Source organism: Tinamus guttatus, unplaced genomic scaffold (assembly GCF_059628265.1).
Source record: "Tinamus guttatus ecotype Peru unplaced genomic scaffold, ASM5962826v1 Tinamus_guttatus_pri_ptg000115l, whole genome shotgun sequence".
Lineage (NCBI taxonomy): Eukaryota > Metazoa > Chordata > Aves > Tinamiformes > Tinamidae > Tinamus > Tinamus guttatus.
Window position 1 is genome coordinate 3,603,563 of NW_028288649.1, and position 63,533 is coordinate 3,667,095.

General features: G+C 40.6%; 2 protein-coding genes across 2 annotated transcripts; both read right to left on the reverse strand.

The window, feature by feature from the left end:
• Positions 1–3,173: 3,173 nt before the first annotated feature.
• Positions 3,174–21,859, reverse strand: ACP3 (acid phosphatase 3). The gene is made up of 11 exons (XM_010220279.2): positions 21,746–21,859; positions 15,581–15,676; positions 14,167–14,253; positions 13,297–13,449; positions 10,517–10,615; positions 9,210–9,314; positions 8,080–8,212; positions 6,653–6,735; positions 4,963–5,069; positions 4,217–4,386; positions 3,174–3,292 (listed from the first exon to the last, which is right to left on the reverse strand). Exons 1-11 carry the CDS (start codon positions 21,857–21,859, stop codon positions 3,174–3,176), a joined length of 1,266 nt encoding a protein of 421 aa, XP_010218581.2.
• Positions 21,860–22,338: 479 nt separating this feature from the next.
• Positions 22,339–42,506, reverse strand: LOC104580408 (prostatic acid phosphatase-like). Its single transcript, XM_088521222.1, has 12 exons — positions 42,393–42,506; positions 40,968–41,063; positions 37,500–37,586; positions 36,748–36,900; positions 35,277–35,375; positions 33,573–33,668; positions 31,006–31,138; positions 29,692–29,774; positions 28,855–28,961; positions 28,231–28,382; positions 23,080–23,149; positions 22,339–22,606 (listed from the first exon to the last, which is right to left on the reverse strand). The coding sequence occupies exons 1-12, from the start codon at positions 42,504–42,506 to the stop codon at positions 22,339–22,341; spliced, it is 1,458 nt and encodes a 485-aa protein (XP_088377348.1).
• Positions 42,507–63,533: the final 21,027 nt, after the last annotated feature.

Below are 63,533 nucleotides of genomic sequence, written 5' to 3' on the forward strand. Positions count from 1 at the left end.
CCTTGTAATATAATCGTTCAAGGCGCTTGCTGATATATCAGCAGCAACTCAGCTATATTTATTTGAGTGTTAATACGTGGCAACTTATGATGAAGTATTATAGAATAAATCAGTAAAGCTAACCCTCTGTAGGTAAATGTCCACCTTCTCAATCTTTACTGACAAGAAATATTTTAAAGAGAATAGCGTTCTCAGTCATTTCATGCCTGGAATGCAATGCTATGTAATATTACTGAGATAGTTCTACATGGATTCCTAAAGGCCAAGATTATATATGTCTGGGAATAAACCACCATCTAACCTTATTAGCAATCTCAGATTCTATCACTGTAAATATTTCTGTATAGAGAAGAATTTCTAGCCTTTTTTTATGAGGAAACACAGAAACAAAACCTTATCTTTTGGAGTTTAACTCAAACTCAAGATTTTTGGACTGATCTGATTTTTTTAATAGAGTGTATTTGCAATGCTATTTGCTGTGTATTATCACACCTGAGAAAGCAGTATCTTTTGGATCAGCTGTACACACATTGGCAGGGGCAGATGAACCTGAGTGCTCCCCAGTGAGCCAATAATATCCTAGAAGTCAGATGGCTGTGCTTGCTGTATTAATGATTTCAACTTAGACTTAAGTAGCATAAACCACAAAAGATGTCTCAAAATCACAACGTATTTTACTTTCTGTGGGAGTTCTTTTTGTAAGAAGCGATCTTGGAAAAACACACCCCATTCTGCTTCTTGTGTAGTACCACTAATCGACTGCCTGATTTCTCAGAGACAGTTCTTCTTGCTACATGTTATCAGTCAATGATACATCTTCATTTGTCAAGCGCCTGATTGCCTCTAACAAAAACATACCTGGTCTAGGTTTAAGTGAGTACCAGCAGCAATGTGAAAGAGAGCTCAGCCTGAGGTATCCACTGAATATATGTATATAGGATCTAGATTCAGTTTTGCTGTTTGTGCTGAGCTGTGTGAGTGTAGTGCTAACAGGAACCAATTCAGTTCAGGCTTGTTTCCTAGAGCTGCTATAACACTTTTGACTGCAGTTAAAACTTTTAAGTCTTTGCACACAGGATCAGAACTACTAGTTGCAATCTGTGAAGCTGATGCAGCCAAAACAACAGATTTAAGTCACAGTCTTTCATCTTTTTGACAGCTTTGCCCCAAGCTATTATACAATAAAACATCCTCTCCATGGAGGGATCAAACCTATTATTTGATTATGACATTTCCCAAAATAGACATAATGGATACATCAGGGATACTAGAAAGAGCTTGTTACTGGAGTGGGACACATTGCTTCAAAAGCTAAAGTCCTCAGCGGCTGAAGCAGGCGATGATGCTTGGAAAGATGCTTGCTATATTCCCACAAGTCTTTGCTATTCCATTTGATTTATGCTCTTTAGTATCCAGCATCTAATTATATCCAATTTAAATGCATCCAGGGCTCTAATATCTGGGTGCTTCACTGGTACTTCCATGTGCTCTGAGGAATAATTCTGTGAAGTCATCTGGGTCTGTGGAAGAGACAGGAGAGTGTGTTGTATAGTGATGGTGCAAGGATGGTACAGAATTGCAGTCCTTGGGTGTGTTCAGATAATAGTGGGTCCTGTTTATTCCTGCGCGGTTCCATTCTGAAACAGGAGACAGATCAGATCTTCTCTCTGTTCCTGTAGAAGTGCTAATGAAGTTACTGCAGTGGTGGGAAGGGAAAGAGATCTTTTGCCTTCTGAGAGAGCATTTCCATGGCAATTACAAGAGCTGTAAATGGAGTAGCACTTGCAGAGATTGAGGACAGGACTACGGGTCTCTGTAGATGAGTGCTCCCTGATCCAGGCTCCTGTGCTCCAAGCTGAAAGCCAAAGATGCGAGCCAAAGTCAGCCCAGAAGCAGTGTATCCATGTTGGTGTGATGCTGTGCCTGAGATGAACAGCTCCATCTCTCAGCTTTCCTTGGATTTCTGTACATCAGCAGGACTCTCTGTGGTACCTCTCCGTGTAGATGTCGATTTAAAAAAGGCTTCTCCACGGCAGTCTTATGTGGTTCACAGTATCCTCTACAGGACCATGGGATAAAGGTCTAGCACTCCTTGAAGCCTTGATAATAAACAATATTTTGTACTGTATAGTAATTTACGGTGATAGTTTATGATCCTAGAGACTAGCATGGAAACAAATTCCCTTTCCTTAGGAGTTTACAGTCTAAACAAACAAAATATGGTTCGCAGAGGAAATCAACACAGAAAAAGCAGAATCACTGTCTTTCAGTGCATGTCTTGCATGTAAGCCATTCTGAGCTGAGCAAGGAGAAAGTATTGTAAGTTGAAATGAAAGGTGAGAAGTAGAGCCATAGTTGGAAGAACATTCAAAGAGTGGCTCAAAGTAGCTGAGGTTATAGGAGGGAGCTGAAGCAAGACAGAGGCACTCATGGAATCAGGAAACAGATGCAATGCGGAGGATTATTCATGATCGAAGGTTCAGATTAACAGGAAAGATATATAACAACAGAAAATAGATTTCAATGTATTTAGTTATATCCATGTTATTGAAACTCTGGACCCTGACCAAGACCTGACCTGGTGTGCTAAGCTTCTTGTTTGGCACCTGGGTATGTGACAGAGCAGCCCAGTTTCTGCTGACCTCAGTGAGAGCTGCAGTAGCACAGTTTCTTTGAAAACAGGCTGACAGCTTTTATTAGCTGGTGGCTAAGGTCAGAAACCATGCATAGATTTGCATGATTAAATGCAGAAACTGTATATCCAAGCATTGGTCCAAATCTTTTTCACACAGTCATTGACAATTTGCTTGCTGAAAACATATCCGTGCACATCAACAAAACAGTAATTTGTAAGAATTTGAGAAAAAACATTACTGACTGATTTCCAAGAAAGGCTCTGAGCAGGGCAAGAAAGAAATCATTAATAATAGTGGAAAATGTAAATATAGGAATTGGAATAGTTCATCCTCCCACTAAAGAAAATTCTTAACAGTACTTATTGCTATTGGTATATCTTACTGCATATGTTTTAGTCTTTTAGGAGACAGGCCACAGGTACTTCTCAGGTTTATTGAATATGCTTTGCAGATTGACTTGGCAAGAGGTAACTGATGGATAAAAACCAGAGAAGCTGAATATGTAGCTGCTCTCTCTTTCATTCTTTTGCCTCTCCTTTAGAGGTCTTGATAATTGTTTCTGCGCCTGCAGCGCCCGTAATGGTAAAGGAGATAGAGCAACACAAGGTCAACAATGAACAACAAGCCAACAGCAACATCAAATCCTATAAACATATCTGCAAAGAAAACACAGTAACGGAGAAGTGTGTTAAGGAAAGGTGTAAATGTACGACATCTTAGACACAGAGATAACAATCTAATGACAAACATATACAATGGCAATACTTTTATGGTTAAAGTTTGCTTTGCATTTGCTGACCTATGAAACAAAAGTAAAAATACATATATTTTGGTCTTAGAAATATTTGCATAGCTTCCTGCCCTAGGTGTTCTCAGAGCAAGAATGACATCTCATGTGTAGTTAATGCAAAGCAGGAGTTTTATGAGGGATCAGCAGAACACTAAATATCCTTAAGAACAGGGAAAGACCAGGACTATCAGAAAAGAGCATGTATTCCCTTGCTTCTCACCTCCTTCCTGGAAATAATATTCAGGCAAGAGAAGGAGAATTTGGCCAAGCTTAGCATCTGTCTGCTCTTGGTATTCCAAGGCAAATAACTTCTGTATCTGTGGATCAGCTGCACTGCTGATATGTAGCGGAGGCTAAGGTATCCACAGTGTATCTAGCACATATGCCAGAAGTCCAGCTGCATCAAAGTTACCAAGCACGTGGAAGTCATTTATGCTTCCTATCTATAGCAGCTCTGATGCACCCAATGTGTACTGGGCTCCTTCCACTGAGCCCGCACCCTCATTTCTGTCTGACAGTTTCAGTTGCAGGAGATCTAGTTCTGGCCATGTCCTTACATGGTGCTCACTACATGGTGCTGCCAGTAAGAGCACTGCCTTCCCACTGGTTGGCAATACCCTTTGTATTCACAGAGAAATTTAATTTAAATCTGCCTTCCCTGCTAGGGGTAAAGCTGGTCCAAACTCCTTAAAGGGGGATCAGTCCATTATATGAATGATAAAAAATTGGATCCATTAATACAACTTCTGTTTACATGCCTTATATAGAAAATACATAGCTGTTACACTACCTTTCATTTTATCTTTCTTTCCACATTCTTTTGACCAGTTTTCTGCAATCATAGGAGAAACAAGTTCTGCGAACTTCTCAAGTGGACAAGAAGAGGTGCATCCTGGCAGAGTGAGGAGGTAAGGATCCTTTGAGGTATCATTCCGATAATACATTTCAATGCTATACCGTCTGATTAACAGATTAGAAAAAAAAGGAAGCTCTTAAACAGGAAATTTCCTACTCAGAGACACCAGAATGTTTCAAATAGCCCCTCTCACACTGTACTAAAACCTGCTCTTCATGAATGGAGGCTTTTGTGAAAGACATCTGCAAATCCCGGTTTGCCAAACCCAGTTGGGTGACTGTACAGGTCACCGGTCACAGGTCACTGTTGCCCTTGAATGGCAAAAGCATCGGACTCTTGTAAGCTAATCGGTTTACCTTGGAATTTATGAGACATCTTGGAAATACTGTTGCTATTATGTGAAGAAGCAGGAAAGTTTGTCTTCCTACTTACTTCCAGCTGGTAAGGCCTGCTTTTTGTCTTCTTATTGTCTTTCAAAGTGCACAGATACATGCACCTACAGTAACCATGATTTTTACAGTTTATTATGTAATATTGTGCCTGGGAGCTGCTCAGTGAAGTATCAGTTTATAATACATTTCTATCTTACAGTATTTGGGGAAAAGCCAATTCCCAGGGAGGGAAGGGTGGAACAAAATACGAAATACTCCCTGCTTTTGCATAGGTGAGAAGATACTTGCCCACTGCTTTCTTGATAAAGCTCAAAAAACTGGCAAGCAGCATATGGTGGCAGCTTTCCATTGAAAATATTGAGAGCAATCTGGAGGGCCCCAACTGTGGTGTCGTGCTATTGGGGGAAAAAAGAAGCATCCTTTTAAATTCAGTAAACTGAACTCCTCATTTGTCCGACATAAAGAGAAGAGAGTAGAAAGCGAGTGGCAATCCAGATAAAACAAAAACCTGTGTAAATTTGACCATAAGAACATATTTGGTGTATTCACGATTGGAAAAAAATGTGTTAACAGACAGCAGAGATGCTTCCAAAGAATTGCTTCAGTCTGCATCTTTTACCTTGGCAATTATTTTGAATATGGAGATACTGCAGGAAGGCAAGCCAATCTGTACGCTGAGAAGTACATGTAGTTTTAAGTGTATTTTGCTGCTACTCCCTTCAGTTGTGCTGTTCATTCCAGGACTAACTTTGGTACTTTACTCAGAATAGGGCAGTATAAAGTCCCCATCCCATGGCATTTCAAGTGAATATAAAAGTACTCATTTTAGACTTAGCAGACAAATTTTTGGATATAATGACACTTCCTTCCTTTCACCAACTTCTAAAATTGTTGTTCTTTCTATGCAATAAAATCTTTGTTTGTGAATCTCATGATCAATTACCCACCCAACCATCTACAGCAGTGAAAATTCGGGGCACTTCCTGGTTTTCTTTCTCAAAAAGAATGTAGTAGAGCTATAGAAGGTAGCAAGAAAGTTTTAAGATATTGAACAGTTTTTATAGAAGTAATATTAAATAAGTTAGGACTCTTGGAAAAGACAAGACAGAAAAGGTATGGCTGGAAATAATAAATTCATGAGTGATCCAGGAAGAGTGAATAAAGAATGACTGTTCTCCTTTTCTCATAACACATTTGCTAGGAGGGAACTAAACCAGTATTAAGTTTCGCAAACAAAAAATAAAAGAAAAAAAAAGAAAAAAAAAGAAGGAAACGCTTCTTTCTTTTAACAAGTGAGCCTCAGAAGTCATTGCCACAAGATGTTGCAGAGGCCTAAGTACAAATACATTAAAAAAGTGATTAGAAAAATTGCTGGAAGAAAGGCTATTAAGGGCTATTAAACACATAGACACAGATTCTGTCCCAGGAAATCCCTAAGCCGCAGATTGCTGGAAGACTACATCAGGGGAAGCATCACTCTGCTGGCTTTTTTCTTACATTCTTCCCTGCTGATGGCTATTGTCAGAGACGGGATGATAAATGAGTTAAACGGATCTTGATTTGATACAAATGGCCCTGTTCATCCACTAAAATGAAGAAAAAAAAATCCTTAGTTGTACCATTCCTTCCTTCCTAAGAAGAAGATGGGTTTGGATGCACGGCTGAAGTTCTGCGACATGTCAGCTCTAGGCATGGAACACTTAAAGGAAGTTGCAACATAAAGAAACCACGTCCGTATGCTGCAGTAAAAGAATGTATGCTAAAATACCTATATACCTCTACTAAGAACATTTTGACTGAAATTGGCAACCTGTGGTCATGCTATATTCTTATAGTGTCTTGTATTCAGCTTGTTTGCTGAATTGAACCAAATTATATTATTCTTCTATTTAATTTACAAGATCAATCATATTACTTGCTTTTGGGGTCTTTTACGAGTAGCATCATAACAACATTTGTGAAAGATGAAGATACTTACTGCAGAATAGACCTCCATTTTTCTTTCTCTTGAAGAATTAGCAGCTTGTTTAATGCTTTTTAAAATAGTATTCACAAGGACACCTTGAAAAGATGGTAGGAAAAAAGGAAGAAAGTAAAGAAAGAGCATGTACATAGAAGGTCAAAAATGCAAAAGATTTGGGGTGTCAAACAGGGAACATCTACTCAGGCCTCTTACTCATTTTTAGCTTAACACAAATTCATATCTATAGAGAAGATATTGTAGAAGTGAAATACATCATTCATGTCAGCTGAAGTTACAGGACTTACAGAAATCAGATAGAACTACCCCAAGAACAGCACTAATGGCACTTCCAGTTTTGTTATGCTAAGACCTCTTTTTGTGGTCTGTTTGGAGTTCTGTAATAGTGAGAGCTGTGCTGGCTTCTTCCTCTCTAGATTTGGAAGGAATGTTTTTAACAGTTTACTTCCAACAAGCCACTCAGTATGCAGTAGTTTTTTCAAAGCTCTTTCACACTCCTTCTCTGGTCCAGATATATCTTAAAGGCAAAGGGACAAGGGCAGCAGAGATTCATGTTATACTATTTGAGGGAAAGTGGGCATAACTGATATGTTCCTGTATGCTAAAAAATAAGTCTCGACCACATGATATGGCCAGCTACCAGCTGGTGGGCGTTAGAGACTGTAATTATTGCTGTGTTGCTTGATCCAGTGATGCATATGCCTAGGTGCTGAGATTGCTAATCGTTCTTCAGCTAAGTCATGACTGCGGGATAGGTGTGTTAAAGAGATATCCACAGTCCAGACTGTGGATATTCAAGCTCACTTGTCCGAGTTTCCTTCCTAAGGGTGCTTGGAGGTGGCATGATGAATGTCCTGGTCTTGTCCAGTGCCCTTAGAACAAAGAAATGATCCTAGCGCTTGCAGTATAGATTGAATCTCTCATCTTGCATTCCGGTCAGACTGTTTTTGGAACAGCTTTACATCAGTTTCTCAGAGAGCTAATAATGTGTTGCCAAAGTTTTGTTGCAGTATATAACCAGTATATCAGAGGGAAAACAATGTGCAGGAAATAACTGGAATGTTTGTTGAAAAAATGGATCTTAAGCTCAATCTATGCTGGCATCTGACAAATAAAGATCAAACCCTTGGGGGCTCATTTTTCCTTGGATTTCTTTAAGTCTTAATCTATCTGAGTGCCTATTTGAGTGTCTTTAGTTATCTTCAGGACAATTAAAAGTATTCATGTCTATACCTCATTTCGATATCTCACCCATCCAAATGCTAGTGTTCAACACATATTTGCATGCTTAGTATAATATCTAATGCTGTTAGTTACAAATTGGGGTTCTGTATCAATATTTTTACATGTGTGGGTGACAGAATGCTGTATATTATTGTAAGCTTTGCGTCCTCCTTTCTGGAAGCTGTGCGTTCTTGACTTACCTCCCTGGAGTCGTGACTTCTCTTCTGTTTTATAAACTCCAAATAATGACAATAAGGACAATTCTGCCAGATTTTTCATCTTGTCCATTACATCTTTGGTGGCCCAGACAGGGAGACTGTAATTGTGAATACCCTGGTGACAAATGAAAGCGAAATTATATTATTTCTTTCACTGATTTCCATCTCGCTATCCCCACTCGTCATTACTACTTTGGATTCTCTGAGGCAGTCTGTAATTCTTTGCCCAGTGAAATATCTTTTGTGGAAATGGGGATCAACCTGAAATGGATGATCTGGAAGAGGGGAAATACCCATGTGAAGTGGATCCCTTCCAAGTATAAAGTGTTCTTGCTGTAGTGGTACTCCTTTGTGGTTTTGCAAGCATGAAAGACTGCAGACATTCTCTTTCCTTCCTCTAACTCCGGATTGTCAGAGTATAACCTAGCTCCAGCTTGTCCTGCCTTTTCCATGCAGTGGACCAGGTACCAGGTCCATGACAGGCCCTTCACAGAAAAGTGTCACTCTCCAGTCAATGACTAGATATAACAGTAGCCTCTTAAAGTGTCTAAGTGCATCAGTGAGTGGAGGGTGCATTCAACAGCTGCTCAGCTTTATATGCTGCCATTAATGACTAGTTGAGGGCAATTGGAATCATCCCATACAGGGGAGCAGTCTGATTGCATTCACGAAAAGCAATCATTATCTCATAACTTTCTAACCAATAGATCATAATCTGTCTTCTCATTTTCAACACCTATCTGAAGATTCTTATGTTTACTCATTGCAAATTTAAAGCAAATAGTTTCATTTTCCTGTTAAAACCCATAAATACATCCTAGTCAACACACTCAAATAACTCTACTTGGAAGGAAAATAAGGGAACAAAGGGAATGGATTTCTTCACTAGGGCTTTAGGGTTAAAACACCAAATGGAAACAGGTGGACAGCATTTTTCCAATATTTAGTCCATGCTTTTGGGGTATCTTTAACCAAAGCATTAAAGTAGAACTTGACTTCAAGGCAAGAAAGGCAGGAAAGCAAGCCAGTCATTCCTGTGAAACCGAGTTGCCAGGGTTTAGTTGAAGCACATCTTAGGAGTTTTCTCCCCCAGTCCCAATCGCTGTTCTTACCTCACAATATAGTGTGTCATATGTATTCCAGATTTCGAAATTGTCCAGTATTTTAAGATTGTTTAGTTCAAGTCCTGTGTTAACTGCCATCGTTTGTAAAAAATCCTAGGGAAAAAAAAAAGAATACAGCACAAATACTCACTACCTGTGGAATGAATACAGATTCATTAAGCATCTGAACTGGCAACACTCCAGTGTTTTTATTTTACACAGGTGAGCCCACTGTAAGGGAGGATTTGGTTGCAGTTCTCATTCTATAGCCACTTAAAGATGATGATTTCTTTTTCAGCCACTGCTTTGTAGTCAGCCCTGCTATGGTTAAATTTGATGCTCTCTCTGCTCCATTCTTCTCTCCTCCTTCTGACTGCTTCTGACTGAGATTCCCTCAGTCACGCCAAGGCTTCAAAAGTGAGGAGGAAGAAAGGCACTAAGGGAAAGGGAAGGCAGGAGAAAGTGTGACGAGGAAACAGAAAATTAAAGTGGAGGTGAATAACTCAGGAAGAGAAAAAAAGAAGAAACTAAAGAGGAAACTAGTTTTTGCTTTTCCCTTTACAAATGGACTGAATAAGTTTCAAAACATTTCCCATAGAAATCTTTGATGACAGGGACAGAATTACTTTGAAGATGTAAGAACAGGTAGAACAGTGAGACTATCCAGAGTAGCAGAGCTGGTAGAAAGTTAGAAAGAAACTGAAAAAAAAGAGAAAATATTTGGCTTAGGCAGTCAGGTAGTGAGGTGGTGCCTTCCCCAAGTGGATCATGGGCTGACTCGAGAGCAGTAGTAACTGTTGTGCGAAACATTATTGTCTCCAAGAGCCCGGTGGCTTGGGACAGCCATGGCCACCATGTGCCACAGCCCAATGCAGCACTGCAGGGAGGAATTCTGGATCACTAACTGCAAAAATGTGGGTCAGGGTCAAAGCAGAAACACTTCTTCTGATGGACCCAGAGTGAGTGAGAATGTGTAAATGCATGTTATTCACTGATACTGCGGTAATATGTTTGTTATTCAGAGTGTTTACCAGGTTGGGAATGCTTTAGTTCTCTCTTGCAGCATTTCCTTTAGAAAGTCACATCAGGAAGACTGAGATTTTCCTGAGTTTCCGGATACTGATCAGATTTTTATAACTGGCTTTGTGCTCCCCTGTAAAACTTGAAATTGCTGCATGCACCTGAGCTTTTTTGTCTCCCCTTGGTTCATTGAAATTTAATTACATACAGCACTAAATACCATTGAGTTACATAACTTCTACCTGTTGGATCCTTTCATTTTTCTTAAATCTTGTTTCATTTTTATTTTGTCTTACCATGTATGGTTGTATTCTACTTTGAAATTCATTAGAGGTTTGCGTTTCATTCTGAAGTTCGTCAAATCGGGGACAGTCGTTCAGAGGAAAATGCAGCCTCTGAAATAGGAGAAGTGAAAATTAGAATAGTTCTGGGACTAATCAACACAACCCTACTTTTCAATTGTTGAGGTATTTTATATTTGTGGAATAAATTCATGGCTCTGCTACAGTTTGTTTAGACACTATGTTCATGAATTTGGTGAATGTAAGAAATGGTTTATGGTGGCCTGGTTTTGCATTGATAACTTGGGGCTGTGATAGCTTGATTTCCATCAGTTTAGCAAATCCTGCCTGGAAGCAGTTATTTAAGATTGCTTTGAGAAATGGTTCGACCTCCACGATCAAGATTTTGAAACAAGAATTTTAAAAAGGTGCCATTTCCCTAAGTTTCTGCACTGCAGTAGGTGCAACTGGACTCCACATAGTTTGGAACCCAAATTGATGCTCCCTCCACATATTGTGCTTTCAGTGCTTTGGAGATAACTACTGTAATATGGTATGCATTATAAGTACAGTTTAATGGACAGAACTCTCAGGTAAAAAATGACAAATTGTTTCTGAAACATCAAAAATCTATGCCCTAATAGCATTGGTCTTGCCTAAGTACACAGCTTCATGTTTAGTAACTCCAAGTTTGTGCATTTTGAGTTCACCTAATCGTACATATTTGATCTGAATCATTCAGACTCACATCTCTGTCAAACTCTGTTCTGGCAAATATCCTTTATGCCAGTTGGCAGAAGGACAGATGACATCTGAGCTAGCCTAAAGTCTGCCAATATAAAACTTATGGCTTCAGAATTCTTTGTGTGAGCAAAATAAACTTGCATTCGTTCAGCATTTTGTCACATCTCCAGAACTTTTTTGACCCAGTACTACTTATTCTATAGCACAAATCATGTAATGGAGGAGAGTTAATATAGAATGGAGAAATTCAGTTTGTAGAGAGGTTTCTAAGAAGACCCATGTGTCATTTAACTTTTACATCTATGGCTTAAATAGGACTGAAATGGCAAGAATGCCTGCTCTGCACTGAGTGAACATAGCAAAATGTACTTCCAGGGCCTCTTTTTGCTATCTGATATATCAAAATGCATCATGTGTGAGGCTGACAGCAGACACCAATAGACAATAATACACATGTTGTTTAATTACACAATAACAAATATTCCTCTTGTTGTGTTGCATAATTATTCCCCTCTCTGGGTTATTAATAAAGCCCCTCCCTTTTTGTCTGTTGGGTCTTGATAGATCCCAGTGGCTGAAATATAGACAGAGTATTTATTTATTTATTTATTTCCACAGGATCGGATTTGGTCTTAACTTCCTATTTTGTGTTATTCGTGGCTCAAAACCCTCAAGTATCTGGTTGGTTTAACAAAGGAATGATAGTTTTTTTTGTGTATGTTTTTTATTTCATTTTTCTCCCCCAGGTGGTTTGCATATTTAACAGGCATTTTGAGTTGTTTCAGTGACACATCAACATCCACTCCTAGGGAGTGCAGAAGTGATGGATACTAGAGATTCTACAGATGAGCTTGCCTTCTCCAAATGGGTCATACCACTGTACTGTGGTGTCCTTGGGGACTTTGTGGTTTCTTCTGGCTGAAGAACTGACCATTTTCATGCTTTTTCATGTCTGCTGGTGTAAGAACTTCCTCTCCCCTAGTATTCCAGTATTCCACATTTAAATAACAGTGACAATGCTCCTTTTTGTTTAAGAAGAGAAGGAAGTTTCAAGCTGAATCATGTTGTTTCTAACGCAGTTTGCTGAAACCTCCTCTCCCTGCACCTGCTTGCATGGAGTAATGCCATGGCTTTTGAATGGAGTAATGCCAGTGGGCCGGCAGGTGCAGCCACCTCTAATGACAGAATCCTTCCTCTGGTGTTGGTGACTGCGCAGGCAGTTATTTAATAGCTTTTGTATGCATGCATTTCCTCAAAGTGACTCTGCCCTCAAAAGCAGAACAAAATTAGTCTTTCTGCCACAACACCCAACAGCTTTTGTCCTTGTTCAACCTTTTACTTAGTTCCCTATAACAGGAGCCAAAGAAATGAAAATCTAAACCTGTTGGTCAGGGAGAGCTGTATACAGCAAAACTTCTGTCAGACCTATCATTTAGGTAGGTCTACTCTTATTATGAACCTTGAGGCAAGCACTACAGCTTTTTTTTATTTGTTTGCATAGCATGGAGCATAATAGGATCCTTGTCTTTAATTGAGTTGCCTAAGTGCTACCAGAATAGGAAAGCAGTAACTGAGAGGCATTACAGTGGCTGATGCAAATTCCATTCCTTGAATAAACGAAGAAATGAAGCTGCCAAGGTGGGCAGAAGAGACAAATTTAAGCTCTTTAAGTAGCCTCTCAAGCTAATTGGTGCTCAGGAAAGTATACGCTGTCTATAAAGGTTTCAGGCAACTTGCTTAGAATACTGTCCAAAAGTGCCCTTGCCAGGAGAAATGTTAGAGCTGGGCCTCGAAGAAAGTGGTATCGCAAGTCAGGTGTTCAGCAGTATAGAGAAAGGATTTACAGTCAGCTATGACAATTAAACTGTGACAGTCTTGCTTGCCAGTATCAACAACTGATGTTTTCTATTAGAATGAACTCAAAGAAAATAGCAAATACTCTTTAGACCTTTTCTCTCTCTCTCCTTTTTTTTTTTTTTTTCCCGCTCCCTCCTCCTTTCCCCTTTTGGAAGAGCCTGAGGCATGATAGAAAGTATCCAGCCGCTACTCACCCGGTCTGATGATTTTGACACAATATGAACAGGAATGGGTTGCCAGGGAAGCTCAGGGTTCCAGATTTGGCTGCTGGTTGGTGGGAAGAGGCCAGAAAGGCATGACTGGGCACTCATAATGGTGCGATCATAGTCTGTACTTTGGATATAAAACTAAAGATAAAATGGCAGTATTAAAAATAAGAGGGAAACTGTCCAGCTCATCAATCTTGCCTTCTCCTTTTCAGTCCTTGAGACTGATCTGAGAAGAATAAAAAACTTGATTTGAAAAAAGGAATATCTGTGTCCTCTGAAATTCAGAGGTATGTTGATGTGATCCACCTCCTATATCCCAGGGATGAAGGCTGTTGTAACCCTGGTGGGTAGCAAAACCTCTCATGGAGCTTTGCAAAACTATTTTCTAATTTGTTCTTACATCAGTGCCTATGTTGACAAAAATTTTCCTCATGATGCATCCATATCATGTGACACACACACACACCTCCAAACATATCTGAGACCTCTTTCTCACAGCATGAGATATGTGAGTGTGGCCCTTCACATGGCTGTGAATATCTTCATGTGTAAACTGGGCAAAATAGTTTTGGGTCACTATGGCAAATTGTCAAATCATTTGATGGGATGGAGCTGTTCAGTCCTGGGAAAAAAGGTTGTAGAAGACTTGAGCTTTTACATTTATGGAGCATAATAAGAGCATGATGTTAACAGGTTTGTTTTTACCATGACATACTTCCCCCTCCCCCTGATTTTCAGAAAATTTGTTGCCTTATATTTTGTTTTAGTGAAAGGAATATGATGTGTTTTTATTTAGCACAAGTCCATAGTGCTGCTGTGCTGTAGAAATGTCCTCCAGACAGGTGTGATACATACCTCTTGCCGGTTGTATGTGCTGTTCAGAAAGTTGGAATATCTTTTCCTCATGTACTGCCCCAGTTCATACAGCTGCTGCATTCCAGTCTGTGAAGTGAGCATACAGATGAATCTTAGATTAAGGAGATTGGAGAATCTTAATACACTTTTCTTCTTTCTTTTTTTTTGTATTTACCAATCTATCTTTGTGAGCATTAACCATGTGTCTAACATATTACCTAGGTGAGCTAGAATTTTTAACAGAAATACTCATTTTTATCTTTGAGAAAATATTTTCTGAAATTCTAAGACTCCGACATGTGCAGCAGGAAGGAAAATGTGCCTCATTCTATACAAACACTGTTTCCAGAGAGCTGCAGCTCTGTAGTTGCTTCTGGAGTTACCTAGGATCGATCTTGTAAGCGTATGTCAGTCAGTGAAAGTTGAGAAAGGGTGATCAATACCCCAATATTGGGATGAATTTGTGGTTTACATTACTATGCCTTCAGAAGCATTCTTCCAACTTTGTCTTGGTAGCCCTGCAGTTGTCTTAGACTGCACAGTCTTTTCTATTATTCACTTCTAAGGCTATGAGTTGAACTCTCTACTTTTAGCTGCCAGAGAAGTACATCCTTACTACTGCTGCCAAAAAGATAGAAAAAAAAACACTCAAAAAGCTGTCCTGAAGCAGAAAATCCTTTTCTTTGTATATAATAAGATACTTACAGGCTATAGTAACGTGTTGTCTGAGCCTCTGAATTTTACAGTTTGTCAAGTCTCACTTTAAACACTAAATGCTTGGTTGTCTCTGATTAATACTTCTCCATTGTAATGAGATATACTTAGTGAATGGCCTCTCTCTGCTCCAGAACTTCACGTGCGAAGTATAGCGAAAGAGCTAAAGCCTGGTGTTGAGATGCCAGAGTGAGAGTAAGTGTATGTGGGTAAAGCTCCAGGCTGAAAGCAGCCTTATTAGAAGACTGTCCCCAGAAGTAGCCTTTTTCTGCAAATCTCCTCTTGTCTCGGGAGTTGATGTTTGCAGTTGAATGATGAGATGTCAACTCATCATTTGACCTGGTGAGCAGGTGTCATTCCTCTACCCTGTCACTTGGTGCTGTGCGTAAGGGTCTTGGCCATCAGGACTTCAGGAGTTTTATGAGTACTGATAATGTTTAAATTTGCCATCTATTTGAATGCACACACAGTCCAGGAAGTTGTTGCTTGCAGGAAGACCATCATATAGCTTTGATGAACAAGGTCACAGTGTAGAAGCAGCGGATGAATATTGTTATAAAAAAGGTTTGAATTATGGAGTAGTACTAATACCATGTATCACTAGCTGGGATTTACTCATGTTTTGCAAGACACACATCAAAAATCTGCACATTTCTTATGGTAGTAGCATTATTAAATCTTATTAAGGAAATCAGCATACCTTGGTAAGTTGTCCAAATCCCTGGGGCCATTCACTTTCTTTGTGTAGATCGGTTGGAAAGTTTATAATTGGTGTTCGGTCACCATGTCGGAAAACCTGATAAAATTAATGTTAAAAAAATGAGGTAATTACCATTAGCTTTCCCTTCTCACCTGGCAAGACAAAGATAAAACTTTAATTCCAGTGCCATTTTTCAAATAAATATATTGAATAGTCTGCAGAAGGTTAGCCAATGTGTCAATGAAGTACATTCTTTACAAGCAAGAGTAGATATAATTTCATAGGAATTTAGTGATGCCTCTTCTGCCTAGAACTTAAAGTGAAACAGCCAATATATTAATGGTCAGATTAGATCCAGAACTAGGCATCTAGACAAGAGATCTGACTGAATTTTGGACACTCAGCATCTCTGACTATTAAACCAGTTGCTGATGTGCTATATGAGGATTTAATTACTTTGGCACAAACATCTTAAATGTTTTGCAACTGTGGGTTTTTTCATAGCAGCATCTTGTAAATGTGTACGTATGGATTTATATTGTTAGCTTATTTAATGTTTCCTAATATTTTTTGCATATGCTTATGAAAATATTCACGAAAGTAGGATTTTTTTCTACTAACTTGAGTGAGAGCAGAAAATTTGCTCACTTTCTTATGCTGGACACTCTAGCATGGTGGATGCTAGTGTGGTATGAATAGAAATGTGATTTGCACATCAGAAACCTTTAATAAGCATTTTTTTATTTTTATGGCAGCATACAAAACAGTTCCAGCCCTAAATTAAAGAGTCCTGAAAAAAGTCTGATTTCCCCTTTCTGTCATGTGTAGATTTATTAAAAATGGAAGTTTTAGCTGAAGGGAAATGCTGGAATACGAATTGACAGGGCTCCAGGCAGTCTTCAAAGATGCTGATCCACATGTTCCAGAAATTGCCTCTGCTCATATGCCTTTTCAAATAACTAACCTCATGGCCTGACTTTGCAGAAGAAAATGCCAATGTGGAAGCATGGTATACTTGTTCATAAAGTGACATCTATTCCATAATACCTCGCTGCTACAGAACATAATGATAATTAATACTCTCCATTGCCTCATTAGGCCACATCATTCTTCCCCGAACATCAGAGAGGTTTGTACATGCTAGTTAGTTTGCCACTCCTGCTGGTGGGTGTTTCACATTTGTGTTTTCCCTAAGTAAACAAAACTGCTCTGGCTTAGTGTTTTAATTAGGATACACACCCTTTTCCAGCCTCTCTGTGTGCCAGTGTGCACAAAGTGCTGCTAGAGCAGGTATTTCAGAGGTGGGAGTTACTAGCCTTGAAAGGCAAATCCAGTTGGATTTCTCCTTGTGTTCAAGGCTTCTGAAGTAGACAGCAAGGTTTGCTAGAGTACGAACCATGTAGAACAATATAGAAAAGTTTTTTTTTTTTTTTTTCGTGGCTAGTAATTAAACTCCACTGAAAATGTGGTTGGCCTCTTGTGAATGTTTTTCAACAAATCAAGGAAATTAGTCAAAAAGCTTTAACTTTCAAGTTTTCCATCACAGTAAAAATATTATCAAAAAATGAAATGAACTTTGAAAAAAGGAAGCATTAGTTCAATTTTTGAAGTTTTATTTCTGATGTACAAAAGAAAGATTTTCTTAGCTAAAACAGATTATCAGAATTAATAAGATATTTGATCAATCTTAAATTGCATAAAGTCTGTGTTAAAAAGATTAGTTTTTACTTCTCTATACAACTTTTTCCTGTGCCTTTTTTTTTTTTAACCAATTTGGAATCTTAGACAATTTTTTTGATAATTCCTCAGTTTACCTCTGAAGAACATGGGAATGGCCAAGAGCTGCAATATCTGATGACTGATCCAGTTGGATACAAGGAAGATGACTGAGGGGAACTCTTGTGTTATTGGTTATTTCTTCGGTATATTTTGCCATGCTGACATGGTAAAGCTCTCACGTGCAATTGATTAGCTCTTCTGAACAAGCTGATGCTTCACTAAGGAATGAAGGTTAGATTCCCAATTAAAATGTAGCTGGGTGCTTTCTTGCTAAATGTATCCAACTTCACAGAAGAGTGTTTTTACGAGTACTTGACAATTGCTCAAACCAACTGACATGATGAAATGCCTATTTTTACATGATATGGAGTAATAGATTTAAGCTCAATAAAGAAAGTATGCTTTTTTATTTCTGTAAAATAAGTGAAAACACATTAAATTTGAAATGCTAGTTTATAACACTTAATATGGAATATAACTGTCAGTGTATATTTCACTGTCATAATAGTTAACCTCTAAAAACATTTGCTTAGCCACAACAGAGCAGCAATTTAGCTCAACAGGAATGGGAGGGCAAAAAAAATATAGATTCAAAGATATTTGCATCTGTATGGGCACTGGAGAGGTATAAGAATAAGATTATTTTTCCTCTTTGTATCCTTAAGAAACAGAAGCAGTGGTGTTTGTTCTCTTCAGAAAAGCACTGGACTTTTTAAAGATCCATATGGAACAGATAAAAGTTCCATTCCTTGATTGTATTTTTACATCTACATTGCACAGTGTTAACTTAATAAAATTGCATAAAATATTATGTTATGTTAAACTGGAAGAAAAGAGAGAAACAAATGCTGCTGAGAGCAGAGTCCTGCTTATAGGAAATGAAGCACCAAGTTTCTTAGCTAGCTAATTTTTCCTCATGCTCAAACCTCCTAGTTGCCTAATATTTTTGAAAATGACTTTGCTTGCTTTGAATGTAGCTTTGCTTAAGCTACAACTGGTAATGGAATAATGACCCAATGAACTGCCATTTACCTAAAAGGATAACTCATCCAGTTGGTCAGCTATATTTCAAAAGAGTTTGTTCTTTTTAATTTCATTCCAAACTTTAAGAAAGGCTGTGTGTGAAAGTTCCTCTTTTTATCCTACTCTTAGGAGAAAAAAGTATATCCCTACAAAGCTTACCTTGTTCATCAAGTATGTATTTCTCAACACTCAGAGGATTTAAATTTTGTTAAAACAGAGCTGATTCTTCAAATTCATTTTGAGGTATTTTGAAATACATTTAAGGTATTTTCTGTGCTTCAGCATTTGCAGCTCCTGGCATACAGATTGCCTTCCTGACCTCTCAGGAGATACTGAAACTGGCAGGATGAGAGAGCAGGAAGAACTGGAGAGGGAATGTAGGAGGAGAGAAGACACTAGAAAGCAAGAAGAAAGAGAGGGCAGGGAGGGGATATAGAGGGAAGAAAAAAGCCATGAAACACACCTGCTCAGTGTGTTCCCTCCAGCATCTTTTGTTTGGAATATTTTACCTCCATCAGTTCTTGAAAGCAATGGATGGATAGCTGTCAAACAGCCACTCCCTCAACTTTGGTAGCCATGGAGCCTGATTTGGGGCTCTCCTCTCTCTTCCTAATGCTGTGAGTGTGAGCACTATAGATCACAAAGGCCATGTGACTCAAACTCTGGCCACAAATTGCTTCCTTTCCTGGCAGGTGAAAAATCACATTGGAATAAAACTGGGGCAGGATAGAGGGTGAACTGAGAATATGGCATGTATAGTGTATATATATATGTACATAACATCCTCATTCAGAAGTGCCATGACTTATAGTGAATTATGTGACGTGGAGGAATAGTGAGCCTCTGACAGGTACTTATACTGACATACCCAACTTCAGACAAAAGTATTTCTTCTTCTGGAACCAGCCATAGAAATGAAAACAACAGGTCAGGGGAAAAAGCCATGCAACTAGCTCAGGGAAACTATTGATGCAGGAGAAACAGGGACATGTCTAGTCAAGGTTTCAAATGACTTGGGTTTATTAGACAGATAGATATCATACCCTATCAAAGATCCTATCCTGAGTTGCAGGAAGAAAGACCTGATGAAACCACCCTCCCTCAGAAACCCCACCCCTTTGTGTACAGGACAGATGACAAGAGTGCCTATGTGGGAGTAGAAGTTACAGGTCAGTGCTTCTCTCTACTGACTCAATAAATCAGGATACCCAATGGTCCTAAATATTGCCTATTTTCTTCTGTTGCAGGCAGTTTACATTCAATACAGAAGAATCCCACTGAAGGTTAATGTTTACGCTAAGAAGGAAAACTAGAAAAGGATATTGAGAAAATGGTTTGAATTACAGCTTTTCAGCCAAAAGGACTTGTGGCCAATTATCAAAGCACACAGAATAATTGTGAAGATGGAAATCATGAAGAAAGAGCAAGGCACAGCACAAGAGCATAGCACTGTCCTGGACGTGAGCATACGGGAACCCTTGTCTCTTTCCTCCCATACAGATGTATTTTTATCCTATGCAGTTCTGCTAAGAAAGTTTTAAAAAGTCATTATGACTCATTTTCACAGTGCAATAGTGTTCTCAGGTGAAAACAGCAATTTAGAGAGTAAAGCTGGAGAATAGCCGTTGAATTATCTCAGAAATAAGTCTTCTAGACTTACCTTGGCTGCAGTCTGATTCTTATTATATCCTATTATATCAGTGAAATGTTCTGGTGCCAACTCCTACTAAAATATGCTATCAATACTTTTCCTATAAAAATTCAATCAGTGAGTAGTTCAGGAAATAAAATTAACATACAGAAACCATGTTTTGAAAAAAGATTTATATACTGATAATAACACTCTATTGTAACCTTTTTGGCAGATTGCTCAGTCTGAGGAAAGGTATCAGTGATAATAGTAAAACTGTTTAAAGAAGAATTTCATAATTCATAATTATATAGTGAATTACTCTATAAGTCCTATCTTCCTTTTTTTTTTAATAGGTGATGAGAAAGCTGGTTTTGTCAAGGAAGACTCTTATTTCTGCAATGTCATTTCCTGCCACTTGTTCTGCAGGGCCAGCATTTGACAGAGCAGTGTAACAACTGCAGTTCAATAGCAGCCTCACTCCCATCAGAGAAATTCATCTTCCAAGGCACCTGACTGCCCAGGCCTCCTACCTGTATGCCCAGGCCTCTCTCTTACCATTGACATAACATTTAAGGGTACTGACATAGACTGTTAGGACTAGAATGACTGGAGCTAAATTCCTGCATCATGTAGTGTCTAGTCCAAGAGTGAGGCTAAGCAGGAGTAGGAACTGGTTTTTCCTGAGCCTCTTTCCAAGTGGCACATCTACCTAACACAGCCAACAGATAATTAAATGTGAAATAGCTTCTCTGGGGCTAGATCATAGAATCATTATGGTTGGAAAAGACCCTCAAGATCGAGTCCAACCATAAATGCATCCGCTCCATGCCTGCTAAACCATGTCCCCAAGTGCCTCAGCTGCACAGTTCTTGAATACTGCTAGGGACGGGGACTCCACTGCTATATTTGGACACAGGCCTTCTTTCTGTTATCTGCATGTGCACCTGATATCTCCAATAGAGGAACACAGAGGGAGAATATCTTAAAATTCTTTTATGAATGTTAATTCCAAGCTCCCCAGCTTTGTATTCTAAGTATCACAACCTTCACCATCTAAATTACTTCACTGAATTAATATCTTTTTGGGTTTTTTTTTATCTGACATATTGGAGAAACTGATGTCGAAGTGATATCTAGTTGTGTTAAAACCAGTAATAGTCCAAAAACTATTACGGTCCAAAACCAAAAAAACTATTACAGTCGGTTCTCAAATTAATTGTAGTAAATGCAACATGTATCTCAAATCTCTCAATAAAATGCCATTTTCTGCTTTCCAGTACACTGCTGTGCCAATTCAGCTGTTATGAAATGGAAACTATTGTTTTTATAGCGACTTCTATTTTGAAATCACAGAACACCCTATACCATGCATAAATTCATCTTCCAAGCACAAAGAAGGTAGGCCAGAATCACCAGTTCTGAAGCTGCACAACTGTGTATCTGCTAACCTGAGGAGGAAGAGGTTAGCCAGACCTCAGATCTCAGGACTCCACCACAAAGCTAAGAGGTTGAGTTATCTTGAAGTAATAACCGGAGGTTAGTAGATGAAAAATTCTGTAACTCCGGGCATTTTATGTTCTTTAAGAAGGCCTTAAATTCAGTAAGCAAAAGGCAGAAGTTTTTGTTTTCCAAGTGCACAAAGAGACAAAGCAATTGCCCACCTTTTCAACACGAGAGCACCACCACATTGGAGCATTCCCCACAGTGAAACAGAAACCCCATCTACTTACTACGACCACAAACTTCAGTTCCCTTTCCGCAGCAGTCTGCTGAAACAGAACGGGGATGATCAGAAAAGCAAAACACAGGAGCCCGGGTCGGCAGGGAGGCCATATCACTCCCATGTTGGCAGCGGATGAAAAAGGCTCTGTAGCTCCAGCAGCTGCTCTGGCTGAGCAGCCCAGGTGCCAAGCTCTACTTTCAAAAGGGGTGGAACTGCCGCTGGTGAATTTTAAATCCAGGAGGAATGTGGTGCGGTTACGCAAGGCGGCTCATCATCCTTTGTTTGCAAATTACTGTTTACATTCTGCTTAATGAAATCATAACAATTCCTCTTTTTCGGTGATATTTTTCGCGTTTGCAGTATCAGGATAAGGGTTAAAATACGAAGGAGCTGCAAGTTGTTCAACCTACCTGCTCAGTTTCTGCTCTTAGTGCTTGAACTCTTTCCAGGTTGCACTACAGCCAAGGGAACCTCCTGCGTGCCCAGGAGTCCCGGCACGGTGCTGGGCAGCGAGGCAGCGACGCTGGCTCAGGCCCTGCGCCCCAGGGCGCTGGGGGCATAGGCGGCGGCAGGGAGGGAGCGCGGCAGGGGCTGCTGCTCTTACTTGGCGCTGGCCACAGCGATGGCCCCTGGGAAGAGCAGCGGGTGCCTGGGCTTTGCCCGCCGGTGCCGCATCACCCACGCACGGTCCCTGCGCAGGAGCCGGGGGCCCTGCGTGACACGCAGCGGCTCAGCGGCCACGGGGGCCCGGGGGAGAACTTGGAGCCGAGAGACTGGCAAACTGGCTTTCTCTTTTTCTCTTTGCAGCTCAGATAGTCTCCTCACCTTCTTTTCAGCTTCCCTCCGTTTTATATCCTCCTTTCCCGTTCTATATTATTTCCCCCTCCAAATCAGAATACTTCTTTTAAACAACACTTCATGTAGTTTAAAATTACCAGCCCCTCAGAGAAAATAGTAGAGTTACCAGGACCTCAGATACAGCAGTTACAAAACACTGGCTATTGGTATGTTCTTCAAGCTGCTTTCTGGGATTGTGTGTGTGTGTGTTTTGCTTGTCTTTTCCCTACAAAGACACCTATGCTTAACGCTTTGGTAACGCTTTCTGTCAAGTTGCTTGCTTGACCTCAGTTTGCTATGATATTCTGCATGATCGGGCCCTGAAATTCGTATTTTCATCCTTACTGATTAAGAACATTGCTTCTGCCACTGGCTGATGGCCTTTGAGCAGATTGGTCAGCTGGCTTGTCCTGATTTCTTCTTTGTAAAAAAGAATAACAATAATTCATAATGAATTCCAGATGAAAATCCGAAACCATGCCTGGTTATTTTTTCAGCACTCACTTGGAACTTCTTTCTTCCTCCACTGTTACTTCCTCATCCTCCTTTCTGTTCTCTCCTGACGTAATGGTGACTATGCAGATGACGTAAGAGAGTCATTCATGCTTTATAAATGTGTAATACTTTGTCCTTTGCGAAGTAATGTAAGTTTATCCTCTTTGTCTAAAATTTTAGAGTATAAGTATGAAAGTATACCGTCTTTATAATACTTCAATATGCATCAAGAGTCAAGCAAGGATACCATTCTTTAGCAACCTGTGTAGTTTTTTAGATCAGTGGTTGTCAAGCTTCTGAGGTCTAGGAGTCCCTGTTGGCTCTAAGAATTAGGAATCTTCACTTCAGGCATAACTCAAGTTTTTCGTTAAGGTGGACAGCATTCTTCAGGAGATGACATGACATGATTGAAATGACACGAACAAATGCATTTTATAGAAAAAAATGCTATCATCTTTAAAGAAAGAATTGAGATTTCAACCCAACACCAAGCATATGATAAATTGTTGAAGATTCTGTGGCTTCATTCTTCCCCTTTGGAACAGAGATCTTTTTAATGGCAAAAATTACTGAAGAACAGGTAATACAATACTTTACATAAATCCCAATGCCTCCCCAAATCCCTCCATAATGGAGGAATGCCTCCCTTCATGTGTCATACCAGTTATAACAGGATGCTGTAAGTATCCTGTAGGTGATCTGTAAGTGCGTTGCCTGCATGTGCTGTCTTTGAAAGTCTCCTGCCTTATTGGTCTTGCATGTTCATTCTAATCTGGGATATGAGCAGACTTCCTTTTCTACGGTGCTTTCAGTGGCTATAAACTTACCACACCACAGCAACATTAGCCTTTTAAGGAAAAGTCGCTTCAAAATAAAAAATGAATGGCCATATAAATGGCCTTAAACAATTTAAATAATCTTTATGCTAATTTTTTTAAATGGGTATGTTATTATTTTTAAGGCAAGGAATTAGCTTAATATTAGAACTAGCTGGAATTGGAATTAGATCATATTGGAATTATATCGGAATATTGGAATTAGCTTAAATACGGTTGCCCATTTTTAGAGCCTCTATCTATTTTGGAGGCTGGCTGAAGCATAGCTAATTTGGCTTGGACGTGGACTGGATGCAAAAAAACCCCTTCCCTAATCTACACAAAGGTTGTTCTAGCTAAATGCCTGTGCGGGGAGACGACCTCCACCCTGTGAAAGGATGGGAGCCGTGGCAGTCGGAGCAGCTGGAGATGGAACTGCTGCCTGCGCTCACGGAGCAGCTGCTCACATGGGGGAAGAGCTCGGGTGCTGCCATTGACCACTTCTGTAATTCAGCACTTAAACTGGGTTGGATTAATTTGCAGTAGTTTTGTTCATTTTAGATTTGAACTTATGTCTGCCACATCCTGGATAAGTGCCTCAGGCTCAGAATAGAAAGAAGGAACTACTACTTAGGCAAGTCCTGTGGAACAAATCAAAATTATTCAATGACTTTGACCCATATTTGTGAAAAAATAACAAAAAATTATTCAATGACTTTGACCCATATTTGTGAAAAAATAACAAAAATAACATCAGATTTTTATTCTGAAACCTCAATTATTTATTTGTTTATTTATTGAATCACTCATCTTGGGAAATAACCCAAACCAAAAGGGAGGAGGAGAAATTACAAAATCATAGTCTGGCCAAACATGTGCCACGTTATCCAGGCAGCATCGAACTCCTGTTGTTGCTCATTTCCTATCCTGCTGACATTGTTTCTGCATAGGATGGGTAAAAGAGTGAGCATTGTAAAGTACCTGTCACTTAAAATACAACATTCATGACTGTTCAGATATAACATATACCTTTGCTGATATATGGCTTAACTGCCTATGCATTGTTAGTGAAAGAAAGGAGTTTTATTTTCATGTGATCCTGCCATTGAGATAAAATATTAAAAGCCCTTTGATTTTCTTTCCATTCTAACTGACTCCAAACCTGAACTGTTAATGCTTGCTTATTTCTTTTCTTAAAGAAAAAAATAAAATAGTTTTATGATTTCAAATCCACAAAAGATATGGGACAGACTTTTCAAATGGTGTCTGCTGGTGTAGTAGGAGAAAACCTGAAATGTTTTACTAATATTATCCATTTGTGTACATCCCCAGTATGTATTCACACAACAAGATCTGGGCGTGATGTTTCAGCCTTAACAACACTGATGTTTGTGCTTCCTTGGGGTGAGCTAGGTGAACACAAAGCAATCCTGTCTGTGCTCCTGAAGTGATAGTCTAAAGAAGAGTGTGTGATGGGAGTTCTGCTGAGCAGGGACAAGAGCAATACAATACATTGGAAACATATTTGAAATTATTGTTACTACAACAGAAATCATTCTCTCTGAGATGCGTTCACTGGGTCATGTATCAGGGAAGAAAATACTTTCTTCAGAATGACCTGCATAAAACAAGGCTGTTGGCAAAGCTCCTGCTGAAAAGACAGCTTACCTGGTATGAGAAAATAAAAAATAACTAAAAAAGCCTGATTCTTCAAACAAAGAAGTGTCCAGTCTTTCCAGGAGTTAGTTGCATCTGATATTTCTGATCCAGCCTTTGGAGTAACAACAGGAATTGTTTTGCAATAGAAATATTAGATAACATAAGCAGCAAAGGATTGCTCATATATCCTGTATGTTTTAACTAGCTTGTAATATTGCAGAGTTTTTTCTTTGTGGTGTCAATGGGATCTTCTTTTCTGTCAATGTCAAGAACAGCATTGACTGACAGACTTTTGTGAAGCACAGACTTTACTGTGTATGATCAGATCAGAGTTTATGTTCAAATTAACCAATAGTAGGTATTTGAAACAATATGTGAAGCCACATATGTTTTTTCTTTCAGAATTGACATGGAGCCTTGCTGTCTTTTTGGGAAGAGGTGGAATGCCTTACCCCTAAAGGCCTTGTCGAGTAAGCCAGTTGCCAGCAAGGTCTTTAGGATGGCCTGACTGGCTGACTGAGACCTTCTCTGAAGTCTGGAGCCACCATACATTTTGTCTGTAACTCTCACTTGCTTCGGTATGAAGGTGGGATATTTGTGTAAGTATGTGAAAGAAGTAAACAGATATTCACTAAGCAAACAGCTATTACTCTCATTTTTGTAGTTTCTGGGATCTGTTTGTGTAATTTTTTTTGTTATTTCTTGAATAAAATATAGTAGGAGGATAATGGAATGGCTCCTTCTGTGGAGATAAAACTGCCTCCCTCACCAATTCTGAAAGTTCTTATTCTTAAGAAATGGGCAATGTTCCCTCATGGGTATTTTCCATTTTTGCTATAACATAAGGCTACAACTCTTGAAAAAACTGTAACCAAAATAATGTTTTTGAACTAGTCCTGCCAAAGTTATGTTGAAATGAACAGATCTTGAAAAATTACTCTGATTTCCTGTTGCACTTGAGTTTCACCATTTGATAAAACAAGGATAGCATTCACAAAGGATAAGTCACCATGTGGTAGAGTTTTAGTCTGTTATACTGAGAAATGTCTTCTTCTGATAGAGATCAGGACGCTGTTGGTCATGCTGATGGAAGTTAATGAGAAAACAGGCTGCAGTCACATCTTGGTGTGGGAGGAATTGCTTCATAAAGTTGATCACCCCGAAGGTCTTGGAGAGAACACCTAAACGTAAGACAAATAGAAAGAACCATTCTTAGCACATGGCTTCATTCTCGGAGAGCATGGGAAATCTATTAATTTGACCCAAACAAGGGTACCTGAACAAGTGGGTAGGTCAGACTAGGATGAAAGAGTTGGCAAATTTGATCCCATTGAGGCTGAAGTAAGCAAATGCTGTTGAAATGGTGAGCAGAGCCACCATGAAACTGTCCTAAGCAGCCAAAAGAGTGCAGGAAAATTCTCCCTCTTCCTCCCAAGGATGCTGAGCTGTCATCCCTTCCTGTGTCCCACACTGTAGTCATCATTGTCCGGAGGAACTCGGCTCTGATTGATTTATACTGCACTCTTGCTGTTTTGTGTGATCTGTAGAAGTAAAACTTCCCTAATCCCATGCTTTTCCCTATACCAGGGCAATAATTAATGTCTGTGACCCTTCAATTAAGCATCTTGTAGAACAATTCTGCTTCAGAAAGGATGTCTTCAGGTAGAAAAGTTACGTAAGGTAAATATTTGAGATTACGTCCTTGATCTTATTCCAAAAAAATCATGTTTATGGGCTTCTAGTCATCCAATACTCTGATGCATGCATAATCATTCGAAGTATTGACACATGCACTAACAGGACAATCTTTGAGGCTGCTTTGGACAAAGCCAAAACCTGCTGAAATGGGCGGATGTTGCCGTTGTATTTATCAGGTAGGAATGTGGCCTGTAAGCTCTTCGCTTTTCTGTCTAGCTTGGCTGGAGATCCCTTCATCCTGTCCATACGCGCTCCCTCCCTTGGAAGTGGTCGTGTGTTTCCTTCCTACCCACGGGTTTAGCACCGTAGAGCCCAGCTGACAGCCAACTGCACTGTGCAGGCTCTGGGGTAGCGTGCCCACATTCACACCTTCCTTTTTGCACGCCATTCATGTGCACAGCAGAGAATCTAAAGTTTCTGCCTGCAGGAGGAGTTACGAGCTCCAAAGCTGGGGTCTGTTTCCTACAGTTACTGAGATAGAAGCATTCTCACCCAGCATAAGTAGGGAAAACTATCAAATTTTGAGGTGATGATATGGCATATATTTTTATTGAAGAGTCAGTTGTGGTATAATCTCTTACACAATCCATATGCTTTTTGTGCTCTCAGTATTATTAGTGAAAGCAGTCCTGAAGTGGTGCTGGACTCAGTGTAGGAGATCTGACTTCTATCTGACTTTGACTTTAGCAAAATTTGAGAATCAAAGCAATGTGTAGCCCTTCTCCCAAACCTGAAGGCTAAACAGTTGGGTCTTCATTAATAGCAAATTTTGATTATAAGGTTGAGATTTTTGTTTCTTTGTTTATTTGGTTAGTTACATGGTTTCCTGTCTGAAGGAGGAGATCGAATATCCTTCTATTTCTGATCACACTCTTCTGAAAAAGATTGTTACTTCAAATGATCCCTTGGCAGGAGAAGGTGTAATCCTGACTTTACTTTTGAGTACATATGCTCAAAGCATTTAACTTACCTTTTTTTTAAATCTTACTCCTACATTCTCTTGTCCAATGCTGTACGAGGACTGGTGAGACCAGCTCGGTAAATTTGTCTAGTGGACAGCGAAATTTGCAGCCAGGAAGGGTGAGCGGGTGAGGATCTCTCAAAGAATTATTCCGATAGTACATTTCTATGGTGTATTGCCTGATTCAAAATACACAAAGGTATTAAAAACACAGTTAGGCATGCAGAACCACCCAGAACACACTTCTGTGTTGCGGTTGTTGTACTTAGGCATGAGGGGTTCTTGCTGTTAATAATATCATGAGTACACTGAAAATGTAGATCTCTTACCTAAGCGATGGTCAGTACCAATTTGCATATAGTTCATCATCTTGGTAGCCAGTCATGGAGTAAAACAGATAAACAGATAAAACCTCTCATAACTGTACTGAAGCAATATATAAGGGATTTCAGGCTGTGGTGCTGTGATGCTGCTGCTTTCGGTAGGTACTAATTGACTCCAATATAATAATTAACATCGATCTATAATGTTTTTCTGTGTATCTGTGAACCTTGTGTATCCAGTTTAATTAGTTGGGGCATCAGTAAACTGTCTTTTAGAAAAAGTATGTGCTTTTTATGTTTTTCAATATGGATTTTTCCAGATACTTGCCCATTTTTTTCCTGGTAAAGTTCAAAAAAATGACAGGCACTGTAAGGAGGCAGTTTCCCGTTGAAGACATTGAGTGCCATCTGTAAGGCTGCAATAGTGGCTGCATGCTGTGAACACAAGAGACCCTTCCATTAAAGGCATACTGAAAATGACTTCCTATAGTTATTATTTAACATGTCCAGCGCTTTATTTGTGCACTTAACTTGGCATTAATTATTGTCCTGTGCTGCCTGAAATATTGACCAAATATTGTCCTTTTTGGATGTGCAAACTGAAACGGTGAATGTACGAAGCATATATATGTATAAGAATTTAAGAAGCCATAGGCACGTGCAGTTCTTTTCAGTGTCAGTAGGAGCTATGAAAACTTTTTTTAATAAAAGCCTGCGGTTTTGCATGTTAAGTAAACAGCATCCAGTATCACATCAGAAAACTCTTTAGCTGATATTCTGATACTGCTTCTGATAATCTAACTGCGATTTAGACATAGGAGCTTTTTCTTTTATCATCTGATAAAGACGCAGGATGCAGGAGGCTTGTTTCTAAATCATCCATGGGATACAAGTTCAATAAAACCTGAAGCTTGTTGTTTGAAATCTCTACTCAATCAAAACAGTATTACAGTGAAATAAGCCACAACTTCAGGTGAAAAATGGAATGCCGCATGTTTCAAAGTGGTATCTGTTCATTAAAGAAATGACAATAATCCACTGATATTTAAGATTAACCCAGACCAAATGTTTGTGGCTGTATTTCATGCAGGAAATGAAGCTCCGTGTCTTTCAGTGCATTTAATAATTGCAAAAAGGTAACATAAAAACAAGAGAAAGGACTCACCGCAGAATACATAAGCATCTTTTGCTGGTTTGCAGGCTTTCTAGCATCTATGATATGTTTTAGAATACTTTTTAGAAGAACACCTGAAAGAAAATTGGGGAGCAATGACAATGATTGAAAGATATGCTTGTGTTGATTAATTCTTGTATCATTTGTTACCATCTTAAAACAAAGTAATCTTTAAACCCACCAGATTTACTCAATTAATTTTATAGCTAATTTATGCATAGTGTTCTTGTAAGACCAATATTCTCTTTTATATGAAGAGTGGGCCTGATTTTGCTTCCCTGTAAGGTATCTTGGGATTCTCTAATAGTCTCAGGAGTGTTAAGCAGTGTCTCTACAGTTGCTTTGTGCCCTCAGGATAGTGCAAGAGAGTAATGAGTATTACCCTCTTTCTGGTGTAACTCCATTGATTTCTAGAGACACAGAAAGAAAAAAATTATTTGAACTAGGTGCCTTCATAAATCATTTGCTTTTCTATATTTTATTAAATCCAAATGTTGAAAATTTGTAAAACAAACTGTATGAATTAGATCAGTGTCAGTAATAACAGAAAGTTGGAATCTTCCACGAAGAATCCTAAAATGAGAACTGCACTGCTAGTGAAATCAAGCACACTTGCTGTCTTCAATTACTGGCAGCTTTTTTAACATCGATTAATAGCAATTAGATCGAGGTTTGAACTTTGCACTTAGTTTTGTATGTCTGGGAGCTCCAAAAAAAGCAAACAAATTAATCAGGGTTTATTTGCAATTTGTCCTTGTAGCTTACAGAACCTGACTGAACACAGCCATACAAACCAAGATTAGGCCAAAAGGCAGTGCATGAGAGAAAGATGAATAAGTCATTAAAAAATTATAAACTACTTTTATTAATCCCTGAATCTCAGCTACTATCTGCTGAGCAGAATAAATCTTAGGAATAGCTTTAATACTCTCATTTTAGTACTGCATCAATGGAATATGAAACTCTTAAGCAACAATGTTACCATGCTACAGTTTATTACAGTAAATATTTTGTAAGTTAAACATGGTTTACATGTGGCTTACATTAAGTTCAGACTTCACTTCTGGATGTCTTGCACAGTGTAATTAAATGATACCTTCTTATAATGTTAAATTAGGACACTCATGAGTCATCACCATCTTTCTTCCCACCAATCAAAATCTTTCAGTGCTGATCATCAATATCCATGTCATGACATCTTTCATAATTCTACTATGGAATTAGTGGCAATGTTCATTATGCATCCTTGATTTTTCTATTGCCCATTGTAGTCTTGATTTCAAATAGTGTAAGAATTCTGCTTACCTCCCTGTAACCGTGATTTTTGTATTTGTTTGTGAAACCCAAATTCCGCCTGTAATAAAAATTCTGAGAGCTTTATCAGCTTGGTCCTGACACCGTGAGTAGCCCACACGGGTAAAGTGTAATTGTGAATATCCTACAGTGAAGAAAGAAAATATGGTGATTTTCTTACTGATTCCTTCTGCTGGCTGTTGTTTATTCTGGCATGTATTGCTTTTCAGAACAAATTCCGATTTTTTCACTCAAATAAAAGTTTCTCTTCATTTTATAATAAAATAATGACAGTATTTTTCATTGCACATTTTATGTGTAATTCTTACATTGCTTAAAACGAATTTGAAGGGTAGTGTTCAACAGTAAATACAATACTAAAAGCTATTATGCAAAAAGGTGACTGGCAATTGTTGATTAAGTTGTCAGTTGCAAATGTCTTCTGACTCTTTCTGTTTCAGACATCTACTGGACTATATCCTGAAATCTTTACTTAAATAAGTCCTATGTAAGCATCAGGATTTTAAGGGTCAGCAGCATTGAGATAAGAGGAAGGTAAGATCCATGGATCAAGCAGGGATATGTGTAGCTACAATTTCAATGTACTGGAGTAAAAGCATGGGGGTTAGATGTATAGATGGAATTCGTATCTACTTATGCCGGTTCTATGAGCTTCTGACTCAATCTTCAAACAGAGGGGGAATGGATTTGTTTTTCTTTAGGGAAGTAGCCTGGGATATGTTAATGGTCACAACTATGCAAAGGAAAGAAAGACATGCTGGACACTGCTTGTTTGCACTCCACTGAATTCCTGTTGAAACAAAATCCTCATCTTTCCTCTAGTTCAGTGTAGCCTGTTTGAATGGTTGAGTTTGGCCACTGGACTGAGCTCAAGTGAGAGCATTTCATAACAATGAGTGCTAAAGAAAAGGCCAGCCAGTCACTGCCAGGGTTTGTTTGAATAAGTGAAACAATAGAACATGTCAGGTTAAATCAGCTCAGGTCACAATGCATTGCTTTTTCTTTTAACAAAATTCTCCAAGTTATCTGAAAGTCAGATGGCATTTAGCCAATAATAACTAATGCAGGGAGATGAACCCTCTGTAGTTTCGTGTCTGAAAAAAATACATAGGAAGGTGCTTCTTATATGCTTGTAAGGGTAAGAGTGGTGGTAGTTTTTTGCTTTTTTATTTTTTTTAATGGCAAGTGTCCTAACTTACACCTCCAGAGTCTCCCCTGAGTAGTATGAATGACCAAGACTCATCAAATCTAATACTAGAGGAAACAAGCCAACTAATTATTTTTGTCTTCTGGCATTTAGATAGCTCCCTGATGGCAGCTGACAATTTTTTACACTTCTGTAATGAGAGGGATTTTTCTCTAAGTATGGCATAACACTTGCAGTAAAATCTTGTAGCCTTGAGCAGTTCTGCATTTGGACAATATGGAAAGGTGACCTCACTGAATTGGCAGTGAGGTGCCCCAACATGATGATGTTTCATTTAACTTAAGATCTCGGCTAACATGCTGTTCAGAATGGGAGTGCCCAAAGTTGGGCCTTTGCAGAAACTACAGGACACAAGGAAAGTTTTTAGTATCATACCCAAGTACTACATGCGGCTTGTGAAATCCCCCTGAAAACTGCCTCTATTTTTTTAGGGGATTTATTGTCAATATTTTGTCGACAATGAGTTTATAAGTAAGTGTATTGTCAAGTGCTTGTAGGAAGCGCTGCCTGCAACAATACAAAAAGCATCTTTAAAATGAGACCCTGCAATTTTGGCTTGCTTCAGTGGAGGTAAGTACAGACTTAGAGCTGAAGTGGGTCTTGTTGATAAATTAAGGACATTTAGGATATTTATGTATTCAAGTCAGTTACAAGACTTTTCATCAAGGAATGAGTAAGACTTCTGATAACCTAATTCAGCACTGTAGGACACAGAGCATGAAAGATAAGCATCAAAGTACCTCCTTGTAGTAAAATCCATGTTTCTCTGTGATATGCCCTGTCTTTGTGCTTAGAATAGCCTCTCAATCCTGTGCAAACTTTTATGTCATTCCAAAGGCTTCTTAATTCCTGAAAATCCTGTGTCCTACACCCAAATGCAAATAATGACTTTTCGTGCTTATGCAACTTGAGCATAAAGTTTTTGCGGAAGGATGTTTATGTTTCTTTGCCAACAACATATTTTACTTCTCTGTACCTCTGTGCTGGGTTTTGGAAGAGTAACAAGGCAAGTTTGCCCAGCTTGCTTTTGGCTAAGTTTCAGTATGCACTCACTGACAGGACACTGGATTTAGTAGGCCATGGTCTGACCTTCTTGTAGTGATGGACAGCCCACAGCAGGCTCACAAAGTCACAGTGTGTGTACGGGATTTTCAGGTGCAAGTTTGATGGTGACTGAGAATTTGTGGAGAAGAAACTCAAAACTGTCTGTGGTTCCACACCCAGCAAAAAAAAGAATCACAGACTTACCTGCTTTCAGTGTCCTATAAACCATGTAAATAAGAGATAGAACTGATTTGGAGAAAGTGTAAGTATCTCTATTAGCCTCAGGAATTTTCTTTATGCTATTTACCTCATATTGTAAAGTGTCAGAGAGCTTCTGAATTCTTTCAGTGTTCAGCTTCTTCAGTGGATATCCAGCATGAGTGGCTAAAAACTTGAGAAATGGCTGGAAGACAAAAAGAAGTTGTAGTGGGACACAGGGCCTGCGGCACTCCTTCACCCTGCATTTTTTTAGGAAAAAAAAAGGTTGTATTTTTGTTCCTAACCAATGATCTTTTGCCTAGTGGTATTCACAGGCGGCCAGTCAGTTCCTGTACAAGTGAATCCTCTTGCTTCTCTCTTATGCCCTGCTCTCATAATAATCTGGCAGATGCCAAATGAATGCTTGTACAAAACTTCTTAAAGAGCTTGTGAAAACTGCCTTTATCCTGGTTTCTAGTCCTAGCTGCCATCCTGCCTCTTCAGCTAGGAAGGTCCATGCCCTCATTCCTGCTCATGCCGCCAACCATTTCGCACTCCAGCCATTTTGTACATGTTTCTCATTGGCCTGTCCCTTCCCACACCAGCCACATTGACCGTCTTCCTGCATCTGGCCTGTTCTTGAGTTTCCAAGTTCATAGCTTCATCACTTGTGATGGATTCAGTCCCAGAGAACATCATAAATTTAGTAATCTAGATTCCCAATATCAGTTAACCCTGCAGGGGGAAGTCGTGATATTGGACAGATTGCTTCCGTCAAGAAGGCTGAAAGATGCTGTTTTACACCTGATATGTTCCACTAGCTTTTCCTTCTATAGAGATCAAGGTTTTGTCTAATTTTGCAAAGAAAATATGGCCTATTCTGTGTAAAGAAGGATGGTGATCTGAATTCAGATTCAAAGTACAGAGGAACTGTGGTGGGAATATTCAAGATGGAGTAGAGGGGATCTAGATATATGAGGAAGTCTGGCAGAAAGCCAAAAAGTGCTTAAAAGGACACTGCAAAGTGTTAAAAGGACAGTGCTACGCATGATCAGTCTGATGTTGGTACTGAACGAAAGAGAGGAACTACATAAATTGGGTAAAACCAAGAATTGTGATTAGCATAATACCCAGATGTAGAGCCAGTGATAGATAGAAGAGATCAGAGATCAGTATCAGATGGTAGAAGACAGGTGAGTTTTGTAGTGCTATCTGAATAAACCTGCGAAGAAAAAGAAAATAGCAGTAGTTTACACAAGTGGTTACATAGTCACAGCAAGGGGTTTGTGGTGGAGAGATAGTGTGGAGGGAAGGAGGAAACGTGAGCATCTGAGTGAAGACTTTGGGTATGAAACATGCCAAGTATTTGAAGAATGCTTGGAGACAGTGAGAGAGAAGGTAGGCAACTGAGCCACGAGATTTTTGTGGCAGAAGAGGAATCTGAACTAGCATAGAGTAATGCAGAGAGATGTGTCGGAGAAGGAGGTGCTAACATAAAACTAAAGAGAAGGGTTGGACACTGATTTGGGTTGTGTCTGCTCTTCCAGAAGGTCGACGGAGTACTTTTTACAATGGAGTCAATAATTTATCTTTTCTGTGACTGCAATTTTCAACTGATAGGGATAGCCCAGGCCAGCTGGCTCTATAATACTGTAGTTGGTTTTCTTTTTTGGTATGTTGCCTACATCCACTATGAAGATCAGAATTTTAGAAGGACAATACTGACTGCCATTCTGGGGATCTATCTATTGAATGATGTTAACAAGAGTGGTACATTTTAGATATAAGATTTCCAAAATTGAAAATACTTTACCCTGTAGTGCTTGAGCTGCCTTTGGAAATCTCTTGTTGCAAAGGTTTCTCTCAGAAGTTCGTTGTATTTTGGGCAATGTGAGAAAGGTAAGTACAGCAACTGAAATGAAAATGGCAAAACATTAGTTAGGCAACATACTTCCTGTTCTGCAATTTACTGCGTCCTTGCAGGTTTGTAGTTCTGATTGGCTGCACTCATTAGGACAAGCTGAAAAATAACATGGGGGTGTCATCTTCAAGGATATTCACCTTCAGGACCGTACGAATCATACTTATGACGAGCTACAAAGTAATTTTTAAATGCTCAGAGGGGTAATAGCTGTAGTAGTTCAAAGGATTTGTTCATTCACACAAGATGAAATTCACCCCTGGAGAGAAGACTAGTACAAGCCCTCATGTACTGCTTTGTACTTGGCTTCTTCAGGAATGATTTCACTATTTGTATTCAGTCTTTCTTTTAACATACTGTCAACTTTTTGCAACAAATTACCATGCAACAGCTCGACTGCAATAGGAGATTTTGTGCATACTCAGCTATAGTAAATGGACTTAACCATGGCTCTAATTAGCTCAGCTGCATCATAGAAACTTGTTAAGTTTCTGTAACGCAATTTTTGTCTTCCATTCGAGACATTTGAAAACCTTACTTCAGGTAAGATTTTCCATAGGTTAAAGGTTATATAGGTGGAATGATTTAAGAATTTGTAAATTCTTTTCTGTGACATGAACTAAGTTTATTCTTGTTAGAACCTTTTTGCATTAAATTTTGAATATATGTTTAAACAAAAATTGAAACAGATATTTTCTTAATGCTTTTTGTTCCTTTTCCACTAATAAAGCTCTATCTATATAGCCCTGCAGTTAAAAGAACAGCTTTAAAAAGAACCTGAGAATCCAGGAAGGACAGTTAGCTACAAAGACTTCACAGCAGTTCCTCTTTTTTTTTTTTTTTTTTTAAGAAACGTAATCCATCTATTTGAGAAGACAGGTAGCTATTCCTGAATTCTAACCATATTCACGAACCGGCATGACTTTACCAATATTTGATGAAGACTTGCTTTGGTTGAAAAGATACCTGAAAAGTACCTTTTCACATCTCCTCTGGATGTGAAGAATGTACAGTAACTGCTTGCTGAATTTGTTAGTGCTGTTGCTACCAGCTAGCTCTTCTTGACTGTTTGCTTGGGTACCACCACCTGTGACACTGTCTGAAGCAACTCCTGACAACACCAGACTGTGAATGCACAGGAAGACATGTATCTCCATATTCTCCTTCATGCTCTCACCACTCCCAGATGAGAACTATTATTCCATTACTTCTACTCAGCATATTAGTTTTTTTTTTTTTACCTAATACTTGTAACTTAATGCACTTTTCATCACCTTTATTCTGCTCCTTCATCTCATATCTCATATCCTAGATATTTTGCTAATGACTAAGAAAAAAGGAAATGCTCCTATTTTGTACTTACATTATCCTGCGACAGTGGCACCGTGTGAACTGGAACTGGCTGCCAAAGGATTCTGGGGTTCCAGATCTGGCTCTGTGTCACAGGGTACAGCCCAGCAAGACATGCCTGAGCACTCGTAAGTGTTTGATCGCAGTCAGTGCTTTGAACGTAAATCTGAAGCAAGAAAAGAAAGTAAATTATTTATGGTTGTAAGTGGCAGAGTATCATTCCTGTTAGTTTTTTGTCTTGGTGGGAAAGAAAAGGACAGCTACTATGCTGGGAGAGATGGCATTAAAATGGAGTAAAGAAGGTGAGATGGTAAAGACGGGCACTGAGATGGAAAGAGAGTTTTCCCTAGGGGAGTTTTTCTAGGAATACAAACTTGGTGTGCAAGGGAGTTGCACCACAGTTGCAGTTCCTTTGGAGGTCCTATTGAAAAACATCAGACTGACTCCCTTTCACCTCCACTTTCTTTGGGACAAGCAAGGCTGCATCCACTCTGGAGATGGGTATGTAAGACATATCCAAGATAGATACTCTGCCCTACAACAGTGAGGGAGCTGAACTTGATATACAGCCCCCTGTGCTTGCTTTTCGATTAAACCATCAGCCTGAGTAAAAGCGGAGCAGCAGCTTCAGGGATACTTTGAAGCCACCTTGAGTTCAATAGGTATGGGGTGAACTCAGAGTGTACCACGTTCAGACTCTCATGCATCCAGAAAGTCCCACTCAGATGCATGAAAATCGTCTTCCCTTCTAGATTCAATACTTGCCTCAAACTGTTTGTATGCAATACTCAGGAAATTCAAGTATCTTCTCCGTATATACTGGCCCAGCTCGTACTGTTTCTGTATGCCGAGCTGTGGAAATAATGGAATAGTGTAAGGAGCTCCTGATGGGTCCTATGTATCTAGTCCTACAACCAGAAAATGAGTTAATTTCTATATTATTTTGTTAAAGACCTTAAAATATTTCCTTTTTAAAGTGAAGAAGGAAAGCAGGCAAGAAGAAAATGCAGTAAAGTGGTGGTGCTTACAGTACTGCAACTTCTGCTCTAGTATTTTCCAGCTTTCACTGTGAAACATGAACACTGTGCGAACATACTCTCACTAATACTTTTACCCGCTGGAGAAAAAGGAGAGAAAGGACATTCAAATTCAGACTACCTTGAATGCAGACTGAGATCATTACTGGTGTTTGAAATTCACATTTTAATGAACAAGCAGCCACAGCCTCCTCCCCTTGCAGGTAGATGGAACTTCCTGTAAATGGGGTTAATAAGGAAGTAACGTATCTGCTGTGATGCTGGGACATTCATCATTGGCAAAGGACTGAATGTTTCACCTCAGAGTGCCTGAGTACTTGTTGAACGAATTCTGGGGAAGTTAAAAATGTTTTTCACTTGATGAGTAAAGTGTGGAAGTTAAAAAGAGTTTATCAAGCTGGAGGGTAATATTGGTATTAATGTAAATGAACATAAATTAATCACGGGCACATTTGGACTGGAAATCGGAAGGACCATCATGGGTGAAACTGAGGATCAAACATCCAGTAAAAATAGTGGGAGCAAAAATCCCTGACTAGTTTGAGGACAGAGCTTGTTAAATGTATGAACCCAGATTATGTGGTGGTGTTTTCTGCCACAGCAGGAGATTAGATGGTTCCTGGGAAGGTCCTATCTCCTCCTACATTTTAAGAAGTGTTTTATTAGAATTTGCTTATTAATCTGTCAAATATTGTTGGCACTTTGTCACAAATCTTATCTGGAGATACAGTGCCAGCAGGGCTCAGAAGGCCGTGAGGACAGCATGGGACATGCTTACCTTGCAGGTGCAGTTTTGCTTTTGCTCTGTGCAGGTGCTTTTCCAAGCTAACAAGCCTGCCTGAGGAGCAGGGTGACTTAAAGCAGCCCTGTCCCAACGAGACCATCTGGTTTCTGCTTTGTTGCTGGCTCACAGCTAATGAGCTGGGAGAGCAGACAGCAACCACCTGGCCATGAAGACCTGCCCAGGGTATGGCTTCCCTGGAATATCACCAAGCAATTCCTTATGAAGGCTACAACTTCAACTTGAGCAAGATCTTGTTTTTCAAGAAGACACAGCATCTTGAAGAGAGGACTTTGAGTGACAGGAAGTCCTTATTGCCTTCAGGTGTTTTGTGCCAGCTGGTTAATCATCTTCAGTCTGTAACATTTGCTTCCTAGTTCTTGTCTGAATGCCCCCCAGCTTTTAGGCACTAGATCTTATTACGCTTTTGGTATGACACATTATCTACCATCACAAATCATATCCCCAAAAGATAGTAACTGACAAACGGAATCAATTCACTTAATCTGTGCTAAAATAAATAGATGCTATTTCTCTACTCTCACAGCAAAATGGGTTTTCTAGCCTCAAGTGATTTTTGTAGCTCTTTACTGAATATTTTCCAACTTATCAGTGTTGTTTTCTAAATATATGAGATTGCATGCACTGTCCTTGTAACGGTCTCAGTAATTATATATGTTGTGATCTTATTATTTGTACCTGGTGTTTCCTGGCCTAAATTTAGTTCTGCTCATGTAATTGTTGCTTGCAGTGGGATCTCAAACACCGTTATTATGCATTGTTTCACAAGGTCCTTTCTCAAGTCGTAGGAGTATAGGATAAATCAAATTAAAAATGACCGCAGGAGGTCTCTAATCCAGCCTCCTGCCAAAAGCAGAGTCAGACTGGGTTACTCAGAACTTTATCCAGAGTTACTACTTTCCAAACACAGCCCCCATCTATAAGTATCATCACATCTTTTAGTTGCTGGAGATGTGTGTCCAGAGTTTCCTAAGGCATACACTTGGCCTAGGCTTCTGCCCTAACTTGCTATGTATATTATTAAGTACCGGTGCCTGGATCTTCAGGCCTTCCAAGGCCATCTGGTCTGGGGCAAGCCAGCGTGTAGCACTGCACTCTTGCTCATGCCTGTGTGTAATGACTGACTCATAGGTGAGTTAAGGCAAAGGAAGTTGCTCCCAGTCACCTTTCAGACATTCACTGTGTCTTCCTACCTGATAATGAACTTTGCTGCACGGCTGCTACTCCTCTGGTTGTTTGAGGGAGGTGGCGAGAGTGAAAACAGGCCTGACCTTGTATCAGAGATCAGGGTGGCCTCCTCGGCATGGAGTGGAGGAGGATGCCCTGGGCAGCTTGTCCTATCCTCATTACAGTGAAGAGGTGGCAAATGATTAGTTCTCCCAGGAGAAATACATGTGCTAGACCAGCCAGCACAACGTGTGTGACCTCACTTATCTCTCTCTATAGGACAAACATGCTCCTCATGGCCTGTCCTGGGCAGGCAGCAGAGCCACGTGTCTGGCAACTCCAGACTTGTAGCACATCTAAACTACTTCAGTGAGGCTGCCTGACCCTGAAAGTCCGGATAAATGACTGATATTTTCTTCTAGCCACACAACATATCCAGATGCGGAAAAGGAAGGAGACTCGGATACAGTGGGTTGTGCCTTTGAGAGTGAAGTAGAGGTAGGGTTAAAATCCCTTAGGTGCCTCATATTTCCTTGGTAGTAGCAGAGCTCAGCCTCTGCTACATTCACAAGAGGAGGCAGTTAATACAATTAGTTAATACAATACAAAAACAGACCGGGTTTCAGTTAGCCCCCAAATTAACTCAAGAAAGACTGTTTTTGCAGTTGGAGGCTTTAGTTGTCATCTTGTTGTTAGTCACTACCTTCAGCTGATACCCAGGTCTGCCCTGCTTCCACCAACACCTACACCAAGACAGCTGACTTCTAAACCAGCTCTCCCGAACTTGGTTTTGGAGGAGCTTCTGCTGGCAAGATTGATCTCAGCTCTGAAGTTCATGCCCTGGAAAGTGTTTCTAGTGTTTCTGGTTAGCAGAGATCCGCAGTGGTCTGTGAGCACTTCCAGTGCTTCATGCTGCTGATGGCTAAAGCTAAGTGCTTGGTTGAACTGTGCTGCTCCTTGGTGCCTGGCCCTTCCCAAAAGACAGCAACCTGCAGTCAAACAGCTCAGTGTAGGCTGCTCTTGGACTTGAAGCACTCATTTAAAGCAAGTGATTCTCACAGCTGTAACTTCCTAGCAACTTCTTTGGCCTATGAGAGAGCCATAGGTGGTGATCATAATACAGGCTTTTCCAAACTAAAAACTAAAATGAAGTTCCAACAAATGAATACCGACAGGCATCAGCATGTTAGAGTATTTAAGTATATTAACCCAGGTAAGCAAGCAAACCTTGGTAAGTTGTCCATATCCCTGCTGCCTTGCAACTTCTTTATGCTTGTCATTTGGAAAAAACTCCTGCGGGGTATCATAACCGTGGCGAAATACCTGATAAACAAACAAACAAAAAAAGATGGAATTGCTTTCGTGTTACTGTGCTTTCTACACAGTAACTGTGCTTTATACGGTGGTCAGAATCAGTGTGGTCCCAGAGAAAATGTATCAACAGTGAGTACTGTGTCTGACAGGTGAAAAATATATTCATGACATTCTTGGGTCTCTATAGCTACAATACCTATTTGACTGATTTATTTAGATAATTGTAACAGCTTTTTTTTCTCTGCATTTGAAAGCAGTTAGTTCACAGAAACTTTTTCAAGTTATATAAACTACATGACATTTTGTAGATTTTAGAGAGGTCAGAAAACTTTGAGAGGTATAGACCACAAAATTAATTAGACAGAAAGCCAATAGAAAAGCATACTTTTTTTTTTTTAAAGAAATATTGCAATGTCAATAGTTTGTTAGGAGTAAGTAGGAATCCAGAAGGAAGAAAATCAAACTATTGCTTTAAATACAATTCCTGTGGCTGACTGTTGCTAATCATTCTTTCTTGGCAGAAACTACCCTTAAAAAGCCTTGTGTTGGCAGGCACCAGAGATGCTGGAAGTGTCAAATATGTAATATGGGCTTGACTGTTATTATGAAAACATTGAACCCACCCTGAAATTTCATTTTAGGCAAAAGATACATGTATGAAGGTAAATCTAGATTTTTCATTTATTCAATAAATCTCACATGGTCCAGCATAATTCCTGTAGGTGTATGTCTTACAGTTTTAAAATTTTACCAACAGCTTTTATCCCAAAATAGAGAGATAAATACAGTTAAGAACTGCATCACAAAAACATACATGTGATTTATATGTATATGCAATACTTAGAGCAGACCAAATTCAGGCCTCCTATGATCACGGATACGTTATAATCATTGCAAATAGCATTAGCTTACAGCATTATTTTCATGTTATTTATTCAAAGCAATATACACTACTTTGTTTTTTATATAACAACAACTGGATTGCTTTTTTACTCACTGTTTTTTTTCCATGACACAGAAAAAATTTGCAGATGGTTACAGTCAGTTATGGAATCCTGTTTTACAAGTTAAGAAGAATCCTGTTGGATTCTGTTCTTACTGCTGTAAATAAAAAGGCAGTCTTTATCAATCCAGAAAGCCACTTTCCTCTAGAGCTACAAAAAGGAGGCAAAATCACAAAATCTTATTTAAAATTTGGGACTCTTCTCGTAGAATACAACAGTGGATTTTGAATATTCAGCAAACATCTCAATATTCACAATGTCCCCCCTTGTGGGCTACAAACAATAAGTAATAAATTTTGAAGAGATACCATTTGTCCGTGAACTGTCTACTTACTAATGACACAAACTTCAGTTTTCTTTTTGCAGTGGTTTCATGAAGAAAAACGCAGAACAGGCAGAACATGAAACATAGACTCCAAATGCCACACACCAGCTGTCGCGCTCGCATCCTGCTGGTAGCTCTCACCTGTTTTGCCCACCAAAATTTGTGTCTGGATGTGGTGATAGAGCAGGTAAGTGGCTAAGAGGGGAGGAGTTGGCCATGCTCAGTCGAAAAGTGGGCTGTGATCTCTTCTCCTCCTCCTTTTTTTCCCCTCTTGGAGTAAAGCCATGTAGGTGTTCTCTGGAAATTCAGGAGCTGAACAGTTTGTTTTGCACCTGTGCTCTGTTTCGGTGCCCACAAGAGGTGGAATCTGTGAGCCCTCTAATTCCTGCCCCAGGCGCTTGCAGGGCAGCTGAACATGCAGGGTTGGAGGTTGTCTGCTGGTGTTTGAGCAAGGGTTTCATCAGTCAGCCTTCTTGCAAGTGGGAGCACTGCAAACATGCCCTGTGTGCCTGTATGCAGATATATCACCTCATTCATAATGCTGACACAGTTTTCTTTGAATATTTTTTAAAAAGTGAGAAGGAGCCCTGCTGACAGTTGTTCTTCTGTAAAGGATCTCTGATGCGTTTCCTAGACTTGGCTCTGGTCTTTAGAAGGGATAGGCAGCACCAGGTTTTGTTGCATGGGAACAGCGATAATCCTAAACTCACTGCAAAAAAATGGATATATTCTGTGAACTTTTCAACCCAGCCCTAGATTGAGTATATCTCTAGCAATGAAGCATTATTGTCAAGATCTATGCCCTAAAATTCCATACATTTAAGTAAATTTTTGATTTTCATATTTCTTTTGCAGCCAACAGTGTCATGGTTATTACATATAGAAATCAAGAAGTGTTTATGTCATTTCTCCTGCATATATTTAATGAGGGAAAAAAAAACTGAGATACAATTTTACAGAGACAACAATAATTTCTTAGTGATGAAAAGTTCTCTGTATGCAGTAGTTCTAAAGAAATTTCTGAAAAAAAAATCATTTCACTTCCCCAAAAGACTATATAGCCTCAAGCTAGTTAAAAGGACAAATAAGAAATATTTCCCTTGTAATTATTAGTCATGGACTTGCCTAGGAGGATCAGTTCTCTTACCTGAAGTAGGTATGCTACATCTTTCATATCCACTGGAGCTAAAAGGATCCCTCTATGACACATTCAGAAGTCAGACTTTCTTGGAACAAGTGGATTCGTCTCTCATTTCTTCTTTTATGCCTCTAACCCACTCATTCAGAAATGGAGGAACATGAGGAGCTGCCTACCTTGTTTGAGAAAAAGAATTCTTTAAAATATATATACATATATATATATATATTTATAAAGACCTGGGGAAGATTTGGGCTAACTGATTAAAGCTATGCACACTCTGTAAAGTTTGCAGGCTCCACTGGCTGTCATACTTCACAGATCTCTTTGAGGAACACATGTGTTCTGCTCTTCCTAGAGGACATGACATCAGACACCCCTCCTTAGAAACCTTGCCTTTCTTAGAAGGGTTTCTTAGTAGACCAGCTGATATCACTGAGAAAAAATAGGTACATTTTTTAGGACCACAAGGATTCCATACAGGCTTTTCAGATAGTACATAAGCCTAGCAAGAACGATAGACACACATCGTGAACAGAATGGTTTAACATTATTGTTTTCCAAGCACCTATTGCCTCCCACATTACAGGAGACTTCTGTAACAAGGAAGTTGAAATTACTCTTATTTTAGAAATGGCAAAAATAGGAGTGTAAGAATATCCTTTCATCTGATCCTAGTGTTGTGAATCCTGGGGCAAGAGTGATATAAATGTCTGGCATTTTTATAAAGCACACTGTAGTGGTGTAACTCTGCTTCTGCTGAAGGTCATAGAGGGAGAATGAACCCGCGTGCTGCTGCCATGTCCCTGAAAGGGAAGCTCTAGAGAGCAGGAGATGGTGCTTTCTTGGCAGCTAACTCACAGCTGCAGAGATCCCTTGTTGCAGGTGAGGAGAGGTGTCAAAACTGTAACTGCTTTCCAAGTCGAGGTAACAGATTCTGTAATATGCCTGCAGCCACCATTGAAACAACAGGTGAAGGTGGGAGAGGAGTAAATATTCATAAAGGCAATAAAAGAACCTCCCTGACTGCCTTGAAAGTAAAAAGGAAAAAATGTCAGATGTAGATCTTTATCTTAGCAATAAACTTGATATGTAGTTTATGGGATCATGTTAAACATAATAGTATTAAGCAAGCAAGGCACAGCTTTGTATTGTGTCCTGTGTTGTCATGTCTTAAAAGTGAATGTTGAGCAAATCTGTTAGATCTTTGACATGGTTTAGGGAATGTAAGGTTTTATTAACAGTGCTTTGGTGCTTCCAGGTAGGTGCATGGATTAAGTGCTACTGTTGTTTTTAAAAGCTCTTTCATCCTAAAGGATATTTGGCCCTTTACCCACTTTGTCCTGAACTGCAGTGTAAGAAACCTTCTCCAGGCCGTGATGCTTGCCCTCCAACTTTTATAGATGGAGTGAAATCTGCTTGGTGTTCAAACACAGTGTAGGATTGAGATTCAACTTCTTCATTGGCATTGCAGTCAATTGAAGATACCGTGACAGCCATCTTAGAAGACTCCAGTGAGGAATAAGTGAGGATAAAAGGTGGACTTCAGCCTTCTCATCCTGTCCCCCTTCTCCTCTCCCCTCCCCCTCACAGGATACTTGCTCCAGCCTCTCATGTCGAAGTTGTGGCTTTTGCAGTGCCTGTGACCATTTCTTTGCCTTTTTCATTTCATCCTTCCCCATCCCCAGACAGATCAGGGATGTATCTGCTCCTAAATAAAGTCCAATGTGAGAGTGGCTTTCTGTGCACCCACTTGCTTATCCCTGTCCATGATGGGTGAAGTGAGGATATGGTCCATTCAGCTGAAATAAGTAACTGCCAGAACAAAGAAATCACACAAAAACTCCAGATTGCTCAGTATCTAAACAAAGAGGTATCAGCTGCATCTATTTGGCTAATACTTAACATCATAGACTTCTTCAGTTCCTTGTGGTTGGAGGAGAACAAAGACATGTCATGTCACCATGCCCCTGTCACAGGGACACATTATCCCCCCGCTCAGAAGGAATTCTGCCCCAGTCAGATGAACGCTTTCTGTTAATCATTTCAGCACTGGCATACGATATCCTTACCACCCATTTTAAAACTGAGTTAGAGCTATGTTCACCTGCCCTTTGGAGCTGGCTTAAGGCTTATCAGCAGCATGGAGAAAATGGATCATCAGCAACCTGCAAAGAAAGTAACCTGAAATGGTAATAGGGGCCCTAGAGAACTGCATGTGCTGTTCTTGCTGTTGCTGAAGAAGCCATCACCTTCTGCCCCATATTCTCTAATCCTTCTTTCAATGGCAGCGGACAACAGTTGGTTTTCAGACTTGTAATTAGCAGGACTGTGGTTGTTTTTGGGCCAATCTGCAGTCCTGGGCAATTGCCCTTTCTGTGTGGGGCCAAAGCTGCATTCTCGATGTCAGTCCAAGATAAAGTACTTCTTTACACAGTGGTCAGCTTCTTCTCTATGACTCTGATGCAAATACAGAGTAACTAGATGGAGGTGGATGGACTTACTCCAAATTTATCTCTCTGAAGGTTTACACAGCTGTTAATTCTATTGATGTTCTTTGCACTTTCTGCTTTTCTGCCTTTCTTGGCTGTGTTTGGGACACGTACATCTGTTGCTCCAGATCCTCATTCCATATGAGCTGGAACAGCTCTTTATCTTTGATGCAGCTGCACTGGCTTTGAGCAGCTGAGTGACTGTTTCATAACTTCAGAATAAAGAAAATGTAGAATTTCCTCAATCTGCCCTGGTGAGGAAGCTTTATCAAAAAGATGGATCCTAGCATTCATTCAAAAGACTGAATTCCAGATGCAACCTTCATCTGGAGTCTTGCTGCATGGTGAAGCCCTCTTCTCTCAAAAGCGAGCACGTTCTCTCCAGTTCCATGTGATTCTCCTTTTCCATGTGGTTCTCTTTGTCTTTGTGAAATACGTGGGTCGAGGATCAAGGCTAATATGAAGAGGTTGCAGATTAAGTTGCAGCTGCTAATGGCAGTGTCTCTTGACAATTGATGATGACAACATCCAAACCAAGGGTTTTAGTTGTTATTATTCCATACCGTGGTCATGCCCATATTTGCCTTAGTCCACTAATGAAACTTAAATCTGAAACTCTTCATCCTTTCTCTTTTTTTTCCCAGATTCCATGGCTGATAGCTTGGGTGTGATGATGGCTTCCTCACCTAACTGGATTGCCACTACAGGGAAGAGGTAAGGCTGGTAGCAACTTGCTAGGAGACAGATATCTATAGGTTACAGATACTATCCAGTCAGCCAGACTTACTGATGGGTTGCATGGGACTATCAGGCTTCATGTTGTTCTGGCAAGGGAAGGTGAGATACGTCTTGTAGTGGAGGAAGAGAACATTTCCTTCCAGCCAGCCATCATCACAGCTGTCTGGCTTGGGTTTAAGCCAGAAGTGTTTCATCCAGGTGCTGACAAAGTCCAAACAACAATCTCCCTTTGTGTAATCAAGCAGCAAGCTATTGTCCTTGTGCACTTTAAAATACCTGAGGGTTTTGGGTTGCTGCTTTCTTTAAATTTTAATAATTATATTTAACTTTGAGGTAGGCTACAATAACTATGATTAAAGCAATTGTTCTGCTCAGCAGGAAAGATTTCTGATTGTGCCCTAGCACAGTTGCAAGATTGGAAATGCCAGCATATGGGAGAGAAGAAAGATATATTTTTTCAGGACTTAAAAAAATATATTTATCACTCCACCGGAATAGGAAAAGCTCTATATAAAGAATCTTTCTAAAGTCCTTTATAAAAACCCACATTAGGGTCAAGTGTTAGTCAGCAATTTCTCAATAATATTGGTTTCCAATAGTGATGAGTTTTATATGCCTGTGTGGATGTTGTCCTTTTAGTAGTTGAATTTCAAACTAGCAGTGTTTTTTTTTTGTTGTGGTTGTTGTTATTTTCATTTTTGTTCATTTTAAATACTGAATCATTTTATGCTGGTACATCAATATGCTTTAATGGCTCGTTTCTAATCTATTTTGTTCAGGTGTATTCTCAAGAGGGCTGTGGTTGATTCAAATGTTGCCACAAGCATTTTCTGCATGAAAGTCTATCAGAATCATTGCAATGGAAGACTTATTTTTTATGTAATTACACTATGTATATTGATAATAACTCAACTGTTTATATTGATACTAAACCACTTCAAAGCACCCCTTGGCATTTCTAACACATCTTTTAGCGGTGAAATTCTCATCGACTTGTCAATGTGGTTGTTACAAACAGAATCTATACTTTTGCTTCCGGTCATATATCCAATTTCTCTCACTTCAAATCCTATTGGAAAGTGTAGCGTATCAGAGTAATAAAAACATAGATGACTTGGGGTGACCAGTTTAATTTGGATGTGACATTGAGTTGTTTGGTGCAGTATTTTGATCAGACTCTACAAAGTGCAACAAAACGATGTGCCGTCTTCATGCCTACTCTAATCCCATGTTGCTCATGTTTGTTTTGGCACATGCACGTTTGCAGAGCACAAAAGGTGCACATGTGCCTGCTGCAAAAATATGGAAGAAGCCTTTCCAGAGAGCAAGGGCTAAAACCATGACCAGACCGAATGGTACTGGCACTTCATCCCTTGCTTTCTCTGGGATAATGCTACCCAGGAGATTCCTGACTCTAACAGACATGCAGTTAGGTGCATCTTCTGATTGACACCAATAGAGGCAAGCAATAGAGGCAGCAATTGAGGTAGCCCATGAAAATAAACTGTGTTAATGATTTATATTTCACTTGAGTTTGTCAAGGTTCATCATGTAATTTTTCATGCTTTCCACACACTGAAGAGTGAATAATTCATACTGGACTTTCATTTAAACTGTGAATCTCTTCTCTTTTGTCAGCTCTGGATCAGAGTATCATCTAACCTTGATCCAAAGAAAGCAATGAGGAAAAAAATGGAGGAGTATGAAAGGAAAGCTTATTTTAGCGCAAATGAATAAAAATGATGTGCATAAACCCACAGATGTTCCATATTGACAGGAGGTTATAAGCAGTACAATACTTGCAAAAAATGTTTGCATGCATGTCCAGATGCCTCAGAGCTATTTTGCAAAGGTTTATTGCCACCTAGTGCTAAGATCTCTTCTGTTCATTGTGCTTTGGGCTAGTGTGGCAGTAGATTCCTGACTGATGCTTTTAGGAGGCTCGTGGGAAATTTATTGGCAGCCGCTCAGCAGCTCAGAACAGCAGCACCACAGCCAGGCATGAAGGCACCATCACCCAGTTTACATAAAGGTTCAGTTCAGGTTCAGTGTGCCCAGAGTCACAGTTACTGTCAATACAAATTTACTCTTCAGAAAGAACCTTTACTAAAAAGTCAGGGCTTAGTTTTTGTCTCAGCCCGGTGAAGAATGGCAGAAAAAATGAGTGATGATTTTGTATAGTATTAACCCTTAAATAATTTCCTCTTCATGCATTTCCATTCATACTGGCACACTAACATCTTCCTAGGGAGAGCTGTGTCAGGATTAATTTTGCAAAATAAGAGAATTTCTGTGTAGGCACAAAAAGCAGGCTAGGTTAGCATAGCTTCTTTTCTTACCCTTCATGCATATTTTTTTCTACCCACCTCAGTTCTCAGTTTTACTTAAAGAATACACAATTTGGCTGTATCACGTTATAATGATATTCAAAAATGATAAAGTTTTCAGATCTTCTGGTCCACATTTCCTCTTAACTTTGGAGTCACCAAACTCCTACCAATGATTTCCGAACAGTGAACTAGAGACTAGCATTTTATCACTATCCCATTTTCTCAGCAGGCTGCCAACACCTCCTCTCATCAAGGTTATAAGAACTTTTGCCACGATGGCATCCTGCTTTATCACTGTATAAAGCTCTGCTGTACTTTAGTGACTGAGGCTGTAATTTCCTATCTGTATGCCTTGGGCTTAGTTTTGGGAGCAAGTTTCTACTGAAGTTGTATGTAGTCATCTGTGGAAATGTGGCAATAAAAATAAGTAGTTTTACCTAGAGACGATATTAAAAAAGCTCCAGTGCCTATTAAGACATTTTTTTTACAAATGAGGGAGGCAACAGTTCTTGGGCATTCAGACCAAAATATTTGCAGGGAGCATTTGCTGGAAGCTGTTGAGCAGGGAGAAAAAGGGAGGAGGAGTTTATTATGTTTTCTCTTATCTGTTAATCCTGTTAACCTTTTGTCTTCTTGAGGATGAGCAATTGAAGAACTTCCTTGTTAACTCTGTGACCACATTTAAGTAAATGTGGTCCTACTCTTGCACCCAGATGAAACTATCTAGGGCAGGGTTAGCAATATCTCTTGTGCTTGCTATCACTTAATAAAGCAGTGTGAGGAGATGGTTTGGTTCAGGTAGAACTTTGTTCTTGGAAAATCACGGCTGAAATGAATATATTGCTTTTTCGTCGTGCACTGCCACATTCTGCCTGTTTGTCTTTGTCTTTTGAAACATAGCTCAGGCTCTTATTCTTTCTCAAACTACTAGCATTTGTTGATTGCTAGAATGGTCATTTGTGGCACATTTCATTGTACTTCCTTCACCTCCTGTCAGTAATGGGCTAACATGATTGCTTTCAAGAGGCTTCTTTATTTTTCCCTTCATTATCACCCGATGAAGCAAAGAATATCTAGATCTACACCAGCTGTTGGAATTTTAATTTCCTGGAAGCAATATTTTGTGATGTACTGAAAGGCTTACTATGACTTGATCTGTCTGTAAACTGATTAATATTACACTACTGAGATTCTATATCTTACTGGGCTCATTGTGTATACATCACAAGCTTTTGATAATGATGTAGGCGATCTGCAAGTTTCTGGGAAAATCACAAATAAAAGCTGTTTTGGGAATGATATGACTAGGGAAGTGGGAAAATAGGAATGCCGTGGATAGATATCAGCATGTACTTCTGAGGGAATTCCCATCCTGCTTCAGCGTCACGAGACAGACGCAATCAGACTGATCTGTGTTTAACAGTTGCTCCAGACTTGTTTTGTGAGCGGAATGCTCAAGTTTCTGTATTCATCAATAAGGGGGTTTCTCCACAGTTTGGCTGAAGAGCAGGACAAAGGGAGGGGAGACTGAGTGGAGCCATGAGCCCAGAAGGACAAAAAGAGCCATCTGCAAGGAGATGGGGCCTTTACAAAGGAGGGAAATAGGGCAATTGCCCCACATTCTTCAGCAAGGGGGACAAAGGAGTTGGTGAGCTCAGGTGAGAACAGATGGCGGGAGGCCGGAGTTCGGTATAGGCGGGCCGGGAAGGCTGTAACTTCTGAGTACCTTGGCCAATGGGGAAAAGGAGAGGGCGTCCCTCGGTCGGGAAATTAGGATAAAAGGGGGGCTGCGTCCCCCAGCAAACTGAGAGACCCCACAGGGATATGCCCGGTGGACTCTCCCTTTATTCGAATAAAGTTTTAGGACTCCTCTGTCTCCTTTTTGGACATTCAGTTCTTGACAGCGAGATTTTCCGCACAATTGGGGGCTCGTCCGGGATCCTTCCACCTTCCGGGAACGGCAGACGGCGATTGGAGTCGACGGCGCGCCTCACCATAGCTTTTGGTGATCGACTCCCTTCGACGGCAGCCTGCACCGGACGACTGATTGGGTTCCCGAGACTGTCTGGAGACAGACGAGAAGCGGATCGGGGGATCCGCAGGTAGGACCAGGAGGGGGTCCTCAAGGGGTGTGACGTAACGGACTAGGTCTGACAGAAGGGACTAGGTCTGACGGAAAGGACCTCCGGGTAGCGCTAAGCCCGACGGAAAGGGCTAGGTCTGACGGAAAGGACCAGGTCTGACGGAAAGGACCTCCCGGTAGCGCTAAGCCCGACGGAAAGGGCTAGGTCTGACGGAAAGGACCTCCGGGTAGCGCTAAGCCCGACGGAAAGGGCTAGGTCTGACAAAGGACCTCCCGGTAGCGCTAAGCCCGACGGAAAGGGCTAGGTCTGACGGAAAGGACCTCCCGGTAGCGCTATAGTCTGACGGAAAGGACTAGGTCTGAAGGAAAGGACCTCCGGGTAGCGCTAAAGTCCGACGGAAAGGACCAGGTTTGACGGAAAGGACCATTGAAATCTCACTGGTGAGTACTATGGGACAGTGGGGAACAAAAGGGGTGGCGACCCCGACATGGGAGTCCAGGGAGAGCAGCGAAGGGAAGGCAAAAGAGGGTGCTGGGGAAAGGAATGATGACCTTAACTTATCCCCATATAGTCCCTTGGGGAGACTTTTGAGGGTTTGGGATAACTTACGCATTCTCCTAGAAATAATTAAGGAACTAATGATAAAATATTGTTGTTTTGTTTGGCCAGAATATAAGTTACCAGGGGGATTTAGGTGGCCCCCTGTAGGGTCGGACGACGCATCAGGAGCCACAGGTCTTGTCCCCTCTGCACCTCCTGCTTCTAGTGACAGTGAAGAGGAGGAGGAACAGGACATTTTATCCCCTTCAAAAACAAGAAAAGGAACCCAGTATGAGGTGCCAAAAACTTCTAAAGTTCCGACAAAAATTCGGCAAATGCCCCTACGACAGGTTCCATTGGGAGGTCAGGATGGGGGATTTGGATTTGTAATCGTGCCACTGACCACCCAAGATATAAGGGGATTAAAGAAAGAACTACCTCCTTATTTAGATGATCCCATAAGAGTAGGGGAAAAGATAGATGAATATCTAGAAAATGCAGATTACACTTGGAAGGATTGGGATTTTCTTTTAGGAATCTTATTTGGATTCCAGGAAAAGAAAATGATCTTGCAAAAAGCTCGTCAATTATGGGAGGACGAACACCCGCAGGCAGGCCAAAATGCGATAGATGCACCCACTGTGGATGATATGATCCCAGTGGGAGACCCCCATTGGGATCCAAATGATCGAGTCAATTTGACCCGTCTTCGAGATTATCGAGCATACATAATCAGAGCCATTAAAATAGCAGTCCCCAGAACTAATAATATGTCAAAGGCTATGACCTTGGAACAGGGAAAAGATGAGAGCCCCTCTCATTGGCTAGAAAGAATTAGAGATGCTTTGAGGAAACAGGGAGGACTGGACCCTGAGGGACCAGCCTTTGACACATTACTAAAAGTACAGTTTGTCACTAAATCTTGGCCTGATATAAGAAGGAGGATGCAGAAGGATGAAGAGTGGCAGGATAAACCATTAGAGGAATTGGTAAAGAGAGCACAACAGGTGTATGTGAGAAGGGATGAGGAAAAGGCAAAGACAAAGGCAATGATTATGGCTCAGTATATAAGACAATCACAAGGATCTGTGAGGCCCCCTGAGGGACCCCCAAGGGCCAGAGGAAGGGGTCGATCTCAAGGGCGTAATCAAAGGCAGAGCAGGGGAATGGTCTCTTCAACAGAAGATATCCAACTAAAACAAAAATTGGGAAGAAATCAGTGTGCATTGTGTAAAGAGGAAGGACATTGGAGAAGGGAATGCCCACAGAGGCTAAGAGATCCTCAGGAAGAGGAAATTCACCGACTAATGGAAATGGATTGCTAGGGGTGTCAGGGGCTCCCATTATACCAAGGATCCACCACACGGGAGCCCTTGATAACATGTAGGGTGGGTCCGGACCGAGAGGAAGTGTGTTTCTTGATAGATACAGGAGCCTCTCGATCCACCTTGAATTTTATGCCAAAAGGAGGGCGATTGTCAAAGGGCTCCTTGGTTATCCAAGGGGTAAGTGGGAAAGACGAACGAGTGCGTATTATCCAGCCACTGGTAGTGGATGTGGGAAATAAATTTGAGATGCATGATTTTCTCTTTGTCCCAAATTGTGATTGCAATCTGCTGGGGAGGGATTTGATGGCTAAATTGGGAATGCAAATCAGTATTGTAAGAGATGATAAAGAAGCTTGCACTACTGTAACTTTGTGCAAAATGTCTGACAAAGCTTATGCTGAAGTGAACCCAGAAGTGTGGGCAGTTCCAGGAAAATATGGAAAACTAGACATGGAACCTCTCCAAATTACTTTAAAGCAACCAGGGCAGATAGTCTCTAAAAAGCAGTATCCTATTTCACGAGAGGGAAGGAAAGGCTTACAACCTACTATTGAGTCTTTGCTGGAAGCAGGACTTTTGGAGCCGTGTATGTCTCCATACAATACTCCCATTCCAGATGGAACCTATAGAATGGTACAGGACTTAAGAGCAATAAATGAAATTATCAAACCAAGACATCCCACAGTTCCAGATCCATACACTATTCTAAACCAGATCCCCTCTTCACATCAGTACTATTCAGTACTTGATTTGAAAGATGCATTTTGGGGATGTCCTCTCACAGAGGATAGTAAGCAATATTTTGCCTTTGAATGGGAACAAGAGGAGGGAGGAAAAACAATAAAACAACAATTGACATGGACAGTTCTCCCGCAAGGATACACTGAGGCACCGGTCTTGTTTGGACAAGCCTTGCAGAAAATACTGAAGGAATTTACCCCACCTCCTGGAGTTAGGTTATTGCAGTATGTGGATGACTTGCTCCTATCAGGGGAAGAAGAGGGGGTAGTAGAGGAAGCCACTGTGAAATTACTTAATTTCTTGGCCCAAAAAGGGCTTAGGGTGTCCAAAAAGAAGGCACAAATGGTGGAAAGAAGGGTCAAATATTTGGGGCATATTTTGACCGGAGGTTTACGATGCCTTGACCCAGAAAGAATTCGGGGAATTTTAGAAGTGCCATTACCCAGGACTAAGAGAGAGCTACGGCAGTTCCTAGGGCTAGTAGGATACTGCAGAGCCTGGGTTGAAGACTTTTCTGCATTAGCTAGACCACTGTATGACTTTTTAACCCAAAACAGCCCCAATGTTGTGGTATGGACACAAGAAGGAGAACAGAGCTTTAGAAAATTAAAAGATAAATTGAGCAAGGCTCCGGCCTTAGCTCTTCCGGATGCAGAAAAAGAATTTGAATTATATGTGGATGTCAAACAGGGCCACGCCAAGGAAATCTTAGTGCAAAAGCATGGAGGCATGCGAATACCAATAGCTTATATGTTAGGCCCAGTGGCTAAGGGGTGGCCTTATTGTCTGCAGAATTACGCAGGTACGGTCCTAATGGTAACTGAGGTCCGAAAACTGACCACAGAGGGATCCCATGATGTCAAGGTCCCATACCTTGTCAGGGCCTTGCTATCTGAAGGGGCTTCTGAAGCGAGGGAGGGTTTAACCCAGCTTCTTGTCTAACTGGTCCTGAGGGAGAAGAATCAAAGGAAATCCATGACTGTATTATATTTAAAGCAATATGTAGCCAGAATACTTTTTCTTGTGAAGTCTCTCCGACAGGAAGCCCAGCTCACACAGATCCTCCCCTTGGATTTTGCAGTCCATGATATCCAACCAGGGGATTGGGTCTTGGTACATCAATCAAGACAGCTGAGCATGGATGGACTCATCACACCAGAGTTAAGATTTCCAAGACTCCAGAAGCCTGGACTTCTCAGTTGATCTGTACCGCTGACGGGGAGTGGGTCTGGAAAATAAACTCTGGGTTGCTGGGTCTGTGGGAGTTCAGGAGGATATGAAGACTACTGATGGGTACTAGACATACTGAACGCAGGTTGTTAGTTAATAAGCTAGTTTGTAAAAACAAATATTGTCCAAAGGGAAAAAAAAAAAAAAAAAAAAGAAAAAAGAGGAGGGATTGAGCGGAATGCTCAAGTTTCTGTATTCATCAATAAGGGGGTTTCTCCACAGTTTGGCTGAAGAGCAGGACAAAGGGAGGGGAGACTGAGTGGAGCCATGAGCCCAGAAGGACAAAAAGAGCCATCTGCAAGGAGATGGGGCCTTTACAAAGGAGGGAAATAGGGCAATTGCCCCACATTCTTCAGCAAGGGGGACAAAGGAGTTGGTGAGCTCAGGTGAGAACAGATGGCGGGAGGCCGGAGTTCGGTATAGGCGGGCCGGGAAGGCTGTAACTTCTGAGTACCTTGGCCAATGGGGAAAAGGAGAGGGCGTCCCTCGGTCGGGAAATTAGGATAAAAGGGGGGCTGCGTCCCCCAGCAAACTGAGAGACCCCACAGGGATATGCCCGGTGGACTCTCCCTTTATTCGAATAAAGTTTTAGGACTCCTCTGTCTCCTTTTTGGACATTCAGTTCTTGACAGCGAGATTTTCCGCACATTTTGTAAGTAGCAATACTCTGTAGTTACAACGTCAGAACACTGCATAGAGAAGCTATAAATATGCCATGCCATATCAAAGCATTTTGACTTGGCTATTTTGTCTAGTTAGATAACTGAATTTCCCCCCCTTTTTTTTTCCCCAGAATTGTGGGCAGGTATTATTTCCTTCTTCTTCCCAAAAGGTCATCATTTCTGCTCCCACAGTCAATCCCTTGTCAACCCATCCACATTACCTGCATTTGCACATAAGGTACTTTCTTTGGTATTAGTTCATCTGCTGGAGATGGATAACAAGAGGAAACATGCAGCTCCTAGTTCATGGGATTTTCCACTTGCTCAATAGTTTTAAGTGTAACTCACCAAACTGTAAGCAAACTCTGCTGTTGTGTGCATTATATATACAATGTAGGTCTGTTCATATAGTCTGGTTGCTGAATATTCATTAAAATAAAACCATCACAAACTGATGATTTCAGATCCTGCTGCCTCTGAGCAGATGGTGTCATCAACAAGGTTAATAATACTCCAACTATGAGACCTGTTTGTTTATGCATAAAAGAATAAAGTCACCTATCAGGAGGGATTTATAAGTATATCACTGTGAGTTTGCATTTTCCCCTCGCTTAAATACAGAATAGAGCAGGCAGAAGCAAAAGAAGAAAATGTACCACGCATAAGGCACTGATTATGAACACCGAAAAGTCTTTTCTTTAAATAAGAAAGGCCAAAAGCATATTTCTGAAATTTAATATCTAGGTATTTGTGCTTGTCCATAAAACTTTGTAATTCCTAACCAGTGAGCTCTAGTAAGACTCAAACATTCTATCTCCATATAGAAAGGAATGTGTGAATCCTATGGGTTTCCATGGGTCTAATTAGGACAACAAGAAAATCTTACCGAATTTGTAGTCTTTGAAATAAAATGCCTGTATTAGGGGATTCTCTTGGAATATTGTGCAGTCTGGCTCGCAGCTCTGACTGGACAATTTTCATTTTGTTAGTACCTTCCACATGAAAATTAAGGAGCTATTATAAAGTCTTCATGCAAATAGATTCTTCACTTAAGTTTTTCAGGAAAGAGGAATCCTCTTCATTATATTCTCTTCTATACAATACCAAAACAAAACAAAACAAAACAAAAAAACACTGGAACACTAAATGAAATGTTATGTAATGCACAGTGAGAGAGTCCTCATATTCTTTTCAGACATCCTGAAATTTTAATTAGTGGCTGTGCTCATTGCTGTTTAAGAGCTGAAGAGTTTGAGGCTATTTAGATTAAAGAAGATACGACAACAATCTTTACATATTGAATGGCTGCTGCTAAGCGGAAAGGCCCAATCTTCCCCATGCTGAGCAAGAGGAAAAAAAAAAATGTAGACTTGGTTTACAGAGAGGCAGGCTGAGCCTCGACATTAGCACAAACTAAAAGTAAGGAGAGTGAAGCAACGGAAAGGTTTGCGTGAGGAGGCTGTGAAATATCCATCACTGTAAAAATGAGTTACGTGAATCTCTGCTAGAGGAATATAATTATATTCCTGCTAAATGGTATTGGGAATGGGCTTTTGGGGTCCCTTCCAGGACCATTTTTACCAGTTTAATGATTTCACAGATATATTGCAAGCCCTTTGAGATATATGATTTACCAAGATTTATTCTGGGTTAGTTTTAGTCTAAGAAACCTGATAGTCTTTTGGGACTGAAAATTCTTACAGTGAAAAAGGTGGGTGTGGACTGCCACAAGATGATGATATCCTGCTGCCCTTAGAGACGACCTTAAAGCACCGTGTTCTGAGTGCTTTTAATTTCTGTGCATTACAAAGTAATTCTTTTAACCTGCTTCTAATTAATGAAACTCAGTTAAAAAAAAAAAGTTCATTCTTACCTATTTAATATTTACCTCCATTCTGCTGTAATACTGATGAATATTTTAAACTAATGAATTAGTTGAGGGCAATCAGACTAAATGCAATATACCAAGCTGACTTACTAGCTCCTCCTGCTAAAACACACAGCTAAGAGATTGTGTTCCTTGTGGACATCTTGACATTTTTTTTGAGTTGTATTAATGAAGCACTTTACAGATGTTGTGGTAGAAATTAAGCTTATCCTCCAAGCCCTTTTCAATTCGCTCTTGTTAAAATTTGGCCAAACACTCTAAATGCTTTACCTAACCAAAACTTCTGCCACCAAGTTATGAAAGACAACACCATGAGAGCAAAATATGTAGATATTGAAGAACAGTGATCACACGGAATGGATGGACTTTAAGTCCACATTTTGCACAAAGGAATGAAGACCTTTAAGGCCTTCTGGCTGTTGGCTGATACTGTCAGGCTTCTTCTGCAAGAAAAGATGTTTAGCTTCCCCCGTCAGGTAAATGACAGGAAAATGAATACACTGTCTGTGGAATGAGCTGTATTTTCAGTATTTTGGAGAAATACTTTTTGCGAGTGAAGTCCTAAACTGAGTAGTGAGACACCTGACTTCAGCTGAAGGCCACGTGGGGTTCCTGTTTGACTTCCTGCAGGAACTAAAGGATATCCCCGCAAACTGCAGCGGAACGCAGAGAGCGCCAGGTGAGCGCTGCCCAAGCGAGCCCGCGCAGCGCAGAGCAACCCCAGCACCACGTGTGGCAGCAGGCCACAGTGCAGAGCTGGCTGCAGGCCGCAGGGCCGCGCAGGAAGCGGCGCGAGCGCCGGAGCTGCGGCCACGCGGGCCGGGCTGGGTGCTCTGCAGGCGCCAGCCTTGCTGCGGCCCCTGGTCGCTGCGGGAGCCGCAGCTCCCACCCTGCGTGAGACACAACCCGTGTGGTAGGTGAGCGGGAGGAAGCCCGGCTCCTCCGCTGGTCAGTTCTCTGCCCTGATCTGGTACTGGCTGCATTTTAACTCAATGTTCAACTTTGCCATGACCACCATGCTTCGTTCTTAAGCTCAAACAGAGAATTTTCTGCATAAGATCTCAACAGTACTGTTCAGAAAGCTTTCTGTCCTTTACATGTCCAGTGCATAAGCTGAGCACAAGCAGATCACCAGCTGAAATGATAAAGAATGCTCTCTTCATGGTATACGATTGCATGATTAGAGGCTTCTGCTTGAATTTTGTCCAACCAATTATTTGTTTCATCTTAGACTATTCAGATTTTCCTGGCTGACTGTTAGCAGGCAATGCTGGATTTTAAGCTAGTTTTCTGCTGCTGTCTAATGCTGTTCCTCACTGCCAAGATCTTTCTAATGGGAGAATGATTTCTGCTTCTGCTCACGTGAGTAACACTACGTATATATTACAACAGCCATTGCACTTGTCTAAATGAAATGTCACATTTAAAGTCCCTAGCATACTTCTTTTTTTCTTTTTCTTTTTTTTTTTTTTTTCAAATTAAAACCTGAGTAAATATAAAGAGCTTAACTGGAAAAGCAGCCTTGTTAGGAAATGTTAGACCTTTTAGCTGTATTACTGAAAAACAAACTACCCCCTAACTCCCTGAGCGCTGGTCTTTCTTCCTAGTTCCGAGATCAGGTGCAGATCCAACAATGTGTAGACCCAGGGTCCCAAAAGTGCTTCTTTGTTCTTATCTCTACTGCCGTACGCGTAAGCACTCCCTACCTTCCCCAGGGACATGTTTGTCAAGGACTGGCAGTAGTGTGGAGGGGGAGTTTGTATCTGCAAGGCCACTGCTTACAGGGAGATTTCTCTTTCTTCTTTCACAGGTAAGAAAAACACATAGGGCAGAGAGCGGAGGGAGCTCTGGGAGGGTGTCAGAGGGAAGGGACAAAGCTCCTCGCTGAGGGTCATGCCACTTCGTTGTGGGCAGAGCCGGGCCTAACGCAGCAGGAAGCTGCGGTTTCCCAGCGCTCGGTGCCAGGGCTCCTGGCAGTTTTATTTCTTCATGTAACCAGGAACTTGGATAAAGCTTCAGTCCTTGTGCTCATCGCTGATGAGTCTTGGCCTGGGACCTTGCTTTCGGGATAAGAAGTCTATTGAGTTCTGAGAAGGAATTTGTCCGATCCTCTGGACCAAATAACCTTTCTTCATGTGAACGCAGTCCTGCTGCATTAAGAAATGTCAGTCATGTCATCAGTGTGAAACTACCGTGGAAACTGTGACATATCCTGTTGTGAAGCTGCCAAGGAAACTGTAACATCTCCTGCCTAAAGGAGAAAGGCAGTTAGAGGAATGGCTGTTAAAATAGGTCCCTTCGAACTCCACATCTCATACGGCGTTGGCCAGAGGAATGACTAAGTGTGCATATGGGATAGATTCTCAGTAAAATGAAAATCATAATAGCTCTTTAACAAGGAACCTGGTTCCTGAAACTCCTTCTACCTAGGAAGAACTCCAGTTAAATGGTAGAAAACCGGTCCCTTTGAAGTACAGGTATATATGAACTATCCATTTTTCTGTGCAGACTACCACAAAGCAGGGTTAGAGGGCCAATATGAGCATATGAGATTTGCTTGCTCCAAAGCTGATGAATAGAGGTAATTTGTACAGGGTTTGAGACTTGTTCCCTTTTTATATCCGTCAACGGATCATGAATAAAAAACAGATGAGAGCAAAGCTCCTGAGTCAGCTTTTCACTTGTATAGTGTTCTGTTCTCTGCTGCTAATTTTGCCTCTAATTTTAGAGTAATGCTCGACGCATCTGGCAACGCCAGTCTGACAAGGGTTTCACTTCTAGCTGAGGTGTTCTTTCTAGAGGCAAATACCTGCACAGGTTTTGGCCAGGATGTTGCCTATGATGACCATTTTGCCTGGAAGCTGAAGCTTTGTATTTGGGATACTGATAGAGGAGGGTATGGAGTGTGGGAAGAAAGTATTCGCTTGAGGCGAACAGCAGATTTATTGTACTGTGCCTCTGTGTCGTTATTAATTCCTGATCATATCCATGACTCAGCTGTAGTCTCTACATATGCGCATGCATATGCATGCACACACACGCTATTGGTCTCCAAAAGTCCCAGCAATCTGCACTACAAGGGATTATAAATTGTTTTACTGTGATATATAGGAACATCTGATGCTTGCTTGCGCTGCTTCAGACTCTGACATCTCTGATATGTAAAACACGCTGCTTTCCGTCGCGTTTGTCACTCAGGGAACAGGGGGCTGCCTTTAATGTGCTTTTGCCGGATAAACAGAGCCAGCTGCTCAGATCCGTGCCATTCCTGAACCCCAGTGAACGCCAGGCTTCGAAACAGCAAACACGAATCTTCTCTGTTTCAGAGGAGTACTCTGTGCAATCCCCAAATTAATATTCTCCTTATGTCTTTTGGAAGACTCACAAGTTAATTAGCCAACGCATAATTCAGTGGATACATGGGTGCTGAAAAACATGCTTTTTCTGCCCTGGAGCCTTAGAGGTCCTTTGAGCTTAGAGTGTCTTTGCTGGACACATGCATGTGTCAAAGTGGGTGCATTTTGTGCTGCAAATAGTAAGCAAAAGCAATCAGTGAACAAAAAGATCTATTTTGCTTAATACGACTTTCCCATTTCTACCTTTTGTGTTCTACAGCAACGCAATGTTTAACTACATTCAGTGAGTTGATTTGCCACCTCTTTGCAACATAACAGCAAAAATGCGCAGTCCCACAAACTACTTATGTTATTAGAATTATTTCTCAGGGTGAAAATTTTAGTAGTAGGAAGAAGAGCAAACAAGCATAGATCTCTTGTCAGTGTTTCAGTTATATCAGATATTCTGTACTCGATTAGATGAAATTACATGGAGACCCCAGTGTTTTGGTTAAGTCCCTTTAAATTAATATAGTGTTTGCTCATAGCTGATCCAAGAAATCTTCTTCTAAGAAGATTTTAGAGATATACAATGGGTTTTCAGTTTTGTGTGTAATTTGTGCTACATGTATATTGTGAGAGTCACTCCCAGTACTGTTAACCCTCTGGGAGTTTCCAGCATAAAATGCCCATCTTAAACCTTGAAAATGACACAGCAAGTGCACGCTTGCATTAGTACAGACAGCAGCGATGATGTGACTGAAGTGCTTCGTTCTTACCTGGCGCTGCAGGCGGCTGAGGATGTTGCAGTGAAGGAAACACCAATGAACTGTTTGAGGCACAAGTGCTGAGGGAGGAGGCAGTGAAGGAGCGCACTGGCCTCGTGCACTGCTCGGTTAGAACAACAGTGTTAAGATGACCTACTTTGCTCTTCTGCTGTGTGCCTGATGGAAAACTCCATGGGTCAATAATATTTTTAAACGTGGTTTGTTTTGATCTTATAATTAAAAATATATTTGTGCACTGGTTCTTTTTTCTTTTCAAGGACAATGTCCTTCCTAAGCATAGAATTATAGCAGAGCATCTGTGATGTGTCCTAACAACATGGAAATTGCTACTGTGGGCTTTTCTGCAATAACAGCAGCTTTCCACATGGTCAGCTCCTCGCCCCCTGCTAAGGGACAAGCCCCATTCAAGAAATGCTGCTGACTGAGACAATTAAATGTCCTGAAAATATAGGGAATTGGTGTTACTGTTGTGGCTGTAAAATATATAAGTAGGATTCTGCCTGTAAATATGAGGTAGCCCTACATGCAGCTGGGAGAAAAGAAAGCAAGAATATGAAGGAGTGGGTATCGTGGACGTGTTGACACTTTCCCAGTTCCTCATGGCTGAAATGTCTGTGATTACACCTGGGGTGTGAGACAGTTTCCCCATTTGTTAACCAGGACTTGCCCCAGAATATCTGCTCTGCTCACAGCTGCTTTCTAGCCGTTTGTTTTCAGGTTCTTTTAGCCTCCTTGGTGTTAGTTCCGTGTGTGTCTCAAAGCACCAGCTCTGCCTGTGGTTGCTAATCAGACGAGATTTCTGTTCTATCAGGCAGACAGAAAAGAGGGCTCCAGGAGACAAGGGGGAACTGAGTAACAGCAGTGATTGTCTGCAGACACTTTCACATGTGTTTTTATCCACACCGAGCCCGGTGCGCTCTCACATCAGCTGTCTTCTATTTGTGACTGGTAGTTCGAAGTACCCCACTTCTGTCTGTGTTGCTGAACACCAAGTTGGGTAGAGCATCCAACCCATCATTCCTTGGACCTCTTTTGGTATCCACATAATACGTAAGGCCTCACTTTGTAGCAGTTGCATTGCTGCCTTCCCCGACACCCTTCAAAAGGTGTAGCCTCCTGGCCAGTACAGTACCTCTGTGTGAGCTGGGGTGGACAGAGGAAAAGATGAGGACCAGGTGTTAAAGTACAGCCCGATGGCGTTGCCTGGCCCATCTCTAATTTTATGGTTAAGGGTTTAAGAGCAGGTCCTCTCTTCTTCCCCCTCCTCCTCCTCTTGGCATGCCCTGTGGTTTACAGTCTACTGCAATGACATTTCTTCTTCTTGGCTTAAGCTTCACAGGGGATGAACTCAGCAGGTTTTTCTAGCATCTAAGCCAGCTTTTTGAATGAGACAAAGTTAACCGATTTTCAACCGCTACAGTGAACCCAACCAGGCACTGTGTCTTTGTGCTTTCTCTGCCTGACAATATAAACACTTACATCGTATCATATTTGTGTGGATATAACTGGTTAGCAATATTGATTGATATGTTGAGGGCGGGGAAAATAGAAGCATAGCACTTTGCCATTTCAGGCAGTGTGAAGAGAAAGCTGAGGTAATTTTGTTGTTAATCTCCCAGTATTGCCCAGGAAAGCCCAGTCAGATAATGATGGATCCTCTGTTTTTTGCAGATCCTAGGAAAATGTGTGAAATGAAGGCATCCAGATGAATAATGAAGTACTGCAGGCTGAAAAGACAGGCATCCTTCACAGTCCTTTTGGAAAGTATAGCTGCATAGCCAACACGTTTTGGCTGAAACGTCAAAAGTGTAAGTATTTAGTGACTCTAAATGAGATGATACAGATTTGTCTGCCTC

Excerpts from the sequence above, each read along its gene's own strand:
- ACP3 (XM_010220279.2), bottom strand. The coding sequence starts at position 21,859 with ATGGGAGTGATATGGCCTCCCTGCCGACCCGGGCTCCTGTGTTTTGCT. Across the intron at positions 14,254-15,580 it reads GATTTGGACAACTTACCAAG|ACTGGAATGCAGCAGCTGTA; the intron begins GTATGCTGATTT and ends CTCACTTCACAG. Across the intron at positions 9,315-10,516 it reads GTAGAATACAACCATACATG|GATTTTTTACAAACGATGGC; the intron begins GTAAGACAAAAT and ends TTTTTTCCCTAG.
- LOC104580408 (XM_088521222.1), bottom strand. The coding sequence starts at position 42,506 with ATGCGAGCGCGACAGCTGGTGTGTGGCATTTGGAGTCTATGTTTCATG. Across the intron at positions 31,139-33,572 it reads CTGACACTTTACAATATGAG|GATATTCACAATTACACTTT; the intron begins GTAAATAGCATA and ends TCTTCACTGTAG. Across the intron at positions 28,962-29,691 it reads AGATGCTTATGTATTCTGCG|CATGCAGCCACTATTGCAGC; the intron begins GTGAGTCCTTTC and ends TTGTGTTCACAG.